We start from the raw sequence: 72,089 nt of genomic DNA on the forward strand, positions 1-72,089 counted from the left end.
AATTTTTTAGAGAAAGTACATATTCTAGAGAATGGATTTTCTCACTATTCCTATATTTAAAACTTATATGCTTATATTACAAGCAATCTTCTATAAAATTGGAACTTATCCTATATAAAAATATAGATTCTCGCTACTATGAATAGTCTAAAATCATGACAAGAACGAATGTGTTCTTTGCAAATCTCTAGAGTAAAAAAACTCGAAGTTGATCTTGTGTTGATCACGCCTAGAACTCTATTTTTCCTATAGCTTTTGCAGTGTCCCATATCTTTGTATATGGATCTCTTTGATCTTCGCAACACTTTTTTAGCACTCGGGGAATCACTTGTAAGATCCTCCCTCACTCCTCTTTGCTGCCCATATGTAATATGAAAAGTTGAAGGTGTAAAATATCTAAAAAAAGTTGGATCTAATGATTCTCCTCTTTCACGATGACAGTCTTGTTGATGATTCTCCTTTTTCACGTTGCTCCTAACATTTCTTGTTATGCTTGTAGATGCTTCTGCACTAGATCCACTCCTTTTTAATTCATCTCTAGCAAAATTTGCTTCAGCTTTTAGTGCTTCACATTTTTCTTTAATCCCCTTCATCTGATTGTTCGCTTCCTCTTGAGTTCTCCTTGCCTCCTCTAGTTGGGTTTTCAAATGAGAAATTTCTTCCTTGAAAACATTCTCCCTTTCTTCAAGAATTTGAAGCATTTTCTTCAAAACTCTATTTTCAAGTGAGAGCCTTTGTACTATATCCAATTTTGAGTTTGATCTTCAATTGTTCTCTCCTTTTCTCCGTCGTTTCTACTAACTTTTTCTCCAAAAGGATTACCTCCACTTCTATCTGAAAGATTAATCTAAATCAATCGGTTATCATCTTCAAACCCATCAATCTCAAGAGTATCATAATCATTACATGCGCAAGGACAACTTGGTAATTTTTCACCATTCTTAACAACAAGAAGAGGAGTTCTTCTAAATTTGAAACTTCTCTGACTTGTTTGCTACTATTTTTCTTTTGAGACATCTTCTTCTTGTTCTTGTCCACGGTCCACAATCTCTTCATACAAACACTTGTAGCCACATCTTTTCCATTTCATACTAGAGTCACAATAGCAACATGCTCATATATATCAAACATTGAATACATGCCCTCCAACGCAATCTTTGCAATACAAACTCAATCAATACACCAGGCCACACAATCAATCTTCTCATCAAAATCAAACCCTGAAGTAAGATACAATAAAAATCTCAACATCCAATGAAGCTATAGCAATAAACTCTCCAATGGAACCTTTGTAATCACAAACACTTCAGCAATCTGAACTCTACCACATCAGCTCTAACAACACTCTCATCTCTATATCAAAAATAATTGACATCAAACAAACTACAGCACAAGCATTTTAGGCACATAGATGCACAATAGCCCCATCATCCTCTAACATATGCTCAAGATATGAGCTTTGATCTATACTCTATCTCTGCAATATTGTTGCTCACATTGTTTGCATTGTTCTTTAGTGTGGATATTATCCTTTTCCATTGATGTCAAAGGGAGCGGCGGGGGGGGAGTATTGTGCTTATCTTCAAAGGTGAGGTTTAGGTTGACAATCAATTCCAAAGGGGGAGCCTGTTGGTATTGTAATGTTTCCATTAATGTCAACTAGCCCTTAGTAGTGTTTAACCTTGCAGTATTTTTTCAAACTCTTGTATTGGTCCAATGTGTGGTTTCCTATGAGAGCCATAGTGTCTCATGGTTGCATGTTATGTCGTCAAGTTGAGTTGGAAATATGGTGGAAGAAGGCTACATGAATAAGGGTTAAGTTACGGTAACATAGGTAAACAAGCATGCATAGTGCATTATAACATGGGTTGAGCTTCTCTAGGGTGTGGTATAATGCACTTCCAGAAGGAAAAAGGAGTGATACTCCCTGCAGGTGGAGTTTCCTAGATTATGTATTTATTCCACTTAATTGAAGGAGCATATACTTTCGTTTTGCACTTAGTAAATGGGTGAAGTTTTCTAGAAGAGGGTTCAAGTTGATAATATCTCTCATCCAATGAATATCATGGAGGACTAGGGCAAGGAGGAGAAATATCAAAGTGCTGAAACAATCAAGAGTGTGTAATCAAAGATGATTAGCTCTCCATTACTACAATTGAAGTTATTACTTTAATAATTCTAGTAAATTATATATTCAAGATTACATTGAGGAGTGAACGTTGGTTGGATGTATTGTTAGTGTGTGAGAAGAGAAGTGTATGCAACTGGAGCAAACTATTAAACAACACTCTGATCTCTATATCAGCAAAAACTATGAACTCTACTACATCAGCTGTAACAACACTCTGATCTCTATATCAACAATATTTGAGGTCAAACAAACTACACCACAAGCATGTTAGGCACAAGGATGCACAATAGCTGCATCATCCTCTAACATATGCTCTAGATATGAGCTTTGATCTATACTCTATCTCTGCAATATTGTTTCTCACATTGTTGGCATTGTTCTTTAGTGTGGATATTATCCTTTTCCATTGATGTCAAAGGGAGGGAGAGTATTTTTCTTATCTACAAAGGTGAGGTTTAGGTTGACAATCAATTTCAAAGGGGGAGCACATTGATATTGTAATGTTTCCATTGATGTCAACTAGTCCTTATTAGTGTCTAACCTTGCAATAATGTTTCAAACTCTTGTATTGGTCCAATGTGTGGTTTCATATGAGTGTCACAGTGTCTCATGGTTGCATGTTATGTCGTGAAGTTGAGCTCAGAATATGGTGGAAGAAGGCTGCAAGAATAAGGGTTTAGTTAGGGTAACATAGGTAAACAAGCATACATAGTGCATTATAACATAGGTTGAGCTTCTCTAGGGTGTGGTATAATGCACTTCCATAATGAAAGAGGAGTGCTACTCCATGTAGGTGAAGTTTCCTAGATTTTGTATTTATTCCACTTAATTGCATGGGCATATACTTTGGTTTTCACTTAGTAATGGGTTGAAAAGTGTGAGGATGTTTTCTAGAAGAGGGTTCAAGTTAATAAGATCTCTCATCCAATGAATATTATGGAGGACTGGGGCAAGGAGGAGAAATATCAAAGTACCCAAACAATCAAGAGTGTGTAATAAAGGATGATTAACTCTCCATTAATACAATTGAAATTATTACTTTAATAATTCAAGTAAGTTATATATTCGAGATTACATTGAGGAGTGGAGGTTGGTTGGATTTATTGTTAGTGTGTGAGAAGAGAAGTGTATGCAAATGGAGCAAACTATGTAGATTTCCTGAAGACTTGCAGAGAAAAAACACAAGTTGTAGAAGGTAGCTGAAGAAACTTGAATTGGCCAAACTATGTAGAGTGGTGCTATTACCTTAACTATGGAGATAGCTACAAAAATTGGACTCAGCTATAGAAACTTGAATTGGCCAAACTATCATTAGTAAAACCAAACATAATACTAATTAATTCATCAAAAGCAAACAAAATGAATGAAAATTAACCACTTTGACTGTTGGAAATATTGATGAGGTGTTCACGAGATCTTGTGGAAAATGGGGTAAGAAACAGATTAAAAAATGGCGCAAATGGTTAAAACTGTAAATAACGGTGAAATGATGACAAATCAGTAGCCCAACACTTACATACAGAATGGATGTTCCATATCTAATGATGAGTCCAAGGTATGGTTGAGTTTCCCCGCCATGTTACTTAGTAGAGGATCCAGTAACATATTCAGCACAAGTGCCAACAACATTAGAGTTAGTCTGAAAGCCCATATGTGTCTTTCTCATTAACCTAGGAACAATTCTTGAAACGATAGATACAGTGGATTCAGTTCCATCTATAGTGGAAGAAGAAACATCAACAATGGAAGATGAACATGCATATCCATCGATGAAATGCTTTCGGAATGGAATATGCTAAAATGATATTTGTATCATGTGTAACATTTAGTTACAATCCACAAAATATGCAGGTATGTTCTAAACCCATGCATAAATTTCTATACCAAACTTTAAATTTGAAAACTTTTTGCAATATTATTATATTGTATAAAAAAAGTATGTTTGCAGTTCTATATAAAGGGTTTAATCTGAATGGTCACCACACCTTCCCATTTAGAGAGTTTTGTTAAATGCTTGTAAACTTATGATTTTCTGGTAAGTTATCTCGTGATCTCGTAATGCCAACAAAATGAAAGCAAACCAATTTTATCAAGAAGCATATGCACAATCACTTAAACATATGGTATTTTCTTCCAAAATTCAATCAAACAAAAAAAATTTGAATTCATGTCAAAACAATTCTGCCATTTTGAGAAAATTTAAATACATGTACTTCGTGTTGTTTTTGTTTAATATCTAGATTTTGGATTGCATGAACATTTCAGGATAAGCTTCATGAGTACCTTGGTTTTATGCAATTTGTACACAACATTTTCAGGATAAGCTTCATGTGTACCTTGTCTTTATAGAAGTTGTATACACAACATTTTCAGACTTACCAAATTCTTTATTAATAATACAAACCCTCTTAACTGATATCCCTTCTATGAATTCCCAAGATGAAAAGCTAACAACTACCTCTTCAAAAATATTGGAGGTGACACGACAAGGAACAAAAGAATAGAGGAGCTAAAGGAGACCATAAAAGTAACAGAGGGGGCACGAGATTGTGTACTGAAGCAATATGAATGCATCGTGGTCTTTTGTTTCATATTTCATGCTTTATTGTTTTTCTTTACTTCTCTATAACTATTGTAAAGGGATCATTCTAGTACAATGTTATGATAAAAACCATGTGCCTTTTGTTGTAAGTGGAAGGAACCTTTATTTTTTTCTCTTAAAGTATTTCTTTATGGGGTGAAGACCTAAATGGTAGCCTTTATCTATAAAAATTCGTATCTGAAAACCCTCGTGTCAACAATGGACGAGTTCTACAATGTTTAGAAGGCATGTGAGGTATCTAACTAGAACGAAGGTATAAAACTAGCCCAATACAAGATTTGGAATATTTAAATAAATAGAGCTTTTGCAACAACATATGTATGTACTACTAGTAACTCATAGAAATGCATTTACAGACACTAGGCACACTTCTAGTACACTTACTAGTGACATTAAAATGCATGCTTTGGAGCAATTATAGGGCATAGAGGAACGAGGAGAAGGGAAAAATCTATTCAAAAAGTAACTTGCATGTAAGAAATATTCATGCAAGCGATTGCAGGGAGCATAAGCTATTGCAGGGCACTGAAGTAAGCTATTGCAGGCGCAGAGGAACTGTTCACAAGTAATACTTGCATATCACAAAAGCAACTGAATAACCATTGTGCCATTTGTTGTGTGAGGCGCTTACAAGAGGCCTTCTTGGCAGTGAAGCCCAATCATACCAAGGTTGTATAAAATTGTGGGTGGGGAGTTGGGCCAGCTAAGGAAAAGAAGGAGAGGGGTGAAAGGATAACTTAAAGTTATTGTGAACCCGGTAGACACCACATAGTAGCAGAAGCTCTTGCAGGGTGTAGAAGAAGGCCATGCTTGAAACCGCCTACCCGGACAGCGTAGCTTGTGGAACCATTCACAAGTAGCAGCTGGTAAGTACATGCAAGTAGCACATGTCCATTACATTCAAATGGTCATGTGGCATGGTCTGTGGTCTTCTTACTAGAGGCCTTCTTGGGAGTGAAGCCCAATCATACCAAGGGTGTAGAAAATTGTGCGTGGACAATTAGGCCTATTGAGCAGCTAAGCGGGAGGGGTGAAAGGATAACCTAAAGGAAATATGAACCATATAGACACCGCAGAGTAGTAGAATCTACTTCACCGCGCAGAAGAAGACCATGCTTGAAACCGCTTACCCCGAAAATGCAACTTGTCAAACCGTTCACAAGTATCAGATGGCAAGTACATGCAAGTAGTGTATGGCCATTACATGCAGATGGCCATGTTGTGTGGTCTATGGCATAGGACAACCGATATATAATACCAAACCAAACATTTAATTCTAATAAACTAATGTCAACATTAGTTTATGTACATAAAATACCAATCATATAAATCATTTCAACCAAGAAATCATATGGAAAATCTTATTAGTGGCCAAAATAATTGCATCCATATAATAGATTAAACCTCAATATTTTATAAAAGTGTGACTAAAATCTTAGATTAATTTAATAAGAGATAAATGTCACGAACTAATTTCGATTACTAATAGTCCCATGGCTAAGGACTAATAAATTTGTTTCACTTAGAATTTAAAATTTATTATATAATAAAAAGTATTGTTTTTTTTAAATATGAGACACTACCATAAATTTATATACCATAGAATTTAATAATTTAAATTAATTTAAACATATCACACAATAGATTTATATTATATAACTTCTGTAATCCCAAAACATTTAATACCCATTGAAATTTGGTCTTCCATTTAAACTTTCTAAGGTCTTCTACTCGCTTTGACTGAAAATTATCTACCAGGAGAAGCCATTTTTATAACGTTTATATACAATGTGAAGGGAAGCCATTTCCGTTAAGGCAGAGAAATCTCAGGCTCTCCTTACGCCTTTGAGAAAAGTAAAATAAGGTAAACAAGATCAAAAGAATAGGCTTGCCATTTCCGTTAAGGCAGAGAAATCTCAGGCTCTCCTTACGCCTTTGAGAAAAGTAAAATAAGGTAAACAAGATCAAAAGAATGGGCTTAGCTTAGTAATTGCTTCACCAATGGAAAAAGTAAAATAAGGTAAATAATATCAAAAGAATGGTCTGGGCTTAGCAATTGCTTCACCAAATATCAATAATGAATAAATATCAATAATGAATAAAGTAACTCGTAGCAATTCAAAACAAAAGCGGTGACACCGTGAAAATGATTGAAATTATTGGCAGCACAGCATCAGATTCTCTTGCTCAGAGAATCACGTTTTATTGAAAATGAAAAGGGAAAAGGCTGGGTGGAACGATATATAACCTCTAATAAACTCCTACAATGGGAAACGTGATTATCAATGTGTTGAGGCAGCCTCCATTTATGGGCCTCCCTGTGGGTAGATGGGCCCGAAACGTACGACTCATTCTAGCGAGAATTATGGATAACACATGTGTGCTGGACGACGGTAGGTGGGCCCGAAATGTACGACTCATTATAGCCGCCTGTCTTGACTAGACCATTGCCCCTGTCATGAGTGCCACTCGAGTGGGCACAAATTGCAATCCATGTGGGTCACATAGAACAGATACTCAAATCGACATAAATCTTTAGAATGGCAGCATCAGTATTCTTTGATAAAACTGAAAATAGACATTCTTGAGTCGAGGCGACAGCGTCCAAGATATTTCTATGTTTTAAAAATGCATGTTGTTCCTTGGAAATGAAGGAGTTTAGGAACGGCTTCATTCTCTCAGCAATTATCTTCGAAGTGATTTTGAAGAGGGTGTTGCATAATGCTATTGGCTTGTAGTCAGCAAATGAATCGTTCTGTTCCTTCTTAGGAATAAGTGCTATAAAAGTTGCAGAGAATACAACATTTTTTGGAGAGTCCATCAACTTTGCAATTTTGGATCCAATAGATGTGGGTGATGGAGCCAAAGTGGAAAACTTTCATCGATGTGTTACTTTTTCTTTTCCATGAGTCGAGACAAGAGTTTAAAGAACCTCTATCATTTTCCTAATCAATCACACATTTGGAGTCTCCAAAAACTATAAAATCCTTAGGGTCGAGCCAATTAGCATAGTGCAAGACACGCCCAGAGTGCGAGTAATTCAACACGAGTGTTGGAGCCATTGCCATAGTCCCTGTGAAATCTGTAGGAGCTCAGTGGCCCTAAATGAATGGTCATACCACATCCACACATGCCAAAAGAAGGTGGCCCATAAAAAAAATGGACAGGAAAGGTAGACCATATATTGCGAGGTTGAGGAGGGTTTTTAGAATCTGTAGGATAAAAGGAAGAATACTCTAGATAGTAAGATATGATTCTACAACTTTTCCTCTAGATATCAGGCATCACTTGCTTAAAGATAAGACCATTCCTAGATCGCCAAAGTCCCCAAATGATAAATAAATACAATGTCCTATGGGTTTGATGATCCATTGTCCACCTACCAAGGCAAGAGACACTAGAGTTTATCAAGTGTAAAACGCATGTCCAAACCTATGTGGCAAAGGGATAGTGGAGAAAGAGGTGATAGATGTCCTCTCCAAAGAAAAGGCAAAGGTTGCATCTACCAGGGATCTAGTTGTGTACCACCAACCAGGAAAAACACTTGAGTTTCAGAGGAAAATTCCATTTCCAAGACCAAGCAAGCCAAGAGAAAAACAAAATATGTCTGGCGAGTTGGGTGATTATCTTATATGTCTGTTGAAAAATTACCTTTCCCTGCTATAAGCCACCAAACCAAATAAATTTGTCTTCTTTTGGTAATATATAATTTCCATTTCAGAATAAGGGGATCTAAAATCTCTAGCTCAGTTGCATCCTTCCAATGTGTGTGAGAAGAGAAGTGTATGCTAGTGGAGAAAACTATGCATATTTCCTTAAGACTTGCAGAGAAAAAACACAAGTTGTAGAAGGTAACAGAAGCATATTTCAGTTGGCATATTGAGCAGAGAGCAAGGAGATGGAGAAAAAAAAGTTATGAAGATATATTTAGTGTATTTTGTTGTTGTTAATGTGTTTACCAGATTATCATATGAAATGTTTCTTTTATTAGATTTACCATTCTGTAGAGGGTCGGTGTGTTATTTTTTATCTGTGTAGTTCTCCTTATACTCAATGTTATGTGGACAAATCGGTCTTACAAACAAGAGCGATCTCCTTAGACCTTAGAGAAATCTAGTAACAAACAACCAAGAACTGCTACCTTTCTCTAGATTGTGATTCACTCAAACAAACATTATGATCAAGATCACTTATCGTTTAATAGACATACCTGATGAAGTCCCTTTCAGAGCTTTCGACCCTCCACTTCTCCTCGATTCTTTATAGATATTCCCATTGCTTCCCACAGCCTCTCGTGATGTCCTGAAGGAAATCTACATAGACAGAGAAACATACACAAGATCAAAGCATCCAATATATAGCATAAGAGATAAATGAACTAATTAACTCAATCATATATCATAAATTGATCAATATGAAATCATAATATATGCGGGTGATCAAGTAATCCTACAAATTATATCAACAAAGAAATAATTGAGAAAGAACAATTTCTTTTATATTAATAAAATGGAGAATAAGCTTACAACCTTGAAGTCTTGATGTTGCAAGTCCCTTCCCACAATCTCCAACCCTCTCCTTGAATAAAGACCCTTCCGTCATACAAGGTTGATGAGACTGCCATGGTCTTCTTAGAGCTACATAATAGTATTGTTCTGGTGTTTGATTTTCTCCCCGGTAAATTGCCTTTAACCTTGGTAATGATGGGAATCTTTAGTAGTATGTGATCTTGCAAAAATTTCACAAATCTCAATGTTATCAAGTGGACATTCATGCAAAGAATGTTTCTTTCTACATTTAGGGAAAAATATAAATGAAGCAACACCCTCAACCTTTTGCCTGTTTTACATTCTTAGCATATTCATTTGTTCATTTAAATTACTAAGAATGTCTAATAAATTGTTAATTTCAGTTTGACTTACCAATCCTAATGTTGACTTACTTACTCTTGCCATAACTGGATCTTGAGGGTATCTTCCATACTTTTCTTTTCCTCCTGATATGTTCTTGCACAATTCACAAATCTCTTGAAATGAAAATTGAGAGCCATCTCTTTTTCTCATCCCTTATAGCTTTTAGCAGGAGAGCTTTTAATGTGTCCAATTCTAAATCACGTAATTTAGATCTTTTGATATTATAAGTAAACCTCTCCACTAAATATTCTAGGCATTCATCCTTTTTTCGTTTTATCTTAAAGACTTCATTTCTAAGGTCCTGGTGTATGCATTAATATTTATATTTTTCCAAAATTACTTGTTTCATATCATCCCATGTCCTTATAGAAAAATTTCCTAAATTCATGAACCATATAAAAGCTTTATTCTTCAATGTTTCCAGAAACAAATTCAATTTTTGAGTGTGTAATGAGTAGCCAAAATAACTACAAAGTGTTATAAATTTGAAAAGAAAGGTGTTCGGGTCTCTTGATCTCATACCTTTGAATCTAGGAAGTACGGATGGAGTGATGTTTTTCATATGAACATTGATTTTAGTTTCTTGAATGGGAAATCCAATAGGATCTTCGTCATTGACATCATTTCGATATGTTTCTTCAACCTCCTTTTCTCACCTCTTCTTCTACTTGCAAAAATATGAATTCAGGATGTGGAAGGTGATGTGGCTCTTACTGCACCACGTGATTTAGTGGGTGTGGTAGGTGATTGAAGTCTTTTTGACATTTTTTTTAATGAATCTACCTCTAGGATGTACTAAAATGAGATTAATCTTATGAAACTAACTGGATGCAACTAAGAATGAGATGCAATTTAAAGCTAACACCTATGTATACTTCCCCGACAACAACGCCAAAATGTTGGGTAATTTAATTGAGTATTAAATTACTTGTCATTAATTGTGAAAATCGGGTTTTGTGAACTTCTGAAGTATATGCGCACTATATGTGCTAGGATATCTACTTTCAATTCAAAGAAACTAATCTAATTACACATGAGCATTTAAACCTATTCATGACTAAATTTTGATAAGCATATGCACATGTTTTGTCAAAAAAGGCCAATGAATTCAAACTGAAAACTTCGAAATTTAAATGAACTTTTAAAGCAATCTATACTATGAAAATTTCGAGATATATTCTAATTTGACAAGAAATTAAAATCTATTCTACTAAACATAAATTAAAATCTATTCTACTAAATAATGAAACGAAATCTACATAATCAACTTGAAAAAGGAAATTTATTCTTCTTTTTCTTTTTTTTCATTCTTAGCATATCGATTTGTTCATTTAAATTACCAAGAATCTCTAGTAAATTGTTAAGTTCAGTTTGACTTACAAATACTGATGTCGAATTACTTATTCTTGCCATAACTGGAGCTTAAGGGTATCTTCCATACTTTTCTTTTCCTCTTGATATTTTCTTGCACAATTCACAAATCCCTTGAAATGACCATTGGGAGACATCTCTTTTTCTCATCAGGTTAAGAAGATTAATCCTTTCATCCCTTATAGATTTTAGTAGGAGAGCTTTTAATGTGTCCAATTCTAAATCATGTAATTTAGATCTTTTCATATTATAAGCAAACTTCTCCACTAAATATTCTAGTCATTCATCCTCTTTTTGCTTCATCTTAAAGACTTCATTTCTAAGGTCCTGGTGTATGCGTTAATATTTATATTTTTCCAAAAATACTTGTTTCATATCATCCCATGTCCGTATAGAAATTTTTCCTAATTCATGAACCATGCAAGAGATTTATTCTTCAATGTTTCCATAAACAAATTCAAGTTTTGAGTGTGTAATGTGCAGCCAAAAGATCTACAGATGATTTCAAATTAGAAAAGAAAGGTGTTCGGGTCTTTTGATCTCATACCTTTGAATCTAGGAAGTATGGATGGAGGAATGATTTTCATATGAACATTGATATTAGTTTCTTGAATGGTAAACCCAAAAGGAAATTCCTCATTGATATCATTTCCATCCATTTCTTCAACCTCTTTTTTTCACCTCTTCTTCCACTTGCAAAAATATGAATTCAGTGTATGGAAGGTGATCCAACTCTTACTGCACCACGTGATTTAGTGGGTGTGGTAGGTGATTGAATTTTTTTTGACTTTTTTTTAATGAATCTACCTCTAGGATGTACTAAAATGAGATTAAGCTTATGAAACTAAATGGATGCAACTAAGAATGAGATGCAATTTAAAGCTAACACCTACGTATACTTCCCCAACAACAATGCCAAAATGTTGGGTAATTTAATTGACTATTAGATTACTTGTCATTAATTGTCAAAATCGGGTTTCATGAACTTGTGAAGTACATGCGCACTATATGTGCTAAGATATCTACATTCAATTCAAAGAAACTAATCTAATTTCACATGAGTATTTAAACCTATTTATGACTAAATTTTGATACGCATATGCACATGTTTTGTCTAAAAGGGACAATGAATTTAAGCTGAAAACTTTGAAATTTAAATGAAATTTTAAAGCAATCTATACTGTGAAAATTTCGAAATATATTCTAATTGGACAAGAAATTAAAATATATTCTACTGAACATAAATTAAAATCTATTCTATTAAACAATGAAAGGAAATCTACCTAACCAACTTGAAAAAGGAAATTTATCCTATGAACTGTAAAACAATTTTAATCTAATTTTAATCTATGAGTCTTGAACTAAATTTAATCTAAACTATTGAAATGAAATATGACTACCAAATTGGAAGCAAAACTATTATAAAAACTTGGAATTGAAAAGCATTATAGAAAGTAGTGAAAAAACAATGATCTGTTGATAAAATTTCAAGTGCAAGAGTCTCCAAAGATTACTAATGTGGGTATTCTATCGAGAACCAATGATATATATAAAATGACGACTACAACAACCATGAAAAAGGAAGAAAATACTTCAAGGAAAGTGTTTTTGAATTTTAAAGTTTATATTTGGCACTCAGCCTATAATAGATAGAAAGCATGTAAGAAAACTATATTGAAAACAAAGAATTCAAACATCTAAAGAGATTGAAAATTAAATCGAAGAAAATACTGAAAAAAAAAAAATGAAATAAAAATGACAACTATACTGTCTCAAAACACCTTGGATCAACATCAGCCCATATATCATAAGAATGATCTCCCTGCAATAAATTCACTAAATAACAGCTTGTTCCAATCGTTTCAGTCGTTGGGTGTTGACTGTGAAATTACAAAACCGTTTTCTCACGCGATATTCAAAATTGGGATCCAAAGTACCCCGTGAATCTTTGAAACAGTAACAAATTTGAGGATTATTCTCAATGATAACCTAATTCGGGTGGTGTTGAAATAAACCCATGTTTTCGTCTTTCGAATTCATTTTCATTTGCTCAGAAAATGTGTTTGAAGTTGGTTGGTCAAAACTGCTGCATTTTTCCTTTGATCTCTTATTAGACGTCCACAAGTGTAAGCTGGGTGGAATTTGACCAATACAAATCCATATTTCAGCTTCTAGAAATCAAGTCCAAGTGTCGCATTTCCTTCTAGAGTGGTGCTACTACAAAAATTGGACTGAGCTACAGAAACTTGAACTGGCCAAATTGTCATTAGTGAAACTAGACATATTCCTAATTAATTCATTTAAAGAAAAGAAAATGTATGAAATTTAACCACTATGAGTGTTGGAAATATTTATCAGGTGTTCACGAGATCTTGTGGAAAATGGGGTAAGAAACAGATTAAAAAATGGCACAAATGGTTAAAAAGATGACTATAAATAAGAATGAAATGATGACAAATAATGATCAGTCCCAGGGTTGGTTCAACTTGGCCACCATTTTACTTGGTAGAAGACCTAGTGACATATTTAGCACCAAAGCTAGAAACATTAGAGATAGTCCCAATGACCATAAGTGTCTTTCTGATTGACCTACAAATAATTCCTCAAAAGAGAGATACAGTGGATTCAGTTCCATCTATAGTGAAAGAAGAAACATAAAAAATGGCATATGAACATGCATATGCATCGATGAAATGCTTTTGGAATGGAATATGCTAAAACAATATTTGCATATTTTGTAACATTTAGTTACAATCCACAAAATTTATAGGTATGTTATAAACCCATGCATAAATTTCTCTGTTGAACTTTAAATTTGAATTTTTTTTGCAAAATTATTACACTTTATACAACAATATGTTTCCAATTCTCTCTAAAGGGTTTAATCTAAATGTTCCCCACATCTTCCTATTTACCAAGTTTTGCTAAATGGCTATAAACTTATGATTTTCTAGTAATTTATCTCATGATATCCTATCGCCAACAAAATTAAAGCAAACCACCTTTATCAAGAAGCATATGCACAATGAGTTAAACATATGGTATTTTCTTGTAAAATTCAATCAAACAAACAAATTTTGAATTCATGTCAAAACCATGCTACCATTTAAATATGAAAATATATTCTTCATTATAAAATATCAGAGTTACCAATATGAATGATGATTAATTAATTTTTCTTTAACGTAATATCCATATGGTGAGTATTCATCTAAATAAATTGTTTGTAATATAACAAAACCAATTGAGTCTACATATATATAATAACTTAAATGAAATCATTTTTATAATTAAAAAATTTAGAATCGTACTAATTGGTTTATCAATTATAATATGAATTAATATCACTATCATTGAGTTGGAATGTCTCTATATTAGCCTTCAAATGGGAAGTATACTATCTTAGTGTGAAACATCTTGTCATTGCCTCCAACGAGGCCTCTACTTGTTCGCTTGCACGACTTCTAGAAAATTATCGGGGCTTAATATTTTGAAGCTTCCTAGTAATGTCCTTAGTTGGAGATCCTCTATTAAAGTCCTTTGATCCCTTGACATTCCCACCCTTGATGGAAGGTGCTCTAGGTCCACCTCAATTGTTTTGTGTCCTCTTAAAGTTTCATTAATCATCTCTATAGAGCACAATATGAGAGCTAGCTCTAGTGATGGCAATGGGGTTCTTAGAGTAGGTGCTCTTTGTGATGACTCTCCTCTGCCTCAATTCCCTCACATATTCACCATTCTGAACTATTCAATTATCTCGGTGACGCACAAGTCTTATTAGTGCAACTGAGGACTTGGTTAGCAATTAGTTGGCACACACACACATATAAAATGATAGGTGTTAGTTTCCCTTTTACTATGCTGGTAAACAACTGATGTTGATTCCGAGTAGATCCCCATGGATCTACTAAATCATTTTCCCTTTCTAACTAATCAAGTTTTATGTTATGTTGTTAGTCACCATCACACGTCTTCCTAGCATCAAGTCTCTCCCCTCCAACAACCTTAATTAATTAAATGTATCATTAACTTTTTTTTAGCCATCATTAGACTTCAATTTATTATTATGTGATTCCTCGCTAAATTTAATTTGATCCATAAAGTGTCGTGGATATTCCATCGGATAATTCTTCAAAATAGATCTAATGAAACTATATTTGAAAATCTGAAATATACACTATAACGGTTTTATTTCTCTTTAGAATTATCGATTTGTAGAGTACTATTAATTGTGTGTGCATGCAGATTAAAATTATCTAGAAAATAAATAATAGTGAAATAAAAACTCACAAACCACAGTTTGAATCAAGATATGACATATTAAACTCTTTCGGGAGAGAAACATGGCTAGAAAGTGAGGTTTCTCTTGTCTACTTCTCCCATAGTTTCTCTTATATCAAAAGAACCATATCGCAGAGCCTTCATATTTTTACCAAGACATTGTAGCCTCTCCTTGTTAAACTATAACTATACTCTGTCTCCACCTTGAATGAAGCACATCATTCAACTACCAATTCAACTTCTAAATATGCCATACCTCCAGTCTTCAAGGTAATAAAAGCTTGGTACTCAAGAATTGTTGCTTGATTGCCTTCAATTGCTAGAAAGAGTATCTTGATGTTGACATCTCTTGTAACTTTAGATGTGATAAACTTCCTTAATACCTCATGAACAGAAAATTGGATTCACTTGAATAATTTCCTAGCATCTTACAAAAACATAAGAATAGGTTGTATTATGGTTTCATATTCTCGATTTTACTAGCTTTATTGATTCCATAATAAACTTTTAGCAAGAAAAACTTGCGAAGCTGCTTCTAGAAATTGTCTTCATTTCCCAACTTTTGAATTCATCTTCTGCAACCCTATATGCTGAGTTTTTATTACTATCATAAAGATTTCTTTTTGAACAAAGAAAAATTTAATGAAAATGAGTAAAAGTGAAAGGGATGGTTGATGGTATGAGTGGTCTACAAAATGAAAGATATGGTGACAAAATGAAAGGATGTTATACTTATTGTGGTTGCTCATCATAATTTTTTAAACTTTCATCAAATTAAAATGTTTCATAAGTGATTTTACATCAAGTTTACCTCTTCAAATTGGCGGAGAAGAGAAAAGGATTTGAACACTGATTTGATGTTGATTTTACTCAGCTACTCTGTTGGTGCATGATGCGTTGACCATCACTTTGATCTTGTTCCACAAAATTTGTCCCCTTCTTGTAGCAAACTTGTTTTTCCAATTTATCTTTAATGGTAAATCAGATTCTCCTAATTTTTTTTAAGGTTGTTACCATTAATATTATGCATCTTCCCACAAGAAATTTTGCCCAATGGGTGCACACTTCTTGAGAAAAAAATTAGAAATGGCTATAGATGATGGTAGCCAATTTATTGAAAACTACAAACTAGAATTTCTTGAAAATTTCTATAATTATTTACACTACCATGATGTATTTACCATAAGAATTTTAGGACCAACATATGCATCATTTGCAAGATAATCAACTTCCCCATTGTTTCACCCTTCACGCCAACCAATGTCGAACCAAAAACATATGCCACAAACTCATTTTAAGGCCAAATTGAGTGCTTAAAAAGGTAAATGGTGCAATTTTACCTATTTTACTACCACATGCCTTCAGAATTCCATTTTGATGAAGAAGAGATGTTACTGTATAAAAATACTAAATTCTATCTTGATGTGTGCACAGTAGTGAAAATGAAATCCTAGTATCTCAAATTTTTTTATTTATGCTCTAATTTCTTGTGATCACTGTGCAAAAACTACTCTGGAACAAGCTACTACAGTAAAAAGAACAAGCGACTACAACAATAGCCGCAGAAAATGCAACTTTATGTAGTTGTTGCAGAAAATGTCAAACTCTTTCGAAAGTTGTTTTCTCTCAGTCTAATATGATGATTTCGGTTGTGTGATTTATGATGAAGTAGAGACCATGAAATTTGAATGAAGATTGATTGAAATAGATCCAATTTTATTGATTTGCTTGAAAAGGAATTGAATGAAGTGCCCTCATGTTTCTATTGGATGACATATTTTATTGGAACAAAATACGAACATGTTGCTACAAGAAACATTTTAGAACCATAAAATGAACTGCTGCAAATTGTTGTTGATTTTATTAAACCATATAGTCTTCATCAAAACCAAAATACATGGTACAATTCTTACCATGAGAATGAATGCGTCGAAGTTGAGCATGGAAATAAATCATTGGATTATCGATTGCTAATGACAATCATTAACCAATGCAATAAAACTCACCGATAATGTAAATGAGTGTCAAGGTACCTAAGTGCATCTTGACAGGGACGAATGAATGTGTTGAGGTCGAGTCACCTGCAAGATATCACAATCAATAGACATTTTCCTATTCCCATTATTGTCAGCAAGGAGGCTTGCCATTGATGAATGCACGTTCCAAGGCCCTCAAAAGAAACTCTAATCTTTATCCCATATAAGGTGTTGAAGTCGATGTGACAAGATCTATTGGAAGGTGGGCCTTAATCCCACATCAGCCAGCTCAAGCATAGAACAAAAATATTTGAAGAACCATAATAAAAGATTGAAACCATCATTAAATTACAAAACTTATTGTGAACTTTTCTCACCAGTTCCCTGGCTTTTAAGAAAATCTCATGTCCAATTGCACCACCAGGCTGGTTTTCATAATAGGTCTTATTTTTCTCTTTACATTTTTTTTCTTTAATATGTTTTACTCTACTTGAAAAATAAATCTTGTTCAAGTATAGGAATAATTCCAATGAAACCATGTGTATAACAATATGATAGATAAACTCATATGCAGGTTTGAAAGAAACACTTTGATATATACCTGTATATGAGAGACCAAATTCCTTGATAGAGATGATGTCAGCAAATACTAAGGAATTGAGTACTAGGATCTGATGGCTATTTTGAACCAAGATTCATTGTAATCTTGTCTTCCTTGGCTACCTTCTACCATTCCAATCAAGTCTTCATAGATGTAATCCCCATCAATATAATCTTGTGATAGGCATGCAAAGACCATTTCAATCTCGGTTTCCAACAACTGCTCATCTTTAACAAGCATCCATGATTCTTCACCCTTATCTGAATCTTCTTCTTCTTGTTTTTTTCGTCAATGATAGTTGGACATCATTTTTGCAATACCTACACATTTTAAGTAGATTGAGGTGTTTTATTATTGGGGATTTGAAATGGTTGTGCATGTAGTTGACTGAGAAAGGCAGAATTGAGGTCATCTAAGGGTGAAAATGATGTTGTGATTGAGGTGAATGGTATGGATAAGATTGATATTGGTATTGAGGATAATAATGAAAATATTTAGGATATGGTGGATTTCCTTTGTAACGATGTTGTGAATCTTCTTGCCAACATTGGTTTTGCGGTTGGGATTGAGATTGTTGAGATTTTCTGTTTGAGCAAAATAGGAAAAATCTCAACTGATGACAACAATAGGGATTCAGTTCCTAGATTAGCTCCAGGTTGTTGGGAGGGAGTTAATGCCTCCTATATTTGATGTGAGGGAGTTATGAGGCTGTTAGATTCTCTATGCTATATAACAGGCAATCATTCAGATGGTTTGCTGAGAGTGTGAGAGTTTTGTGAGGCTTTCATGATGTAATCTCCTGATTTGATTAATAAACTCCTGATGCCTATGTTTGGTGGACATAGCCCAGATTGGTTGGGTGAACCACGTTAAAAAATTGTCTCCTATGTGCTTGATTGTTCTGCTGTGTTAATTCTGTGTTTATTTAATTTTACTGTGCACCTGATCCAACAATTGGTATCAGAGCATGTTGGAGGTGCCTGGAGGCGCTGCGCTGATCGATGTTGAAGGTGCTGCGCTGGTCATCGACGGAGGTGCTGCGTTGATCGATGCTGGAGGTCTTGCGCTGTTTCGTGGAACCTGACTGTATATCGCTATTGCTGTTGGTGCGTGGATAACAGACTTTTGCTGGCAGAGCGCGTTGGAGGAGCGCTGGAGGTGGAGCGCTAAGGAAGCTGATGCGTTTTTTGTGCATCTCTCCAACAATTTTACAGTCTGATGTTTTTACAGTTTTCAAGCAGTTTAGAGCATTGGTAGAAAACAACACTGGTAGAACTATAAAATGTTTAAGAACTGACAATGGTGGTGAGTTTTCCTCCAAGGAGTTTGACAGCTATTGCAAGGATGCAGGGATCGAAAGACATAAGACCACGGTTTATACTCCTCAGCAGAATGGAGTTGTTGAACGCATGAACAGGACTCTTCTAGAGAGAGCAAGGTGTATGCTGAGTAACGCCGGGTTGCTGAAGGAGTTGTGGACGGAAGCAGTGGCAACCGCTTGTTATGTGGTAAACCGATCTCCATCAACGGCAATAGACTGCAAGGTTCCGCAAGAGGTATGGACAGGACACCCTTGTGACTATTCTAAACTCAGAGTGTTTGGTTGTGATGCATATGCTCTAGTGCCTAAACATCAGCGAACTAAGTTAGATCCAAAGTCTAAAAGGTATATCTTTGTTGGGTATGGTGATGGAACAAAGGGATTTAGATTGTGGGATCCTACTACCCGCAAAATCATCATCAACAGAGATGTAAAGTTTAATGAATCCTCTCTTGTACAGTTAAATGTAGATAGAAGATTGAAACAGGATGATGTATCTGATTTCCAGCATATTCAGTTTGACAGCATTTCTAATGATAGTCATAATGACCATAGTTCAGATTCTAGTCATGAACAGGTTTCAGAATCAGATTATGAACAGGGTTCAGATGGAGGACATGAACAGGTCTCAGATGGCGATCATGAAGAAGTTTCTACAGATGATAGACAACCAATTGTGGAAGCACCAGAAACATTCTTAAGGAGATCTACAAGAATCAAACGTCGTCCGAGAAGGTATGATGATCATGTTACTTCAGTTGCTTTGATCGCTAATGATGATGAACCTTTGTGTTATCAGGAAGTTGTAGAAGGTTCAAATAGTGACAAATGGAAAGCAGCCATGAAGGAAGAAATGATGGCCTTAGGTAAGAATGGCACGTGGGATCTGGTTGAACTTCCCAAAGGCAGGAAGACTGTGGGATGTAAGTGGGTGTACAAGCTGAAACGGGGTGTGAATGATACAGAAGACAGGTACAAAGCTCGGCTGGTTGCGAAAGGGTTTTCTCAGAAAGCTGGCATAGACTTTCATGAGATATTTTCACCAGTGGTTAAAATTGTTTCAATTAGAATTGTGTTAGCATTAGTGGCTTTGTTTGATTTGGAGTTGCAGCAGTTAGATGTTAAGACTGCATTTCTACATGGTGATTTAGATGAGGAAATATATATGGAACAACCGGAAGGGTTTGTTCAGCATCGCAATGCGAAATTTGTCTGCAGGCTCAAGAAGTCATTATATGGCCTGAAGCAGTCGCCTCGGCAGTGGTATAAGAAGTTTGATTCTTTCATGTTGAGTCAGAAATATGTAAGAAGTGAATATGATCATTGTGTTTATTTTAAGCAGTTAAATAATGGCATGTTCATTATCTTAGTGTTATATGTTGATGATATGCTTTTAGCAAGCAAAAGCATTGAAGAAATCAACAGGTTGAAGACTCAGATGGCAAGGACGTTTGATATGAAAGATCTAGGAGCGGCAAGACAGATTTTGGGCATGGAGATTTTCAGAGACAGGAGTAATGGTAAGCTGTGGCTATCACAACAGAAGTATGTTGAGAAAATACTTTTGAGGTTTGGTATGAATAATGTGAAGCCTGTGTCAGTCCCTTTAGCTTCCCATTTTAAGCTTTCTTCGAGTTTATGTCCTAATACAGATGAAGAAAAGGATTATATGTTTCGAATTCCTTATGCCAATGTAGTAGGATGTTTGATGTATGCGATGGTGTGTACGCGACCAGATATTTCTCATGCAGTTGGGGTTGTCAGCAGGTACATGGCAAATCCGGGTAAAGAGCACTGGTCAGCAGTAAAATGGGTGCTTCGGTACTTGAGAGGCACAAGTAGTTATTGTATTTCTTACAATAACAGTAGTGAATTTGTTTGCGGATATGTTGATTCCGATTTTGCAGGTGATTTGGATAAGAGAAGATCAACTTCAGGGTACGTCTTTACTCTTGCAGGTGGAGCTATAAGCTGGATGTCAAAGCTACAGAATATTGTTGTTTTATCCACTACTGAAGCAGAATACATTGCTGCTTCTCATGCTTGCAAAGAGGCGGTTTGGTTGAAAGGTTTGCTTGGTGAGTTTGGTAGGTTACAGGACAACATCAGGTTACTTTGTGATAGTCAAAGTGCAATACATTTGGCTAAGAATCCGGCCTATCATAGTAAGTCAAAGCATATTCCAATCAAATATCATTTTGTAAGACAGGTTATCACTGAAAGGGGAGTTTCTCTTGAAAAGGTGCATACAAAGGAGAACTGTGCAGACATGTTCACGAAACCAGTTTTGTTGGAGAAGCTACGCTAGTGTTTGGCTTCTCTTGGCTTGCAGAAAAGATAAAATAATAATAACAGGGCATCAGGCGAATTGTTGTTAAGGTGGAGATTGTTGAGATTTTCTGTTTGAGCAAAATAGGAAAAATCTCAGCTGATGACAACAATAGGGATTCAATTCCTAGATTAGCTCCAGGTTGTTGGGAGGGAGTTAATGCCTCCTATATTTGATGTGAGGGAGTTATGAGGTTGTTAGATTCTCTATGCTATATAACAGGCAATCATTCGGATGGTTTGCTGAGAGTGTGAGAGTTTTGTGAGGCTTTCATGATGTAATCTCCTGATTTGATTAATAAACTCCTGATGCCTATGTTTGGTGGACATAGCCCAGATTGGTTGGGTGAACCACATTAAAAAATTGTCTCCTATGTGCTTGATTGTTCCGCTGTGTTAATTCTGTGTTTATTTAATTTTGCTATGCACCTGATCCAACAGAGATGGCCAAGATTTCCAAGGCAAATGTGTTTTCCAATTACTTTGAGATTTTTGTACATAACCATGAAATTGAGAATTAAGATCTTGCATCATACAAAGTTGATGGGACTGCCATGGTCTTCTTAGAGCTACATAACAGGATTGTTCTAGTGTTTTATTTTCTCCCTGGTAAACTACCTTTAACCTTGGTAATGATGGGAATCTTTAGTAGTATGTGATCCTACAAAAATTTCACAAATTTTAATGTTATCAAGTGGACATTCATGCAAAGAATGTTTCTTTCTACATTTAGGGAAAAATATAAATGAAGCAACACCCTCAACCTTTTTCTTGTTTTGCATTCTTAGCATATTCATTTCTTCATTTAAATTACCACGAATGTCTAATAAATTTTTAATTTCAGTTTGACTTACCAATCCTAATGCTGACTTACTTACTCTTTCCATAACTGGATCTTGACGGTATCTTCCATACTTTGCTTTTCCTATTGATATGTTCTTGCACAATTCACAAATCTCTTGAAATGGAAATTGAGAGACATCTCTTTTTCTCATCAGGTTAAGAAGATTAATCCTTTCATCCCTTATAACTTTTAATAGGAAAGCTTTTAATGTGTCGAATTCTAAATCATGTAATTTAGATCTTTTTATACTATAAGTAACCATTGTAATAAATATTCTAGGCATTCATCCTCTTTTTGTGTCATCTTAAAGACTTCATTTCTAAGGTCATGGTGTATGCGTTAATATTTATGTTTTTCCAAAAATACTTGTTTCATATCATCCCATGTCCTTATAGAAATTTTTCATAAATTCATGAACCATAAAAGAGCTTTATTCTTCAATGTTTCCGGAAACAAATTCAATATTTGAGTGTGTAATGAGTAGCCAAAAGATCTACAAAGTGTTCCAAATTCGAAAAATAAGGTGTTCGGGTCGTTTGATCTCATACCTTTGAATCTAGGAAGTACGGATGGAGTGATGTTTTTCATATTAACATTGATATTAGTTTCTTGAATGGGAAATCCAAAAGGATCTTCCTCATTGACATCATTTCCATCCATTTCTTCAACCTCTTTTTTTCAATGCTTCTTCTACTTGCAAAAATATGAATTGAAGATGTGGAAGGTGATCTACCTCTTACTGCACCACTTGATTTAGTGGGTGTGGTAGGTGATTGACGTCTTTTTGACTTTTTTTTTAATGAATCTACCTCTAGGATGTACTAAAATGAGATTATATTATGAAACTAAATGGATGCAATTTAAAGCTAACACCTATGTATACTTCCTCGAAAACTACGCCAAAATGTTGGGTAATTTAATCGACTATTAAATTACTTATCATTAATTGACAAAATCGAGTTTCATGAACTTGTGAAGTATATGCGCACTATATGTGTTAGGATATATTCTTTCAATTCAAAGAAACTAATCTAATTGCACATGAGTATTTAAACCTATTTATGACTAAATTTTGATAAGCATACTCACATGTTTTGTCTAAAAAGGCCAATGAATTCAAACTGAAAACTTTGAAATTTAAATGAACTTTTAAAGCAATCTATACTATGAAAATTTCGAGATATATTCTAGTTGGACAAGAAATTAAAATATATTCTACTGAACATAAATTAAAGTCTATTCTATTAACCAATGAAAGGAAATCTACATAACCAACTCGAAAAGGGAAATTTATTCTATGATCTGTAAAACAATTCAACTCTAATTTTAATCTATGAGACTTGAAATAAATTTAATCTAAACTATTGAAATGAAATATAACTATCAAATTGAAAGCACAACTATTCTAAAAACTTCTAATTGAAAACTATTATAGAAAGTAGTGAAAAGACAATGGTTTGTTGATAAAATTTCAAGTGAAAGAGCCTCCAAAGATTACTCATGTGTGTATTCTATCAAGAACCAACGATATATATAAAATGACGACTACAACAACCATGAAAATGAAAGAAAATACTTAAGGAAATTGTTTTTGAATTTTAAAGTTTTAATCGAGCACTCAGCCTATAACAGACAGAAAGCATGTAAGAAAACTATATTGAAAACAAATCATTCAAACATCTAAAGAGATTGAAAATTAAATCGAAGAAAATACTAAAAAAAATGAAATTAAAATGACAAATATACTATCTCAAAACTCCGCAAGGGTACCTCCTGATGAGGGTGAGGAATATTAAACTCAGATCACTTGATTTAAATCACCAATTTCATTCAGCGTTGGGCGAGATCAGAGATTAAATTCACTAGAAAAAAATAGATTTCTTCTTCTTCAAATAGAAACAATAGTTACAGGTTAATATTCATCATTTACATATGATCGATATTCTCATCAAACAAACTACAATTTATAGAGTTTTAGGCAATTAACAAACTCAAAATTTTCGTGTTTAAGTTCTAGTCATGAGATCTTTATAGATTAGTTTTGAAAATAAAATCCAATCTTATTTGATGGATCCTTGGATAAAAATTCAGCCCAGTTATGATAAGAATGATCTCACTGCCATAAATTCACTAAAGGACAACTTGTTCCAATGTTTTTGGTCATTGGGTATTGACTGTACCATTTACTCACGTAATCTTCGAAATAGGGCTCCAAAGAAACTAGCGAATCTCTCAAATGGTAATAAATTTGAGGAAACTTCTGAGTGAGAACTTCGTTGGGCTCATGTTGAATTAAACCCATGTTTTCATTTTTCAAAATTCATTTTTTTTTGCTCAGAAAATGCGTTAAAAGTTAGCTAGTCAAAATTATTGTATTTTTCCTCTGATCTCTTGTTGGAGGTCCACACGTGCAAGCTGGGTGGAATTTGACCAGTACAAATCCATATTGGAGCTTCCAGAAACCAAGTCCAAGTGTCGGATTTCATTCTAGAGTGGTGCTACTACCTTAACCATGGAGAGAGCTACAAAGATTGGACTGAGTTGCAGAAGAAACTTGAACTGGCCAAACCATCACTAGTAAACCAAACATAATCCTAATTAATTCATTAAAAGAAAAGAAAACGTATGAAAATTAACCACTTTGAGTGTTGGAAATATTTATGAAGTGTTCACAAGATCTTGTGGAAAATGGGGTAAGGAACAAATGCAAAAATGGAACAAATGGTTAAAAGGATGATTGTAAATAATGGTGAAATGATGACAAATCAACAGCCCAGCACTTACATATAGAATGGATGTTCAAGATCTAATGATCAATACTAGGTTTCGTTGAGTTTGGTCGCCATGTTACTTGGTAGAAGATTTAGTAACATATTTAGCACCAGTGCCAACAACATTGGAGTTAGCCCCTTTCTGATTAACCTAGGAACAATTCCTGAAAATTAAAATACATTGGATTCAGTTCAATCTATAGGGGAAGATAAAACATCAATAATGGCATATGAACATGCATATACATTGATGAAATTCTTATGGAATGGAATATTCTAAAATGATATTTGTATTCTGTGTAACATTTAGTTACAATCCACAAAATTTATAGGTATGTTATAAACCCATGCATATGTTTCTCTGCTCAACATTAAATTTGAAAATGTTTTGCAAAATTACTACATTGTATAGAAAGATATGTTTGCATTCTAAACAGTTTAATCTGAATGGTCCCCATACCTTCCCATTTAGAGAATTTTTTTAAATCCCTCTAAACTTATGATTTTATGGTAAGTTATCTCGTGATCTCCTATCGCCAACAAAATGAAAGCAAACCAATTTTATCGAGAAGCATATGCACAATTACTTAAACACATGGTATCTTCTTCTAAAATTCAATCAAACAAACAATTTTTGAATTCATGTCAAAACCATTATACCATTTTGATCAAATTTAAATACATGTACTTTGTGTTGTTTTTCTTTAATATCTTGATTTTGGCTTGCTTGAACATTTCAAGATAATCTTCATGAGTACCTTGGTTTTATGCAAGTTGTACACACAACATTTTTAGGATAAGCTTCATGAGTACCTTGGGTTTATGCAAGTTGTATACACAACATTTTCAGACATACCAAATGCTTTATTAATAGTACAAACCCTCTTAAATGGCATCCCTTCTATGAATTCCCTAGTTGGAAAGCTAACAACTATCTCATCAAAAATATTGGACGTGACACGATAAGGAAAAAAATAATAGAGGTGTTAAAGGAGACCATAAAATTAACAGAGGTGGCACGGAATTGTGCAGTGAAGGAATATGAAGGCATCAAGGTATTTTGTTTCATATTTGGTGCTTTATTTTGTTTCTCCACTTCTCTATAACTAGTGTAAAGGGATCATTCTAGTACAATGTTATGATAAAAAACATGAGCCTTTTGTTGTAAGTGGAAGGAACTTTTAAATTTTTTCTCTTAAAGTACTTCTTTAGGGTGTGAAGGCCTAAATGATAGCCTTTATCTATAAAGGCTCCTAACTGAAAACCCTAATGTCAAGAATGGATGAGTTCTACAATGTTTAGAAGGCACGTGAGGTATCTAACAAGAAGGAAGGCACGTATAAAATTAGCCCGATACAAGATTTGAAATATTTCAAAAAATAGAGTTTTTGCAGCAACATATGTATGTACTAATAGTATCTAGTAGCAATTCATTTACAGATGTAGGGCACACTTCTAGTACACTTACTAGTGACATTGATTTAACTTTTTCATTCACCTCTTTCCTATTCATTCAGTTTTGGTAGCCCTAAAGGAGAACTAAAATGCATGCTTTGGAGCTATTGTAGGGCATAGAAGAACGGGGAGAAGGGCAAAATCTATTCAAAACATAACTTGTAGGTAAGAAATATTGATGCAAGCTATTGCAGGGAGCATAAACTTGTAGGGAGCAGAAACTATTGCAGTGCACTAAAGTAAGCTATTGCATGGCACAGAGGAACTTTTCACAAGTAATACGCACAAATCACAGAAGGTGGTAAATAACCCTTGCCTTTTGTTGTGGGAGTTGCCCAGTAGAGGCCTTCTTGGCAGGTAAACCCAATCATACCAAGGCTGTATAAAATTGTGGGTGGACAATTGAGCCTATTAAGAAGCTAATGCAAAGAACGAGAGGGGTGAAAGGATAACTTAAAGGAAATGTGAACCTTGTAGACACTGCCTTGCAAGGTGCATAAAAAGGCCATGCTTGAAACCACCTACTCGAAAAGCATAGCTTGTGGAACCATTCACAAGTAGCATATGGTGAGTACATGCAAGTAGCACTTGTCCATTACATGCACATGATCATGTGGCATGGTCTGTGGTCTCCTTACTAGAGGCCTTCTTGGTAGTGAAGCCCAATCATACCAAGGTTGTAGAAAATTGTAGGTGGACAGTTGGGCGGGTGAAAGGATAACTTAAAGGAAATGTGAACCCTGCACAGTAGGAGAAGTTACTCAGGGCGCAAAAGAAGGCCATGCTTGAAACCACTTACCTGGAAAATGCAGCTTGTGAAACCGTTCACAAGTAGCAGATGGCCACTAAATGAAAGTAGTGCATGGCCATTACATGGAGATGGCCGTGTGGTGTGGTCTATGGCGAATAAGACAACCTATATATAATAGGAAACCAAACATTTAATTCTAATAAACTAATGTCAACATTACTTTATGTACATAAAATACCAATCATGTAAATCCTTTCAACCAAGAAATCATATTGAAAATATTATTAGTGGCCAAAATCATTGCGCTCATGAGATAGATTGAGATAGATTAACCCACAATGAATAAAAACTTAGTTTAATTTGAAAAGAGATTACTAATAGTGTATGTCTAAGGACTAATAAGACATTAACACCACTTAAAAGTATATATATATATATATATATATATATATATATATATATATATATATATATATAAATTGGGCATTGTCCATATAAGAGGAATAGATATAATATTTATATAAATCCATATATTTATAATTCAGATATTAATTCCAACCAGAATTATGGTGATTAGAAGATAATATAATTCAGGTTCAAGTGTTCCAAAAATATGTTAAAAAAAAATCACATGTATAATGAGAGAGGTATATATTGTGTAATGAAAAGTATTGGTTTCAGACACCTACCCTAAATTTAATGTTAATTTAAATTATTTTAAAAATATCACTCATTAGATTAATATTATATAACTTTTATAATATCAAAACATTTAATAGCCATTGAAATTTGGTCTTCCATTTAAACTTTCTGAAGTCTTCTACTGAAAAATATCTTTGAGGAGAAGCCATTCTTATAACGTTTATATACAATGTGAAGGGAAGCCATTTCCATTGGAGGCAGAGAAATCTGAGGCTGTCCTTGCGCCTTTGAGAAAAGTAAAATAAGGTAAACAAGATCAAAAGAATGGGCTGCGCTTAGTAATTGGTTCACCCATGCAAATAACGAATAAATGGTTGATTGATTCATTGCACGAATCCAACACAATTATTTTTCCATGAAACGGTTGAACCCGAGATTTTGGTTGATTGATTCATTGCACTAATCCAACTAAATTATTCTGGGTTCTTTAAACTTAACGGTTCCGGCATATAAATTTTATATCTGACACCGAAGTTGGTTGTAATGGAAAATTATAATATTTATCAGATTTCATATATTTAAATATAAGATTAGCATGGTGCAACAAATACATTTTCAGATTTCCATAATCATAAAAATAATACTAGTAATTTATTACATAAAAATAAGTTAAATTAAATAGAGCCATAGAGTTGGCGATTTGAGAAAATTAAATAGAGCTAGAGATGAATACAAAATTTGATGTTATATTTTGCTTTTGGAATATCAGTTAAAATTTGTAATTCCATCTTTTAGGAATATTGTAATTAAATTTATCAATTTACATTAACTACTTCTCTATTTATCAACTTATTAATATTATATCAAGATATCACTGGAACAATACTTTTAATACTCAATAAATATATTTATGAATAATAAGATATAAAATTATTCTAGTTACAGTTACAGCATAGAAATAAAAATATAAAATACTTGATAATTAATTTAGGAAGTACGATCGATTTAAGAATACGGAAACTAAAAACTACATTAGTTGCACTATACATAATTGTTGATGGTATTTAGTTTCAGCCAGATTTCTTTTAAAATGTTCAAAACAAAAGTAAAATAAGAGAGTGCATGATAACTGTTTTATTATAGGAAGGATTTAGATAGCGACCTATGAGAATGAGAATAGCACAGCATCAGATTCTCTTGCTCAGAGAATCACGTTTTATTGAAACATAGATAGAGAAGATATGAGATATTAGAATCATGCAGACGCTGAATGCATATATAACTAGACGTTGGGGTGCAGACGTTGAGTAAATAACTAGAAGCTGTACTGCTCGTAGCGGATGAAACAGTCAGTTAGCTGAACTCGAGCACCGATGGCGTTGCCGCAAATGTTCCAGATGCGGCCCCCAAGGTTTTTAAGGCAGGCGGTGCAATCAGACTGAGAGATTCCCTGATTGCAAACCCCACGCCCATAGGCGGTGGGTGAGCCTGAAGGCAGTGTTTCCCTCTAGATCTACGAGGAGGGATCCGAGAGTACTATAAAAGGAACTTCCACTTGGGATCTTCTGCGTGTTACACGCAGACGATACGAAGTTTGTGTTGGGAGTGCCTACAGCACTGCCCACAACCAGTGCAACTACTACCATTACTGCCAATGCAAAAGCAAATGAGTACCTCATCTCGAATGATATATATAACCTCTACAATGGGAAATGAAAAGGGAAAGGCTGGGTGGAATGGTATATAACCTCTAATAAACTCCTACAATGGGAAATGTGATTATCAATGTGTTGAGGCAGCCTCCATTTATAGGCCTCCCTGTGGGTAGAGTTATGGATAACTCATGTGTGTTGGACGTCGGTAGATGGTCCCGAAATGCACGACTCATTCTAGCTGGCTGGCCGCCTGTCCTGACTAGATTGTTGTCCCCATCATGAGTGGAGTGGGCGCAAATTGTAATCCATGTGGGTCACACACGACGACCACCGCATCATCCACCCTCAAGTCGACACACCTTAACATAGGCAAAATGACATAACACCGTGTGAGTGATGAGTGAACATAAGAAAAGTAATTCAAGATCATGTGGCACGTTATTTAATAAAACTAATGGGTTGATAGGCATCCTATTTCCATCTTTTCAGAATTTATTAAAAAATTAAGTGGTTGGTTGGGATGTAGAGTATTTTTTTCAAAACACAAAAAACATTTTCAGTTAATTTTTTAGAAAAAGTACATATTCTAGAGAATGGATTTTCTCACTATTCCTATATTTAAAACTTATATGCTTATATTACAAGCAATCTTCTATAAAATTAGAATGTATCCTATATAAAAATATAGATTCTCGCTACTATGAATAGTCTAAAATCATGACAAGAACGAATGTGTTCTTTGCAAATCTCTAGAGTAAAAAAACTCGAAGTTGATCTTGTGTTGATCACGCCTAGAACTCTATTTTTCCTATAGCTTTTGCAGTGTCCCATATCTTTGTATATGGATCTCTTTGATCTTCGCAACACTTTTTTAGCACTCGGGGAATCACTTGTAAGATCCTCCCTCACTCCCCCTTGCTGCCCATATGTAATATGAAAAGGTGAAGGTGTAAAATATCTAAAACAAGTTGGATCTAATGATTCTCCTCTTTCACGATGACAGTCTTGTTGATGATTCTCCTTTTTCACGTTGCTCCTAACATTTCTTGTTATGCTTGTAGATGCTTCTACACTAGATCCACTCCTTTTTAATTCATCTCTAGCAAAATTTGCTTCAGCGTTTAGTGCTTCACATTTTTCTTTAATCCCCTTCATCTGATTGTTCGCTTCCTCTTGAGTTCTCCTTGCCTCCTCTAGTTGGGTTTTCAAATGAGAAATTTCTTCCTTGAAAACATTCTCCCTTTCTTCAAGAATTTGAAGCATTTTCTTCAAAACTCTATTTTCAAGTGAGAGCCTTTGTACTATATCCGATGTTGAGTTTGATCTTCAATTGTTCTCTCCTTTTCTCCGTCGTTTCTACTAACTTTTTCTCCAAAAGGATTACCTCCACTTCTATCTGAAAGATTAATCTAAATCAATCGGTTATCATCTTCAAACCCATCAATCTCAAGAGTATCATAATCATTACATGCGCAAGGACAACTTGGTAATTTTTCACCATTCTTAACAAACAAGAAGAGGAGTTCTTCTAAATTTGAAACTTCTCTGACTTGTTTGCTACTATTTTTCTTTTGAGACATCTTCTTCTTGTTCTTGTCCACGGTCCACAATCTCTTCATACAAACACTTTGATGAGCCCCAATTTTTGGTACAATTTGGGCTCATTTGGCCTACTTACCTTGCTCAACCATTCATCTTTTATCACTTATGCATTCATTTCTTAGTATATTCGTGTTATTTGTAGGAAGAAGGGCAGGCATTATATCTATGTGGCTAATACATGATGATTTCAGGTTTTTGGCATTAAAGAGAGCAAAAGACCACGCAGAAGGAGACAAGGAGACAGCAAAGGTGGCATTGCAGGTTTATAGGGAGGTTGTCTACAGCTTTAAATAACCTCCCTCATGATTTTCACCTTAACTCCGAGCTGCAACAACTCTCCCCACCGAGCTTAGAGGCAGCCAACAGATTCTACAGGATCAGCAGTTTGACTTTCAGTTGGACAACCAAGCTCCACGAATGGAGGAAGCCAGCTTGATCTTCATTGTGTATAAATATGAAGGCCGTAGCCTTTGATAGGAGCTTTTTGAACTTTTGAATTACTATTGTAATTTCTGAGCACGAGTTACAGCTCGGTGTTTGTTTTTGTAAGCCAGTTTTGGCATGACATTAGATTCTTGATTATGAATAAAGGCAAGCAGATTTGGATCTAATTCTGAGTTTTTAAGGGAGCTATAGCTCTCAGGTTAGGGCCCAACCTGAGAGCAATAGACCTCCTCTTCGTTGTATTGTTACTTGTTTCGTTGCAGCACTTTATTTCCTCTGTTTTGAGATGCATTTAGAATTTACAGTCTGCTGATTTGATTTCTTGTATGTGATTGAGTAGGATTCATTTACAGTTCAAGTGCCTTCAGTTGCATAGATTAGAGTAGGAGGATTGTAATTCATTAGAGCTCAAAAAAGGTTGATAGTGCACTCGCTACCATCTCTGTCTAGAGATTGGGGGTGTGGGCTGTACCAACCACCAAAAACGCAGTCTTATGCTTTCATGCAAGCTGCCACACAGTCATTGCAATCGTAGATCCTTCCATGCATTTTGCTCTAGAACCATACTTCTTCATTCTAACTCCATGCACGACTTCTCTTCACGATTTACATAGCTGTTCATTGGTTAAATAGCACAGGTAGCACAGGTTAATGGATTCTCGTTTTTGGTGCAAGACATAAGCAATTTGTTTTATTTACACTGCTCAGTATCATTCCATTTCCTCCTTCTTCTTCTTAGCCACGCCTAAAAGCCATCTACTCGACCTCTGTTCAGTTCGTTTACCTTCCAACTCCTCCATTGCCCACGTAGGTCCATTTTCTTGACCTTTCGTTGCTCCCATCCTTCTATCCACCAACCAACTTCGTGCACTCTTTCTCCATCTTATTTCTCTACTCCTGAGCCATCACAAGCTCCATCTCCATCTTACCTATCCACCCATACCGCTCCATCACTTCACCATCACCCAAAACTCCCACGGTAGAACATCCTGTAGAAGTTAGCAGACTTCCTGTAGAATTCCTGAGTTTCTTGTAGGATCCCCTGCAGACATCCTGTAGGAGCCTGCAAACTTGGTTGCCGAACATCTGAACGTTGTGGACTTCTGTGGACTGATGCTAGGGATCCCCTGGGACCTCTCCTAGCCCCCCTGACCTTTCCCAAGCTTTCCTTCCCTTCGCACCACCTCTGCACAACCAAACCCTAATAAGAAACAAAATCATAATCACTCCAACCACTTAAGAAAAAATACAAAAACAATGTTCTTTTCAATGGGAGTAGTTTGAGTTCATGCATTCCACATCACTAGAAGTAATGGCATCATTTTTAGACATTTGCACTCCCACCATTGCATCATAGAGATTAAGCTAGTCAGATTAGGGTTTACTAGGGTTTCCATGTTTTGGTTGGCTTTCAGTTCATTTTTGCAAAGTAGATTAATTTCCTTTGAGATAGCCTTTGTCCATCATTTAGAAAGCTTCTTCTGAGAGCATATAGAAGTTGGCTTGAGCCCTAGCGGACTTGTGCCAGCTGACCAAGTGACAGCTGCGACAAGAGCTAGTACTTGTGCATACAGCACCGTCGCTTCCAAGTTTGTACGAACTACCGGGTTGATAAAATTAGAGATAGGAGGCCCCAGGAGTTGTAGCATTATTGCTACAATACTGGAGCCCACCATCTTTTTGGCGCCGTTGCCGGGGAAGCGTCAGAGTATTGGTGATTGCTGCTTTTCTTCTATTTTCCACTACAATCTTCTGCTAAGTAGTTTATTTCATTTCCATTATGCAATTTCGTTTATGCAAAAGTAGATTAGCATTTCCCGCTTTCATAGATTAGCATTTCAATTCCGCAATTTCATTTCTGCAAGCGTAGATTAGCATTTCAATTCCGCAAGCGTAGCCTAGCATTTCCATTTCTGCAATTTCATTTGAGCAAAGTAGACTAGTTCTTTCCTGCTTTCAATTCAATTCCGCATCTTTATTTCAGTAAGATAGTTAGTTGTAGATCAATCTGTTTCAGTTTTGCAGGTACCAAGAAAAAAAGCAAAAGCAATCAAAAAGAAGTTTTCTCCATTTCATGCCTCGTAGGAACCGAGATAAATCAGGCAAATTCCTACCCAACACCCCCACCACATCACTGAGTCACCCTTCTCTCTTCTTCGGTGACAGTGATCCAGAAGAACCTATAGGTGAACATCCTGAGATATACCAAGATCCTATAGAAGAAGAAGAATTAGAGACCATCCCATCTGAAGCTATGGCTGACAATAGAAGAGAAGATGAGATAATAGAAGGTGCCTTCCCCATCCGAGAGACCAATGGAGAGATGAAAATAAGGAACATTAGCCCCTCTGCTTTACCTCACTTCCATGGACTGACTACTGAAGATCCTGATACCTTCCTGTTTGAGTTTGCTGTCCTTTGTAGAACCTATGACTATACTGAAGATGAGCAAAAGCTGAAACTCTTCCCTTCAACTCTTAAGGATGCAGCATTGCGCTGGTTCATGGGATTACCTGGGAATAGTATCACCACTTGGGCTCAGATGCAACAAGCTTTCAATACCAAGTACCGGGATTACTGTACGTCCAAGGAAACCAAGGGAGAAATTTTTCGGATGACCATGGGAAATGATGAGTCCTTAGAGGATTATGAGGAAAGGTTACAACTTAGCTATAAGCGGGCCAGGTGCACACTTGACCCTGAATCCCTCAAGTTGGTTCTGCTCCGAGGAGTCCCTGAAGACCTCTTAGATACCCTTCACATGTTAGCTGGGGGGGACATTTACCAACTGCCTTATGAGGACATCAAGACTGTGTTTAGAAACCACTCTAGGGCAGCACGGAAACGAGGTAGAGGAAACCTCCTCTCAACTGGTGTCCCTTTCTCCAAACATGAGCTTGCAAATCAATTAGAAGATCTTAAGAGTGAGGTGAGACAGACCATTGCCATGCAGCTGGACACATTCAGGATCCAGCAGAAGAAAGAAGAAGCTGAGAGAGCCTTGGCTGTCTTCTGCCCTAGGTGCACAAGGAGACACCCTAAGAACGAATGCCCATTGCATTTGGTCGAAGTGTGTTTCGTTTGTGAGGAGGACCATCCCACAAATCAGTGTCCAACCTTACCTGGGTTTAAAGCCATGTACCAAGGGACAGAAGCCCCCACCGAACCTCTCTATTTCATCAACCAAAGGAGGCCACAAGGATCTAGACCTTATCAGCATGGAATGCAAGGGGCACCTCAATCTTATTACAGCCCCAACCAATCGACTCCTATGCCTTCCTGGGGTCCCCCTGCTCATCCTTCCTGGTCCATGCCTCCTCCATGGTCTTATCCACCTCAGTACCCTACTCAACCTACTTCTCATTCATATCATTCACATGCCCAGCCACAGCCTCAGTGGAATGCACCTCAGTCGGGGTGGAGGCCCCAATACAACACTCCTCCTGCCATTTTGCCTCCACCACCAGTTCAACCTCAGCCTTTACCTCCTACTCCTCCAAGGCAACCTCAAATGCCTGCTCAACCGAACCCGAACCCCAACAATAGACAGGCTCAGTAGGTATACACTGGGGAAACTTCATGCCCTACCTATGCTGTGGAGATCCAGGAGATCAATCTTCGATCTGGAAAGACTCTTCCAGATCGCCAACCTCCTCCCCCAGAGGATGAGGAAGATAAACAGGAAAGTGAACCAAAGGCTATTCCACCCTTTCCTGAGAGACTAACAGCCACCACACAACCCAACCCAGAGGAGGACGAGCTTCTGGGTGAGCTCAAGCAGTTGTGTGTGAAAATACCACTTCTCCAAGCCATCAAGGATGTGCCAATATACAACAAACTAGTTAAGGAAAAGTGCTTCAAACACCCAGGCAGGCGGAAGAAAGATGCTTCAACCATTAATGTCATAGGACAACTATCTGACCTTATGCTAGGACAAGTCATCTGCCCAAAGTACCTAGATCCTGGAAGTCCTGTAGTAGATGTCCACATCAATGGCACCATCATACCTCACACCTTGATTGATCTGGGGGCTGCCATTAATGTGATGACCAAGGATACCATGCTCAAACTCAATCTTCAGGGTTCCTTGAGGAAGACCTCGACAGTACTGCAACTAGCAGATCGCTCCACCGTGACTCCAGAAGGGATTGTGGAGGATGTCTTGGTCTCTATTGACTCTTGGGAATACCCTGCAGACTTCCTGGTTCTGCAACCAAAGGCAAAGCTTACTGGATATCCTCTCATTTTGGGAAGGCCTTGGTTAGCTACTGCAGATGCTTACATAAGTTGTCGTGCAGGAAACATGACCATCAAAAATGGTCCCATGTCCAAGCAGCTAGTCCTATACCCTCCTGCCCAACCCTCCTTAGAGCATGACTTACCACTCTGGTTGGAAGAAGGAGAGGAAGACGAGGTGTACTCAGCACCTCTGTGCACCCTAGATACCACTAGAAGAGACCCCCCAACCGAGGATGACTTGATCGAGACCTTGATCCGGAATCCACCTTCCAGTGCACTACCCTTAGAGAAATTGGTGGAGGATGCCCAAGCTAGCACCTTAGTGGATCTTTGTACAACCAACCCTGTTACTCCCAGAGTCAAGAATGTGGAGTTCGGCCCTGAGAGAGCATTGAAGATCAGCTCCTCCCTATCTCCTTCCCAGGAAAAGGAGCTGTGTAGCCTGTTGGCCAGCCACCTAGATGCTTTTGCTTGGAGCTATAAGGAGATGAAAGGAGTCCATCTTTCGGTCTGTACCCATCATATATACATCAAAGAGGATTGTAAACCAGTTAGGCAACCTCAGAGGAGAATGAATCCAGCCCTTAAGGACATCGTCAAGGAATAATTGCAAAAACTGTTGGATGTCGGATTCATTTATCCCATCTCAGATAGTGAGTGGGTGTCCCCTCTGGTCTTGGTTCCCAAGAAAAATGGGAAATGGAGAATCTGTGTGGACTACCGAGAACTGAACAAAGCTACCAAGAAAGACCATTTCCCTCTACCTTTCATAGATCAAGTGTTGGATGGACTGGCAGGAAAGAAGTTCTTCTCTTTCCTGGATGGGTTTAGCGGGTACAACCAGATCCAAATCAGCCCGGAAGACCAAGATAAGACCACCTTCACTTGTCCTTGGGGTACCTTTGCCTACCGAGTTCTTCCATTTGGGCTATGCAATGCTCCTGCTACCTTCCAGAGAGCTGTCTTGAGCATCTTCTCAGAGCTGGTCCATGATGCAATGGAAATCTATATGGATGACTTTACTCCTTATGGAGCCAACTTCCAGGAAGCATTGTCCAATCTGGGAAAAGTCCTAACCAAATGCATTGAGATGAACTTGTCCCTTAGTCCTGAAAAATGTGAATTCCTAATGACTGAAGGGACCGTGCTAGGCCATACCATTTCTTGCCAAGGGTTACAGGTGGATCCTAACAAAATTGCTCTCATCAAGAAGGTTCCACCTCCTCAAAAGGTAAGGGATGTTCGGAGTTTCTTGGGATTAGCAGGATATTACTGGAGATTCATTAAAAACTTCAGCAAGCTAGCCTCGCCATTGTTTGGCCTGTTGGCAAAAGATATGGAGTTTAAATGGACTGACGATTGTCAGAAGAGTTTGAATGAATTAAAGGACAAGTTGGTGTCAGCCCCAATCCTGAGAGGTCCAAACTGGGCCTTACCTTTCCACATCCACACTGATGCCTCGAACAAAGCCATAGGTGCAGCTTTAGGACAAGTCGAGCAAAAACTTCCATATACCATTTACTTTGTTAGCAAAAACTTGTCCAAAGCTGAGCTAAATTACACTGTAACCGAGAAAGAATTCTTGGCTGTGGTCCATGCACTGAACAAGTTCCGACATTATATCACTGGCTATCAAACATTTGTACATACTGACCATGCTGCAATTAGATATTTAATGAATAAACCAGATGTGAATGCTCGTATTATTAGATGGTTACTTTTATTGCAGCAGTTTGATTTGACCATTGTTGACAAACCAGGTAGAGAAAATGTTGTTGCTGACTTTTTATCTAGATTGGATTTGTCTGCAGATGAGGATGGAACAGTGGATGACCAGATGCCCGATGAACATCTGTTTGCTATTTCAGTACTCTCTCCATGGTTTGCTGATATAGCAAACTACCTTGTTTCAGCACAGTTCCCTCCGCACCTATCTTCAAGAGAGAAGAGCAGAATCATCAGAAAAAGTGCCTCCTTTACTTGGATCGGGGGCAATCTGTTCAAGCTTGGCCCCGATCAGATCTTAAGGCGTTGTGTAAGGGAGGAGGAAGTCTTTGATATCCTCCTCACCTGTCATGATGGGCCTTGTGGAGGACATTTTGCAGCAAAGAGAACTGCTTTCAAAATCCTGCAGGCAGGCTACTATTGGCCCACACTTCATCAAGATGTCAGAAGATATGTCAGCCAGTGTGACCAATGCCAAAGAATGGGGAAACTGACCCAAATGGATGAGATGCCTCTCCAACCTCAAGTGACTCTTGAGCCATTTGAGAAGTGGGGTATGGACTTTGTGGGCCCAATCAACCCTCCTTCGAGGCAAAGGTCTTACATCATTGTGTGTACTGACTACTTGACAAAGTGGGCAGAGACTAAAGCAATCAAAGCAGCAACAAAAGAAAAGGTGGCCGAGTTCCTAAGAGAAAACATCTTCTATAAGTTTGGCTATCCAAGAGAGCTGGTCACCGATCAAGGGAGCCAGTTCACATCCAACCTGGTTGAAGATCTACTAGCTCATCACAAGATCAAGCATAGGACTTCCACCCCCTATCACCCTCAAGCAAATGGGCAGGTGGAAGTCACCAATCGAGCATTAGAAGGGATCTTGACTAAGGTGGTGAGCAGCAACAGAAAGGTTGGGAAGGTTCAGAGAGGGTTTCCTTATGGATCTCCATCTCATATCCTGTAGAAATCCCAAGCTTCATTCTTTCATTTGGGGCGCCTCAATGTCCTATTAACAGCTCCTTGTTTATGTAAAATTGTAATTAAACTTCAACCATAGCACATCCTGTAGAAGTTAGCAGACTTCCTGTAGAAATCCCAAGCTTCCTGTAGGATCCCCTGCAGACATCCTGTAGAAGCCTGCAAACTCGGTTGCTGAGCATCTGAACGTTGTGGACTTCTGTGGAATGATGTTAGGGATCCCCTGGAACCTCTCCTAGCCCTCTTGACCTTTCCCAAGCTTTCTCTCCCTTTACACCACCTCTGCACAGCCAAACCCTAATAAGAAACAAACTCATAATCACTCCAACCACTTAAGCAAAAATATAAAAACATGTTCTTTTCAATAGAAGTAGTTTGAGTTCATGCATTTCACATCATTAGAAGTAATGGCATCATTCTTAGACATTTGCACTCCCACCATTGCATCATAGAGATTAAGCTAGTCAGATTAGTGTTTACTAGGGTTTCCATGTTTTGGTTGGATTTTAGTTCATTTTTGCAAAGTAGATTAATTTCCTTTGAGATAGCCTTCGTCCATCATTTAGCAAGCTTCTTCTGAGAACATATAGAAGTTGGCTTGAGCCCTAGCAGACTTGTGCCAGCTGACCAAGTGATAGCTGCGAGAAGAGCTAGTACTTGTGCGTACAGCACCGTCGCTTCCAAGTTTGTTACGAACTACCGGGTTGATAAAATTAGAGATAGGAAGCTCCAGGAGTTGTAGCATTATTGCTACAATACTGGAGCCCACCATCTTTTTGGCGCCGTTGTCGGGGATCGAACCCGGGTCACCCGCGTGACAGGCGGGAATACTCACCACTATACTACAACGACTTCTACATCTCCATGGGGCCTAGTACTGGGCAGATCGCCTGGTTGAAGCCACATGGGCTTACAACACCACTTGGAAGACCACCACCGGCTTCACACCTTATGAGCTGGTCTATGGGAAGAAAGCTTTGCTGTCCATTGAGTTTGAATACAACACTTTGAGGATGGCCGCTCAGCTGGATCTAGATCTCAGCCATGCACAACAAGAAAGGCTATTGCAGCTGAATGGACTGGATGAGCACCGAATGCAGGCCCTCCTTCACTCAGAAGTGGTTCAACTTCAGAGAAAGGTGTGGCATGACCAACATCTCCATGACAAGCAATTTCAGCCGGGAGATTGGGCTTTGTTGTATGACTCCATATACAAAGATTTTAAGGGGAAGCTGAGAACCAGATGGCTAGGGCCATATGCAGTGGAAAAATGCCATGACAATGGATCTGTTCTTATTCGGACCATTGATGAGGAAGCCATCCCCATGCTTGTCAATGGGCATCGATTGAAGATCTACAGGAAGCCTCTCTCAAGACAAGAGTTCATCAAAACTATGGAGAAGTCAGTGTTGGTCATAGAGAAGGGTTCTGCCTCTGCTTTGGGCATACCCTGAAGAATCTAAAAAAAAAAAAAACAAATAAATAATAAAGATCCTTGGGTGAAAACCTTTCTGAGGCGCCCAAGGCAGGTGGTAGGGGTGAAAACCTCATTGAGGCGCCCCTATTGTCTTTCAAAAAAAAAAAAAAAAGAGATTGGAAAAAGATCCTTGAGTGAAAACCTCTTTGAGGCGCTTAAGGCAGATGGCAAGGGTGAAAACCTTAATGAGGCACCCCTGTTATCTTTCAAAAAAAAAAAGTAAAAAACAAAAGAAAAAACAAGGTCAGCAGATTCATTATGTAAAATTGCATGCAGGTTGCAGGTGTTCTATGGAGGAGAGGAAGCCTCTCAACTCAGAGCTCAGGATCCTTATCATGCAGTCAGGACACCTCACCAGCACCTCCTCCAAGAAAACTCATTTTCTCCAAGGTATGTGCAATTTTATTACAGCTTGAGATCTTCTACAGGAAGACGCAGATTTTCTACAGGAAAATGCAGATTTTCTACAGGAAGGTGCAGACTCTTTACAGGAAACGCAACCTTTCTACAGGAAGCTCTGTATTTCTACAGGAAACTTCCTGTAAAAGCTCAGAACGGCCCAGAATCCATTTTATGAGGAGATCTAACGACTAAGGATCGGTGTGGATGCATGCAAGCTATTGTTATCTCCCTTGCACATTGTTGTCACCCCGTCCTGCTATCCTTGTCAACATGCAACGAAGTTACCTGCACCAGCAAAGCAGATCGATGAGTTCTCAAGAAAAAGCAAGTTCTAAATGAAAAAACGCTGGAGATCTCATACCATATCCATCTCAGTCATCCAGAAGCCCTGAGAGCGTGATCGGGAGGCCAGATCCTTCGTCGTGCAGCATGCACCCAAGAAGGAAGAACTGTTACCAGACATCCCGCGGAGTCCTGTAACAGTTGAGCCCGCTAGAGTGTATACTCTTCACAGCGCTGGCCATATGCAGTGAACGCGGATGCATGCAGCCAAGCATCAAATCCATCGTCGGCAGCCTGAAACCGTGGACCTCCGGGCCTGTGTAAGTTCACAAGCAGCAGGTAAATCCACTCATCAGCGTCCAAAAAACTGAAACATCGTGTGCAGCCGCGCAGGTAAGTGTCTCGACCCTTCCTTCCATCAGATCGCATGAATTTTACTTTGAATTGATTGCACAGTGTAAAGGTGAATGGGTTGAGTGGCCGTATGGCCATTTGGCCGGCCACGTCGGCCAGTTAATGGTCTAGTTGGATGTTTGGGCGGCGGCCATGACAAAAAGAATGGGCAGCACGCACGTGAGAGCAATCCCGTCGAAACAAAACGAGTTTAACAGAAGAGGCGGCGGCAGATCTGCGGGAATTGATGCGGCAACAAGTGAACGCGCAGTTGAATGATGGGATGACGTCGCCCAACGGTCCGGCGGGGACAGCTCACCCCCCGCGCCACAGATTCCGCCGATTCAAAATCTAATCGGCTAGATTGAACTCATGCATTTATCAACCACCGTTTTGAACTCGAGTGGCTATCTTGATCTTTCTGCAGTTCGATACGCCGAGCCTTTGGCTATCAGAACGATTGTGAAGCACACCCAAGGCGCAGACCAACTGCAGTCTTTCCCGAAAATCGCGCGCTGCTTCTACAGGAACGTTGTCATTCTACAGGAACGCTGTCATTCTACAGGAACGCAGTTTCTACAGGAAGGCGGGTGCCTCACGTAAAAAGGTATCAAATTAAAAAGGTAACCCTGAACTCTTCATGGAACTGGTTTTTAAAGGTGGCGGAATTGTCGTCCACAGTCTGGTCATAGAAAATTGGTGAAATTATTGTCTGCTGTGCCTATACTGTCATTCTACAGGATGTCAGGGTAGTTAAACTGTGTTAAGTTCCTCAGGGATAAGTTTTGTGGATTATGTACATGACAGAAGCGTAATTCTACGCTCTGTCTCAGTAGACCAAATTTCTTCCACAATCACCACCTCTGGTTAAGGAAACTGTTTTATCATGCCGGGTGGGTTTATTAGACGAGAACCCACTGATTCAGCCAAGTTAAGGGAAAATCAGGAGGTGGTGGAGCTCTTCACACGAGCACAATGGATATCCTTTTGTGATAAGCTGCAGGGTTACGACGATGAAGTGGCCGAAGAATTCTTGCAGGCTCTGAGGCCGAAATCCAAGACACTGGCCACAGTAAATTTCAGGGGCCTAAGCCTCAAGTTCACCTCGCAATATATCAGTCGAATCACTGAACTTCCAATGGGTCTGCCGTGGGATAAGGAAGAACGGAAGTTGAGCCAGCAGGCCAAGAAAGAATTCTTTCCACCTGAGGAGGAATTCTCGAAGGACAAAAATGGGGTGCGAAGAACAAGTTTGTTGCCACCATGGAACGAAGTTGGCCTGCAAATCATGAAGTATATAACCTGTGAAGGCCGTTATAGCATCGTGTACGGGTATCACTTTCAGTTGCTCACTGAATTGAGGCACCAGATTGATCTTCCTGTAGAAAAGAAACTGAGCATTCCTTATTTCCTGCTACAGTCTTTGATTGAGTGTGCTACAAAGCTAAAAGAAGGCATACCAGATCAGGTAGCCCACCATGGGTTGATCAAACTTCTTGTGGAGGATGCGCTTCATTCATATAAGGTTCCCCTATCATGGGAATCATTCAGGAATTTAACAAGAGACAGAGACATAAGGATGCTGACTGAAGAAAGTGGTTCCTCCAGCAATGAGGAAAAAGAATCAGTGGCCGAGGGAAAGAGAGAAACAGGCCAGAAGACCCCGACCACAGTGCAGAAGAAAGAACAAAAGAGGAAGCACGAGAAAAAGGAGGACAAAGAAAAAGGTGACACACCCATCTTGTCAGCAAGAGAGAAGAGGTTGCAGAGCAGAACGGACAAAGCTGAGATGGTCCACGTCAGCCCAAGTACCTCATCAGCGCCCGCAACCAAACCAAAAAGCAAAACCCAGGCAGCAAAGCAAGCCAAAGTGGCGATACCTGTGTCTACAGGAAAGCAGAAACAGGCTTCTACAGGAAGCCCGAAAACAGAGAAAGGGTCTTCTACAGGAAGCCCGAAATTGGTCAAAACAGGGTCTTCTACAGGAAGCCCTGACGAAGTGAAACCCAAGGCGAAGAAGGCTGTTATTCGTGAGAGGGAGGCAGCAGCTGTGCTGGCCGCCCTCAGCACGCCACCTAAGCCTAAAGAGAAAAGGAAGAGGGAGGCCCCTCTATACTTTAAAGCTCGAAGAAGTGTCCGAATAAAGACAGGCAAACCACAGCCTCCGTCTAGCAGCCCGATTGTTATTGAAGATACCCCTACTTCACCCAAGGAAAAGTCTCCCTCAAGGATCACAGTCACCTATGAGAAGGGGAGCCCAAAGAAGACTAAGTGGCAAGAAAGGTTAGACCTGTTGACCAAAAAAGCTCGGCTACAGGAAGCTGAAAATGTTCTACACGAAACTCTGACCCGGCTACAGAAAACAGAAAGGAGGGAAGAAGAAGGACCCTCATCACCACCAAGGGAGGGTGAGGTAGAGCCACCTGAAGAGGTAGAAAAAGAACATATACCAGAACCTAGCCCTCAGCCTAGTCTGAGTTCATACTACACCTTTTTAGAGGCGGGCAAAATCATACCGCAGAAATTTACTGTACCCCTATTTTTTGCATTGGAGGAAGAAAGAGTCCGTGCCCACACATGGATGCAGATCGCCAAGTCAAAGGGTGTGGCGGACATAGGTCCCTTACAAGAGCAACTCAAGGAGGTCAGGAGTGAATTCGCCATGGCTAAACATGTGGCTAATTGCCAACGTGTGCTTCTACAGGAAGAAAACCAGAAGCTGAGATTGCAGCTACAGGAGCTAAGGGCAGGGGCAGGTACATCCTCCAAAGACACCACAGAAGAACAACAGGGCAAAAAGGAGCTGACCACCAGTCTTGAGGAGCCAATGACACTTCTACAGGAAGCAGAACAACAAGGCCAAATTGAAGTGCAAGCTCTAAAAGAACAGCTGCAGCAAAAGGAAGCACAATTGGCCTGCATGGCCAGTTGGGCCATGGAGGCAATAAGGTGCAGACAACCTGCAAAATCCTATGGTTTGTACTTGAAAGACCAATGGCTGCAGTTCCAAATAAACACCTTGGCACAAAGAGGTATTTCTCAGATCCAAAACCCCCAACAATTTTCTGAATTGTGCAGTACTAGTTCGTCAGAGGATAAGGCTAAATTAACAGAGTTCTACCTCCACAATTTGGTCTTGCCTAATGAAGCTTCCTGGGATCCCAATACTGCCTTGGGTGATATGCAATTAATGGCGTTCGCTTCATGGTTGAACCATGAGGATCAAAGAGCAGCAGAAGAAAAATCGGTCATGAGCCGAGAAATAAACGAACCATTGCTCATTCGAGCGGAACCAGAGGATCCAGTGGCACTCATCTCAGCACACCAACACTTGTCTACTGATCCCACAGCTTCCTTGAGATTTATGGACCAACAGGCCCAAGCCATAGCTCATTTTGAAGACATGGAAAGACTGCTAGGAGAAATTGCTGCCCAAGCATGTGCACGCAGATGGAATACCTTGGCACACAATTTAAAGATCCGAGAGTACCATACCCCAACTCGGATGAGGGAAGCTTTGGTAAGGGTAGACCTTTACAAGAAATCAATGCAAAGCCTCCAGGCCAGCTGGATTGGCCTTAAACTCAGCCCACCACTGATGCTAGAATTGGCTGAAGGTAGCACAGAGAAGGATGACAGTGAACAATGGGAAGAGGTGAACAGGAAAGCTGGGTTTCATATCAGTAAGGAGGACACTACCATAGAGGCTTGGGATGTAAGGGTAGCAGTCAAAGCAATGAAGGATGAAGAGTTGGACTAGTTGCTCAAGGATGAGCAAATGTTTTAGCTGGGGGGTGATGATGAGCCCCAATTTTTGGTACAATTTGGGCTCATTTGGCCTACTTACCTTGCTCAACCATTCATCTTTTATCACTTATGCATTCATTTCTTAGTATATTCGTGTTATTTGTAGGAAGAAGGGCAGGCATTATATCTATGTGGCTAATACATGATGATTTCAGGTTTTTGGCATTAAAGAGAGCAAAAGACCACGCAGAAGGAGACAAGGAGACAGCAAAGGTGGCATTGCAGGTTTATAGGGAGGTTGTCTACAGCTTTAAATAACCTTCCTCGTGATTTTGACCTTAACTCCGAGCTCCAACAGCTCTCCCCACCGAGCTTAGAGGCAGCCAACAGATTCTACAGGATCAGCAGTTTGACTTTCAGTTGGACAGCCAAGCTCCACGAATGGAGGAAGCCAGCTTGATCTTCATTGTGTATAAATATGAAGGCCGTAGCCTTTGATAGGAGCTTTTTGAACTTTTGAATTACTATTGTAATTTCTGAGCACAAGTTACAGCTCAGTGTTTGTTTTTGTAAGCCAGTTTTGGCATGACATTAGATTCTTGATTATGAATAAAGGCAAGCAGATTTGGATCTAATTCTGAGTTTTTAAGGGAGCTATAGCTCTCAGGTTAGGGCCCAACCTGAGAGCAATAGACCTCCTCTTCGTTGTATTGTTACTTGTTTCGTTGCAGCACTTTATTTCCTCTATTTTGAGATGCATTTAGAATTTACAGTCTGCTGATTTGATTTCTTGTATGTGATTGAGTAGGATTCATTTACAGTTCAAGTGCCTTCAGTTGCATAGAAACCCTAACTTCTTCCATTGACTCCAAGTTTAGTTGAGCTGCTGACTTCTATTGAGAACCTTAGGTTTAATTTGGAGTCCTGTGCTATGGTTGATTGAAGAATTTGGAGGCCACGTTTGAACTACGTGGTGTAGGCCCAGGGGATGCCAACACGAATTAGTAGCTCAGAGGTGCAGAGGTGCAGGCGCCAAAAAGATGGTGGGCTCCAGTATTGTAGCAATAATGCTACAACTCCTGGGGCTTCCTATCTCTAATTTTATCAACCCGGTAGTTCGTAACAAACTTGGAAGCGACGGTGTTGTATGCACAAGTACTAGCTTTTGTCGCAGCTGGCACAAGTCCGCTAGGGCTCAAGCCAACTTCTATATGTTCTCAGAAGAATCTTTCTAAATGATGGACGAAGGCTATCTCAAAGGAAATTAATCTACTTTGCAAAAATGAACTGAAAACCAACCAAAACATGGAAACACTAATAAACCCTAATCTGACTAGCTTAATCTCTATGATGCAATGGTGGGAGTGCAAATGTCTAAGAATGATGCCATTACTTCTAATGATGTGAAATGCATGAACTCAAACTACTTCTATTGAAAAGAACATGTTCTTATATTTTTGCTTAAGTGGTTGGAGTGATTATGATTTTGTTTCTTATTAGGGTTTGGCTGTGCAGAGGTGGTGCGAAGGGAGAGAAAGCTTGGGAAAGGTCAAGAGGGCTAGGAGAGGTTCCAGGGGATCCCTAACATCATTCCACAGGAGTCCACAACGTTCAGATGCTCAACAACCGAGTTTGCAGGCTTCTATAGGATGTCTGCAGGTGATCCTACAGGAAGCTTGGGATTTCTACAGGAAGTCTGCTAACTTCTACAGGATGTGCTATGGTTGGAGTTTTGGGTGATGGAGTAGTGGAGGAGTGGTATGGGTGGATGGATAAGGTGAAGGTGGAGTTTGTGGTGGCTCAGGGACAGAGATATGAGATGAGGAAAGAGTGGGTACAGTTGGTTGGTGAATAGAAGGGTGGAAGCAAGGAAAAGTTGAAAAGATGGAGCTACGTGAGAAGTAGATGAGTTGGAAGGCTAATGAGCTGAACAGAGGTTGAGCAAGTGGCTTCAGGCGTGGTTGAGAAGAAGAAGAACACGATAAAGTGATGCTAAGCAGTGTAAAAGAAACAAATCCTCTATATCTTGCACAAAACCGAGAATTCCATCAACCTATTCTAACTGTGTTATTAAACCAATGAACAGCAATGTAAAGTGTGGAGAAAAATCGTGCATGGTGTTGGAATGAAGCAGTAGTGCTCAAGAGCAGAGTGCATGTATGGATCTACAATTGAAATGACTGTGTGGCAGCTTGCATGAAAGCATAAGACTGCGTTTTTTGGTGGTTGGTACAGCCCACACCCCCAATCTCTAAACAGAGATAGCAGCGAGTGCACTATCAACCTTTTTTGAATCTCCAATGAATTACAATCCTCTTATTCTAATCTAACCAACTAAAAGCACTTGAACTGTAAACTAATCCTACTCAATCACATAAAAGAAATCAAATCAGCAGACTGTAAATTCTAAATGCATGTCAAAACAGAGGAAATAAAGTGCTGCAAGGAAAAAAGTAACAATACAAGGAAGAGGAGGTCTATTGCTCTCAGGTTGGGCCCTAACCTGAGAGCTATAGCTCCCTTAAAAACTCAGAATTGGATCCAAAGCTGCCTGCCTTTATTAAATAATCAAGATTCTAACATCATGCCAAAACTGGCTTACAAAAAGACTAACTGGCTAACCAAATTGACTAACTGAAATGAGGTCTTAAGTCCTCTTATTTATACAATTTGAGGACCCAACAGTCCTCCTAAAATTTAGGGACTCGGCTGCCCAAGACTTGTAGTTAACGGCAGTCCTACTTGACTTGCTTGGCTGCCCTTGTGCTGATTGATTCGGTGGCCCTTGAACTCCGAGCTGATGGTGGAGAATTCGAGGTAAGGGCCCATAAATGAAGGGGACACCTTCCTACAAATCCTCTAGCTTGTTCTCCCACGAATTTGGCTGCCAAGTGCTCATTAAGACCTTCAATTTTGTCTCCAAGTTGACCAAAAAGGCTACACAAAGCACCCATTAGACTTGTTGGCATAATGACTAACCAAATTCACTCTATTAACATAAAAATAATAAAAAACATGCAATAAACCAATGAGAATGGTGGATTAAGTCAACTTAGGAGGTTGAATGAGCCCAAATAATTGCCCATTTTTGGGGCTCATCATCACCCCCTACTGAAAGTGTTGCTCATCCTCTGAGCAACCAATCTCTCTCCTCATCTTTGATAGCCCTGGTGGCTTCTTTGGCTAACATCTCGGCCGATTCCTCCTTTGGCTTCCCTCTTTTCAAACTTCCTGTAGAAACAGTTCACTGGCTTCCTGTAGAAACAGTCCTGTAGCTGAGTTCTGGCTTCCTGTAGAAACAGACAGCACCACTATATCCTGCTTGGCTGTGGGCGATTCTCCTTTCAGCTTGGCTACTTGCAACTCTGAGCTAGTGCAATTTGATTAAGTAATATTTGAATGAGTGAGGATTTAATGAGGAGGATCTATCTCCTATGATCTCTCCTCCTTATCTCATCCAAGTTCCTGCTCTTAATTAGCCAAAACTGCCATGATTTTCTCCCAAAAACTCAATGACGAGGCTCATCAATATGTTGATAGTCCTGATGGATATGCTTTTGAATTACTATTGTAATTTCTGAGCACGAGTTATAGCTCGGTGTTTGTTTTGTTTTGTAAGCCAGTTTTGGCATGACATTAGATTCTTGATTATAAATAAAGGCAAGCAGATTTGGATCTAATTCTGAGTTTTTAAGGGAGCTATAGCTCTCAGGTTAGGGCCCAACCTGAGAGCAATAGACCTCCTCTTCGTTGTATTGTTACTTGTTTCCTTGCAGCACTTTATTTCCTCTGTTTTGAGATGCATTTAGAATTTACAGTCTGCTGATTTGATTTCTTGTATGTGATTGAGTAGGATTCATTTACAGTTCAAGCGCTTTCAGTTGCATAGATTAGAGTAGGAGGATTGTAATTCATTAGAGCTCAAAAAAGGTTGATAGTGCACTCGCTGCCATCTCTGTCTAGAGATTGGGGGTGTGGGCTGTACCAACCACCAAAAACGCAGTTTTATGCTTTCATGCAACTAAAGGTAGTATTCTTCATCAGTTCTTCGCCGTTGTCTCTGAGTATTCTAAAAAGATGGTGGGCCCCAGTATTGTAGCAATAATGCTACAACTCCTGGAACTCCCATCTTTAATTTTATCAACCCGGTAGTTCGTAACAAACTTGGAAGCAACGGTGCTGTATGCACAAGTACTAGCTCTTGCCGCAGCTGTCACTTGGTCAGTTGGCACAAGTCTGCTAGGGGCTCAAGCCAACTTCTATGAGCTCTTAGAAGAAGCTTTTTAACTGATGGACGAGAGCTAACTCGAAGGAAGCTAACCTAATTGCAAAAAGAAACTGAAAGCCGAAAACAAACGCAAACCCTAGCAAACCCTAATTCTACTAGCTAGTCCTACTGACGCAAAGGAGAGCATGAAAACTACTGAAAGAGATGCCATTACTTCTAGGAAGGTAAAATGCATGTCTAAGTTATCACTATCTGAAGAAAACATCTTTTTGTATTTTTGATTAAGTTATTAGAATTAGCATGCATGTTCTTTTAACTATTTTTGACTGTGCAGAGGTGGATCAAGGAGGAGAAATGCTTGGGAAAGGTTGGGAAGGTTCAGAGAAGGTCTAAGGGGTCCCTAACACCCTTCCAGAGAGTCTCACAAAGTTTGGCTGCCACGAAACCGTGTTTATGAGCTTCTACAGGAAGTCTGCAGGGGTTCTACAGGATGTTCAGAGATTTCTACAGGATGTTCTGAAATGGGATTTTGGAGCATGGGTGAGTGAGGGAAGATGCATGAGTGGATATGGAGGTAGGATAGGGGTCTGAAGTGGCCTAGGAACTGATGGATGGAGCTAAGGAATGGCGAGGATGGTTCAATTTGTTCAAGGGAGAGTGAAGCAATGTTGCACAAAAATTAGGGTTTTGGGAGCGAATGGCAAACGTGCAGCAAGGGTTCTAAGTAGAGGGTGGAGTGGATGGTGCTGATGGAGAATAAGCAGATGAAGGAGTGGTACATGTGCTCTGCAAGTCGTTTTTCCAATCTGAACTAACAAAGACTTATGAATTCAAAGACCTAATTACGTTGACCTAATTTGCTAGCTGTTAGTAAAGAGAGTGAACAGAAGTGTGACCTGCAATGAAACCATGTATTTTAACTCATGCAAATAAGAAAATGAAAGTTTGAACTTGTAACCAACTTCTACACATGAAAATCAAACACTAGTGATTGCATGGCAAAGCAAAATCAGTGTTTTTGTGGGTAGCAAAGTCATCCTAGTCACAGCTCCTGATCCCACTAAGGGAGAGGTGAAACCACAGATGTTTGTTGGCCCTTTTTTTGAAGCTTTTTCTGTTAACAACCTATCAACTAAATCTGAGCATGAAAAGCTATTTTACACATAAAAAAACAAACTAAATAACAAAACAAGAGTTAGATCTAAATAGCAGATTTTATTCTAAGAATGCAGCAAAAACACATAAAGATAATCAAAGGAGGTATTGGGCACTTGAGATGGGCCCAACCCCAAGAGCTACAGCCTCCTAAGAGAGATTTAGAGCTGGTGCAAAGCTGGATTCATCTTTATTGATCAAGAAATGAAGAGTTACATCAAAACTGTCCACAAGAAGAACTTGAACATGAGCTGAAAGCAAAGCTAATCTATTGCATAAAAATCGAACTACAAACTAGCTAACTAATGGCTAAAACAAAATGACTAACTGGCTAACCCTTTGAAGTTAATTTCTGAGTTCAAACTTTCATTTTCTTATTTGCATGAGTTAAAATACATGGTTTCATTGCAGGTCACACTTCTGTTCATTCTCTTTACTAACAGCTACCAAATTAGGTCAACGTAATTAGGTCTTTGAATTCATAAGTCTTTGTTGGTTCAGATTGGAAAAACGACTTGCAGAGCACCTGTACCACTCCTTCATCTGCTTATTCTCCATCAGCACCATCCACTCCACCCTCTACTTAGAACCCTTGCTGCACGTTTGCCATTCGCTCCCAAAACCCTAATTTTTGTGCAACATTGCTTCACTCTCCCTTGAACAAATTGAACCATCCTCGCCATTCCTTAGCTCCATCCATCAGTTCCTAGGCCACTTCAGACCCCTATCCTACCTCCATATCCACTCATGCATCTTCCCTCACTCACCCATGCTCCAAAATCCCATTTCAGAACATCCTGTAGAAATCTCTGAACATCCTGTAGAACCCGTGCAGACTTCCTGTAGAAGCTCATAAACACGGACTTCTGTGGACTTCCTACCGAATTACTATTGTAATTTCTGAGCACGAGTTACAACTCAGTGTTTGTTTGTTTTGTAAGCCAGAAAGATGGCAACGGCGCCAAAAAGATGGTGGGCTCCAGTATTGTAGCAATAATGCTACAACTCCTGGGGCCTCCTATCTCTAATTTTATCAACCCGGTAGTTCGTACAAACTTGGAAGCGACGGTGCTGTATGCACAAGTACTAGCTCTTGTCGCAGCTGTCACTTGGTCAGCTGGCACAAGTCCGCTAGGGCTCAAGCCAACTTCTATATGCTCTCAGAAGAAGCTTTCTAAATGATGGACGAAGGCTATCTCAAAGGAAATTAATCTACTTTGCAAAATTGAACTGAAAGCCAATCAAAACATGGAAACCCTAGTAAACCCTAATCTGACTAGCTTAATCTCTATGATGCAATGGTGGGAGTGCAAATGTCTAAGAATGATGCCATTACTTCTAGTGATGTGGAATGCATGAACTCAAACTACTTCCATTGAAAAGAACATTGTTTTTGTATTTTTGCTTAAGTGGTTGGAGTGATTATGATTTTGTTTCTTATTAGGGTTTGGCTGTGCAGAGGTGGTGCGAAGGGAAGGAAAGCTTGGGAAAGGTTAGGGGGCTAGGAGAGGTCCCAGGGGATCCCTAGCATCAGTCCACAGAAGTCCACAACATTCAGATGTTCGGCAACCAAGTTTGCAGGCTCCTACAGGATGTCTGCAGGGGATCCTACAGGAAACTCAGGAATTCTACAGGAAGTCTGCTAACTTCTACAGGATGTTCTACCGTGGGAGTTTTGGGTGATGGTGAAGTGATGGAGCGGTATGGGTGGATAGGTAAGATGGAGATGGAGCTTGTGATGGCTCAGGAGCAGAGAAATAAGATGGAGAAAGAGTGCACGAAGTTGGTTGGTGGATAGAAGGATGGGAGCAACGAAAGGTCAAGAAAATGGAGCTATGTGGGCAATGGAGGAGTTGGAAGGTAAACGAACTGAACAGAGGTCGAGTAGATGGCTTTTAGGCGTGGCTAAGAAGAAGAAGGAGGAAATGGAATGATACTGAGCAATGTAAATAAAACAAATTGCTTATGTCTTGCACCAAAAACGAAAATCCATTAACCTGTGCTATTTAACCAATGAACAACTATGTAAATCGTGAAGAGAAGTCGTGCATGGAGTTAGAATGAAGAAGTATGGTTCTAGAGAAAAATGCATGGAAGGATCTACGATTGCAATGACTGTGTGGCAGCTTGCATGAAAGCATAAGACTGCATTTTTAGTGGTTGGTACAGCCCACACCCCCAATCTCTAGACAGAGATGGCAGCGAGTGCACTATCAACCTTTTTTGAGCTCTAATGAATTACAATCCTCCTACTCTAATCTATGCAACTGAAGGCACTTGAACTGTAAATGAATCCTACTCAATCACATACAAGAAATCAAATCAGCAGACTGTAAATTCTAAATGCATCTCAAAACAGAGGAAATAAAGTGCTGCAAGGAAACAAGTAACAATACAACGAAGAGGAGGTCTATTGCTCTCAGGTTGGGCCCTAACCTGAGAGCTATAGCTCCCTTAAAAACTCAGAATTAGATCCAAATCTGCTTGCCTTTATTCATAATCAAGAATCTAATGTCATGCCAAAATTGGCTTACAAAAACAAACACTGAGCTATAACTCGTGCTCAGAAATTACAATAGTAATTCAAAAGTTCAAAAAGATCCTATCAAAGGCTACGGCCTTCATATTTATACACAATGAAGATCAAGCTGGCTTCCTCCATTCGTGGAGCTTGGCTGTCCAACTAAAAGTCAAACTGCTGATCCTGTAGAATCTGTTGGCTGCCTCTAAGCTCGGTGGGGAGAGCTGTTGGAGCTCGGAGTTAAGATGAAAATCACGAGGGAGGTTATTTAAAGCTGTAGACAACCTCCCTATAAACTTGCAATGCCACCTTTGTTGTCTCCTTGTCTCCTTCTGCGTGGTCTTTTGCTCTCTTTAATGCCAAAAACCTGAAATCATCATGTATTAGCCACATAGATATAATGCCTACCCTTCTTCCTACAAATAACACAAATATACTAAGAAATGAATGCATAAGTGATAAATGAGAGTCTTATGCAGTCTTAAAAAATGAGATGAGGAAGTCTGCTAACTTCTACATGATGCTCTACCGTGGGAGTTTTGGGTGATGGTGGAGTGATGGAGCGGTATGGGTGGATAGGTAAGGTGGAGATGGAGCTGTGATGGCTCAGGGACAGAGAAATAAGATGGAGAAAGAGTGCATGAAGTTGGTTGGTGGATAGAAGGATGGAAGCAACGAAAGGTCAAGAAAATGGAGCTACGTGGGCAATGGAGGAGTTGGAAGGTAAACGAACTGAACAGAGGTCGAGTAGGTGGCTTTAGGTGTGGCTAAGAAGAAGAAGAAGGAAATGGAATGATACTGAGCAGTGTAAATAAAACAAATTGCTTATGTCTTGCACCAAAAACGAGAATCCATTAACCTGTGCTACCTGTGCTATTTAACCAATGAACAGCTATGTAAATCGTGAAGAGAAGTCGTGCATGGAGTTAGAATGAAGAAGTATGGTTCTAGAGCAAAATGCATGGAAGGATCTACGATTGCAATCACTGTGTGGCAGCTTGCATGAAAGCATAAGACTGCGTTTTTGGTGGTTGGTACAGCCCACACCCCCAATCTCTAGACAGAGATGGCAGCGAGTGCACTATCAACCTTTTTTGAGCTCTAATGAATTACAATCCTCCTACTCTAATCTATGCAACTGAAAGCGCTTGAACTGTAAATGAATCCTACTCAATCACATACAAGAAATCAAATCAGCAGACTGTAAATTCTAAATGCATCTCAAAACAGAGTAAATAAAGTGCTGCAAGGAAACAAGTAACAATACAACGAAGAGGAGGTCTATTGCTCTCAGGTTGGGCCCTAACCTGAGAGCTATAGCTCCCTTAAAAACTCAAAATTAGATCCAAATCTGCTTGCCTTTATTCATAATCAAGAATCTAATGTCATGCCAAAACTGGCTTACAAAACAAAACAAACACCGAGCTGCACTTTCACAGAGGAGATCAAAGAACCATGGGCTGCACTTGATGAAGAAGGCCCAGGGGATGCCAACTTGATTATGTCTGCAGGGGATCCATAAGGAATGAAGCTTGGGATTTCTACAAGAAGTCTGCTAACTTCTACAGGATGTGCTATGGTCGAGGAGAAATTACAATTGCCCAATGAGTGAAAACCTCAATGAGGCGCCCCTGTTATCTTTCAAAAAAAAAAAAGAGAAAAAAAACAAAAGAAAAAACAAGGTCAGCGGATTCATTATGTAAAATTGCATAAACGTTGCAGGTGTCTATGGAGGAGAGGAAGCCACTCAACTCAGAGCTCAGGAGAAGTGATTTTGACTGTATGACTAAAGTGGCCTAGGAACTGATGGATGGAGCTAAGGAATGGCGAGGATGGTTCAATTTGTTCAAGGGAGAGTGAAGCAATGTTGCACAAAAATTAGGGTTTTGGGAGCGAATGGCAAACGTGCAGCAAGGGTTCTAAGTAGAGGGTGGAGTGGATGGTGCTGATGGAGAATAAGCAGATGAAGGAGTGGTACAGGTGCTCTGCAAGTCGTTTTTCCAATCTGAACCAACAAAGACTTATGAATTCAAAGACCTAATTACGTTGACCTAATTTGCTAGTTGTTAGTAAAGAGAATGAACAGAAGTGTGACCTGCAATGAAACCATGTATTTTAACTCATGCAAATAAGAAAATGAAAGTTTGAACTTGTAACCAACTTCTACACATGAAAATCAAATACTAGTGATTGCATGGCAAAGCAAAATCAGTGTTTTTGTGGGCAGTAAAGTCATCCTAGTCACAGCTCATGATCCCACTAAGGGAGAGGTGAAACTACAGATGTTTGTTGGCCCTTTTTTTGAAGCTTTTTCTGTTAACAACCTATCAACTAAATCTGAGCATGAAAAGCTATTTTACACATAAAAAAACAAGCTAAATAACAAAACAAGAGTTAGATCTAAATAGCAGATTTTATTCTAAGAATGCAGCAAAAACACATAAAGATAATCAAAGGAGGTATTGGGCACTTGAGATGGGCCCAACCCCAAGAGCTACAGCCCCCTAAGAGAGATTTAGAGCTGGTGCAAAGCTGGATTCATCTTTATTGATCAAGAAATGAAGAGTTACATCAAAACTGTCCACAAGAAGAACTTGAACATGAGCTGAAAGCAAAGCTAATCTATTGCATAAAAATCGAACTACAAACTAGCTAACTAATGGCTAAAACAAAATGACTAACTGGCTGAGCCAAAAAGATGGTGGGCTCCAGTATTGTAGCAATAATGCTACAACTCCTGGGGCCTCCTATCTCTAATTTTATCAACCCGGTAGTTCGTACAAACTTGGAAGCGACGGTGCTGTATGCACAAGTACTAGCTCTTGTCGCAGCTGTCACTTGGTCAGCTGGCACAAGTCCGCTAGGGCTCAAGCCAACTTCTATATGCTCTCTGAAGAAGCTTTCTAAATGATGGACGAAGGCTATCTCAAAGGAAATTAATCTACTTTGCAAAAATGAACTGAAAGCCAACCAAAACATGGAAACCCTAGTAAACCCTAATCTGACTAGCTTAATCTCTATGATGCAATGGTGGGAGTGCAAATGTCTAAGAATGATGCCATTACTTCTAGTGATGTGGAATGCATGAACTCAAACTACTTCCATTGAAAAGAACATTGCTTTTGTTTTTTTGCTTAAGTGGTTGGAGTGATTATGATTTTGTTTCTTATTAGGGTTTGGCTGTGCAGAGGTGGTGCGAAGGGAAGGAAAGCTTGGGAAAGATCAGGGGGGCTAGGAGAGGTCCCAGGGGATCCCTAGCATCAGTCCACAGAAGTCCACAACGTTCAGATGTTCGGCAACCAAGTTTGCAGGCTCCTACAGGATGTCTGCAGGGGATCCTACAGGAAACTCAGGAATTCTACAGGAAGTCTGCTAACTTCTACAGGATGCTCTACCGTGGGAGTTTTGGGTGATGGTGGAGTGATGGAGCGGTATGGGTGGATAGGTAAGGTGGAGATGGAGCTGTGATGGCTCAGGGACAGAGAAATAAGATGGAGAAAGAGTGCATGAAGTTGGTTGGTGGATAGAAGGATGGAAGCAACGAAAGGTCAAGAAAATGGAGCTACGTGGGCAATGGAAGAGTTGGAAGGTAAACGAACTAAACAGAGGTCGAGTAGATGGATTTTAGGCGTGGCTAAGAAGAAGAAGAAGGAAATGGAATGATACTGAGCAGTGTAAATAAAACAAATTGCTTATGTCTTGCACCAAAAACGAGAATCCATTAACCTGTGCTACCTGTGCTATTTAACCAATGAACAACTATGTAAATCGTGAAGAGAAGTCGTGCATGGAGTTAGAATGAAGAAGTATGGTTCTAGAGCAAAATGCATGGAAGGATCTACGATTGCAATGACTGTGTGGCAGCTTGCATGAAAGCATAAGACTGCGTTTTTGGTGGTTGGTACAGCCCACACCCCCAATCTCTAAACAGAGATGGCAGCGAGTGCACTATCAACCTTTTTTGAATCTCCAATGAATTACAATCCTCCTATTCTAATCTAACCAACTAAAAGCACTTGAACTGTAAACTAATCCTACTCAATCACATAAAAGAAATCAAATCAGCAGACTGTAAATTCTAAATGCATGTCAAAACAGAGGAAATAAAGTGATGCAAGGAAACAAGTAACAATACAAGGAAGAGGAGGTCTATTGCTCTCAGGTTGGGCCCTAACCTGAGAGCTATAGCTCCCTTAAAAACTCAGAATTAGATCCAAATCTGCTTGCCTTTATTCATAATCAAGAATCTAATGTCATGCCAAAACTGGCTTACAAAACAAAACAAACACCGAGCTGTACCAACCACCAGTTATAACCACTGAAGTATACTCTACTTAGAAAGGTTGCGTTTCCCCGGCAACGGCGCCAAAAAGATGGTGGGCTCCAGTATTGTAGCAATAATGCTACAACTCCTGGGGCCTCCTATCTCTAATTTTATCAACCCGGTAGTTCGTACAAACTTGGAAGCGACGGTGCTGTATGCACAAGTACTAGCTCTTGTCGCAGCTGTCACTTGGTCAGCTGGCACAAGTCCGCTAGGGCTCAAGCCAACTTCTATATGCTCTCAGAAGAAGCTTTCTAAATGATGGACGAAGGCTATCTCAAAGGAAATTAATCTACTTTGCAAAAATGAACTGAAAGCCAACCAAAACATGGAAACCCTAGTAAACCCTAATCTGACTAGCTTAATCTCTATGATGCAATGGTGGGAGTGCAAATGTCTAAGAATGATGCCATTACTTCTAGTGATGTGGAATGCATGAACTCAAACTACTTCCATTGAAAAGAACATTGTTTTTGTATTTTTGCTTAAGTGGTTGGAGTGATTATGATTTTGTTTCTTATTAGGGTTTGGCTGTGCAGAGGTGGTGCGAAGGGAAGGAAAGCTTGGGAAAGGTTAGGGGGGCTAGGAGAGGTCCCAGGGGATCCCTAGCATCAGTCCACAGAAGTCCACAACGTTCAGATGTTCGGCAACCAAGTTTGCAGGCTCCTACAGGATGTCTGCAGGGGATCCTATAGGAAACTCAGGAATTCTACAGGAAGTCTGCTAACTTCTACAGGATGCTCTACCGTGGGAGTTTTGGGTGATGGTGGAGTGATGGAGCGGTATGGGTGGATAGGTAAGGTGGAGATGGAGCTGTGATGGCTCAGGGACAGAGAAATAAGATGGAGAAAGAGTGCATGAAGTTGGTTGGTGGATAGAAGGATGGAAGCAACGAAAGGTCAAGAAAATGGAGCTACGTGGGCAATGGAAGAGTTGGAAGGTAAACGAAATGAACAGAGGTCGAGTAGATGGCTTTTAGGCGTGGCTAAGAAGAAGAAGAAGGAAATGGAATGATACTGAGCAGTGTAAATAAAACAAATTGCTTATGTTTTGCACCAAAAACGAGAATCCATTAACCTGTGCTACCTGTGCTATTTAACCAATGAACAACTATGTAAATCGTGAAGAGAAGTCATGCATGGAGTTAGAATGAAGAAGTATTGTTCTAGAGCAAAATGCATGGAAGGATCTACAATTGCAATGACTGTGTGGCAGCTTGCATGAAAGCATAAGACTGCGTTTTTGGTGGTTGGTACAGCCCACACCCCCAATCTCTAGACAGAGATGGCAGCGAGTGCACTATAAACCTTTTTTGAGCTCTAATGAATTACAATCCTCCTACTCTAATCTATGCAACTGAAAGCGCTTGAACTGTAAATGAATCCTACTCAATCACATACAAGAAATCAAATCAGCAGACTGTAAATTCTAAATGCATCTCAAAACAGAGGAAATAAAGTGCTGCAAGGAAACAAGTAACAATACAACGAAGAGGAGGTCTATTGCTCTTAGGTTGGGCCCTAACCTGAGAGCTATAGCTCCCTTAAAAACTCAGAATTAGATCCAAATCTGCTTGCCTTTATTCATAATCAAGAATCTAATGTCATGCCAAAACTGGCTTACAAAACAAAACAAACACCGAGTTGTAACTCGTGCTCAGAAATTACAATAGTAATTCAAAAGGTCAAAAAGCTCCTATCAAAGGCTATGGCCTTCATATTTATACACAATGAAGATCAAGCTAGCTTCCTCCATTCGTGGAGCTTGGCTGTCCAACTGAAAGTCAAACTGTTGATCCTGTAGAATCTGTTGGCTGCCTCTAAGCTCGATGGGGAGAGCTGTTGGAGCTCGGAGTTAAGGTGAAAATCACGAGGGAGGTTATTTAAAGCTGTAGACAACCTCCCTATAAACCTGCAATGCCACATTTGCTGTCTCCTTGTCTCCTTCTGCGTGGTCTTTTGCTCTCTTTAATGCCAAAAACCTAAAATCATCATGTATTAGCCACATAGATATAATGCCTGCCCTTCTTCCTACAAATAACACAAATATACTAAGAAATGAATGCATAAGTGATAAAAGATGAATGGTTGAGCAAGGTAAGTAGGCCAAATGAGCCCAAATTGTACCAAAAATTGGGGCTCATCATCACCCCCCAGCTAAAATATTTTCTCATCCTTGAGCAACTTTGCTCCAGCTCCTTGTCCTTGGCCGAGAATTAGGGCCCGGAGCATGCTCTTCCTTTCCTGTTCTTGGTGGCCCTGCCTCTTCTGCCCCTGGTGGTGACGAGGGTGGCGCTTCTTCCCTCTTTCCTGTTTCCTTGAGCCGGGCTTCGAAAGCTGATTGGCCTATCCTTCGTGTCCAGGCAGTTATTTTTGGGCTTCCCCTCTCAGGGGTGGCCGATGTTTTAGAGGGGGATCTCTCACTGGGTGAAGTAGGGACACCCCCTAAAATGGCTTGGCTGCTGGGTGGAGGCTGCGGCTTGCCCGTTTTTATTCTCTTACTTCTCCTAGCTTCAAAAGGTAGAGGGATCTCCCTCTCTCTCTTCTCCTTTGGCTTTGGAGGTGTACTGAGGGCGGCCAGCGCAGCTGCTGCCTCCTTTTCGAGAATGCCAGCCTTCTCTTTCTTGCGTTTTGCTTTCCCAGGGCTCTCTGTAGAGGGCCCCTTCCTTTCTGATTTCAGGCTTCTTGTAGGAGACCCTTTCTCTGTTTTCGGGCTTCCTGTAGAAGACCCTTTCTCTGTTTTCGGGCTTCCTGTAGAAGACCCTTTCTCTGTTTTCGGGCTTCCTGTAGAAGCTTGTTTCTGCTTTCTTGTAGACACAGGTGTCGCCACCTTGGCTTGCTTAGCTACATAGGTTTTGCTTTTTGGTTTGGCTACAGGTGCTGATGAGGTACTTGGGCTGATGTGGACCCCCTCAGCTTTGTCCGTTCTGCTTTGCAACCTCTTTTCTCTTGCTGACAAGATGGGTGTGTCACCTTTTTCTTTGTCATCCTTTTTCTCATGCTTCTTCTTTTGTTCTTTCTTCTGCACTGTGGTCGGGGTCTTCTGGCCTGTTTCCTTCTTCCCCTCGGCCACTGATTCTTTTTCCTCACTGCTGGAGGAACCACTTTCTTCAGCTAGCATCCTTATGTCTCCATCTCTTGTCAAATTTCTGAATGATTCCCATGAGAGGGGAACCTTATATGAATGAAGCGCATCCTCCACAAGAAGTTTGATCAACCCATGGTGGGCTACCTGATCTGGTATGCCTTCTTTTAACTTTGTGGCACACTCAATTAGAGACTGTAGCAGGAAATAAGGAATGCTCAGTTTCTCTTCTACAGGAAGATCAATCCAGTGCCTCAATTCAGTGAGCAACCGAAAGTGATACCCGTACACGATGCTATAACGGCCTTCACATGTTATATACTTCATGATTTGCAGGCCAACTTCGTTCCATGGTGGCAACAAACTTGTTCTTCGCACCCCATTTTTGTCCTCCGAGAATTCCTCCTCAGGTGGAAAGAATTCTTTCTTGGCCTGCTGGCTCAACTTTCGTTCTTCCTTATCCCACGGCAGACCCATTGGAAGTTCAGTGATTCGACTGATATATTGCGGGGTGAGCTTGAGGCTTAAGCCCCTGAAATTTATTGTGGCCAGTGTCTTGGATTTCGGCCTCAGAGCCTGCAAGAATTATTCGGCCACTTCATCGTCGTAACCCTACAGCGTATCACAAAAGGATATCCATTGTGCTCGTGTGAAGAGCTCCACCACCTCCTGATTTTCCCTTAACTTGGCTGAATCAGTGGGTTCTCGTCTAATAAACCCACCCGGCATGATAAAACAGTTTCCTTAACCAGAGGTGGTGATTGTGGAAGAAATTTGGTCTACTGAGACAGAGCGTAGAATTACGCTTCTGTCATGTACATAATCCACAAAACTTATCCCTGAGGAACTTAACACAGTTTAACTACCCTGACATCCTGTAGAATGACAGTATAGGCACAGCAGACAATAATTTCACCAATTTTCTATGACCAGACTGTGGACGACAATTCCGCCACCTTTAAAAACCAGTTGCATGAAGAGTTCAGGGTTACCTTTTTAATTTGCCACCTTTTTACGTGAGGCACCCGCCTTCCTGTAGAAACTGCGTTCCTGTAGAATGACAGCGTTCCTGTAGAAGCAGCGCGCGATTTTCGGGAAAGACTGCAGTTGGTCTGCGCCTTGGGTGTGCTTCACAATCGTTCTGATAGCCAAAGGCTCGGCGTATCGAACTGCAGAAAGATCAGGATAGCCACTCGAGTTCAAAACGGTGGTTGATAAATGCATGAGTGCAATCTAGCCGATTAGATTTTGAATCGGCGGAATCTGTGGCGCGGGGGGTGAGCTGTCCCCGCCGGACCGTTGGGTGACGTCATCCCATCATTCAACTGCGCGTTCACTTGCTGCCGCATCAATTCCCGCAGATCTGCCGCCGCCTCTTCTGTTAAACTCGTTTTGTTTCGACGGGATTGCTCTCACGTGCGTGCTGCCCATTCTTTTTGTCATGGCCGCCGCCCAAACATCCAACTAGACCATTAACTGGCCGACATGGCCGGCCAAATGGCCATACGGCCGCTCAACCCATTCACCTTTACACTGTGCAATCAATTCAAAGTAAAATTCATGCGATCTGATGGAAGGAAGGGTCGAGACACTTACCTGCGCGGCTGCACACGATGTTTCAGTTTTTTTGGACGCTGATGAGTGGATTTACCTGCTGCTGATGAGTGGATTTACCTGCTGCTTGCGAACTTACACAGGCCCGGAGGTCCATGGTTTCAGGCTGCCGACGATGGATTTGATGCTTGGCTGCATGCATCCGCGTTGACTCCATATGGCCAGCGCTGTGAAGAGTATACACTCTAGCGGGCTCAACTGTTACAGGACTCCACGGGATGTCTGGTAACAGTTCTTCCTCCTTGGGTGCATGCTGCACGACGAAGGATCTGGCTTCCCGATCACCCTCTCAGGGCTTCTGGATGACTGAGATGGATATGGTATGAGATCTCCAGCGTTTTTTCATTTAGAACTTGTTTTTTGTTGAGAACTCATCGATCTGCTTTGCTGGTGCAGGTAACTTCGTTGCATGTTGACAAGGATAGCAGGACGAGGTGACAACAATGTGCAAGGGAGATAACAATAGCTTGCATGCGTCCACACCGATCCTTAGTCGTTAGATCTCCTCATAAAATGGATTCTGGGCCGTTCAGAGCTTTTATAGGAAGTTTCCTGTAGAAATACAGAGCTTCCTGTAGAAAGGTTGCGTTTCCTGTAGAGAGTCTGCACCTCTTCCTGTATTGTTGGGAAGGTTCAGAGAAGGTCTTTACTAATGGAAGAATTCAGGAGGTGTAGCTACGTGGTTTACGAAAAGGCCCACTCTCATCTGAACCCTAATCTGACTAGTTTAACCTCTATGATGCAATAGTGAGAGTGCAAACTTCTAGAAATGATGCCATGACTGCTAGTGATATGAAATGCATGAACTTAAACTACTTCCATTGAAAAGAACATTGTTCTTCCTTATAAAAAACAAGGAAAAAAAAGGTTCTTGCACTTGAACTGTAAATGAATCCTACTCAATCCTTCAGGAGTTGCATAGGATTTATCAGGGTTTCCTTATGGATCTCCATCTCATATCTCTGTCCCTGAGCCATCTCAAGCTCCTCTTTCATCTTACCCATCCAATGAAAGAGGAGCATAACCAATGACCAAATGAATCTGTGGACCTTGTTTTTGACTTTATGTGCTATGGTTGAAGTTTAATTCCTTAGTTGAGGGGCCGAGAACTGATGAAGTCACCCTGGGGCCTTTACTTATGACTGTCTTTACTAATGATGATAGAAACATGCTATCATAACCAATGTTTCTGCCATCTCTGTCTAGAGATTGGGGGTGTGGGCTGTACCAACCACCAAAAATGCAGTCTTATGCTTTCATGCAAGCTGCCACACAGTCATTGCAATCGTAGATCCTTCCATGCATTTTGCTCTAGAACCATACTTCTTCATTCTAACTCCATGCACGACTTCTCTTCACGATTTACATAGCTGTTCATTGGTTAAATAGCACAGGTAGTACAGGTTAATGGATTCTCGTTTTTGGTGCAAGACATAAGCAATTTGTTTTATTTACACTGCTCAGTATCATTCCATTTCCTCCTTCTTCTTCTTAGCCACACCTAAAAGCCATCTACTCAACCTCTGTCAGTTCGTTTACCTTCCAACTCCTCCATTGCCCACGTAGCTCCATTTTCTTGACCTTTCGTTGCTCCCATCCTTCTATCCACCAACCAACTCCGTGCACTCTTTCTCCATCTTATTTCTCTGCTCCTGAGCCATCAAAAGCTCCATCTCCATCTTACCTATCCACCCATACCGCTCCATCACTTCACCATCACCCAAAACTCCCACGGTAGAACATCCTGTAGAAGTTAGCAGACTTCCTGTAGAATTCCTGAGTTTCCTGTAGGATCCCCTGCAGACATCCTGTAGGAGCCTGCAAACTTGGTTGCCGAACATCTGAACGTTGTGGACTTCTGTGGACTGATGCTAGGGATCCCCTGGGACCTCTCCTAGTCCCCCTGACCTTTCCCAAGCTTTCCTTCCCTTCGCACCACCTCTGCACAGCCAAATCCTAATAAGAAACAAAATCATAATCACTCCAACCACTTAAGCAAAAATACAAAAACAATGTTCTTTTCAATGGAAGTAGTTTGAGTTCATGCATTCCACATCACTAGAAGTAATGGCATCATTCTTAGACATTTGCACTCCCACCATTGCATCATAGAGATTAAGCTAGTCAGATTAGGGTTTACTAGGGTTTCCATGTTTTGGTTGGCTTTCAGTTCATTTTTGCAAAGTAGATTAATTTCCTTTGAGATAGCCTTCGTCCATCATTTAGAAAGCTTCTTCTGAGAGCATATAGAAGTTGGCTTGAGCCCTAGCGGACTTGTGCCAGCTGACCAAGTGACAGCTGCGACAAGAGCTAGTACTTGTGCATACAACACCGTCGCTTCCAAGTTTGTACGAACTACCGGGTTGATAAAATTAGAGATAGGAGGCCCCAGGAGTTGTAGCATTATTGCTACAATACTGGAGCCCACCGCACTTGTAGCCACATCTTTTCCATTTCATACCAGACTCACAATAGCAACATGCTCATGTATATCAAACATTGAATACATGCCTTCCAACGCAATCTTTGCAATACAAACTCAATCAATACACCAGGCCACACAATCAATCTTCTCATCAAAATCAAACCCTGAAGTAACATACAATAAAAATCTCAACATCCAATGAAGCTATAGCAATAAACTCTCCAATGGAACCTCTGTAATCACAAACACATCAGCAATCTGAACTCTACTACATCAGCTCTAACAACACTCTCATCTCTATATCAACAATAATTGACATCAAACAAACTACAGCACAAGCATTTTAGGCACATAGATGCACAATAGCCCCATCATCCTCTAACATATGCTCAAGATATGAGCTTTGATCTATACTCTATCTATGCAATATTGTTGCTCACATTGTTTGCATTGTTCTTTAGTGTGGATATTATCCTTTTCCATTGATTTCAAAGGGAGCGGGGGGGGGGGAGTATTGTGCTTATCTTCAAAGGTGAGGTTTAGGTTGACAATCAATTCCAAAGGGGGAGCATGTTGGTATTGTAATGTTTCCATTAATGTCAACTAGCCCTTAGTAGTGTTTAACCTTGCAATATTTTTTCAAACTCTTGTATTGGTCCAATGTGTGGTTTCCTATGAGTGCCATAGTGTCTCATGGTTGCATGTTATGTCGTCAAGTTGAGTTGGAAATATGGTGGAAGAAGGCTACATGAATAAGGGTTAAGTTTTTTTTTTTTTTTTTTGATTCATTTTTCGGAGAATCCACAGTATGAACATTTTTATTCCAACGTTTCAAATCCCAAATGGGATCCATCATCAGGGCTTAAGAATGATGATAAAAGAAGAGCCGCTAGGAAAGAAATAAATAATAGAGAGGAAAATGAAACTTAGAATAATCAGAAGTCGGCTGAAAATTAATTATTCATTTTATTAATTTATTAATTAATAATTTTTTTATTTTTATTTTATTTAATCTTAAAGATTTATATTAATTTTTATTTACAGGTGAGTAAATAAATAATTCAAATTCAAATTCTTTTAATATATGCTAAATTTTTAATTTTTTTATTTAATTTAATTTTATTTAGTTATTAATTAATAATTCATTTAATTATTATTTATTTTATTTTATTTTAATCTTAGAGAATCATATTAATTTTTATTTTTATAGGTGAGTTAATAAATAATACAAATTCAAATTCTAAGAGTAGAACTAATAATAATTTTCTTTTTTAATATATGCTAAATTTTATTTTATTTTATTTATTTAATTTAATTTATTTTATTTTTATTTTCATTTCATTAATTCATTTATTTATTAATTAATAATAATACAATTAATTATTTTATTTATTTTATTTTATTTAAACTTAGAGATTTATATTAATTTTATTTACAGGGAGTTAATAAATAATTTAAAAAATTCAAATTTTAAGGGTAGAACTAATAATACTTTTGATATAAGCTAAATTTTATTTTATTTTATTTATTTAATTTAATTTTAATTTTAATTTTAATTTTAATTTTAATTTCATTTTATTTATTCATTTAATTATATATTGAATTATTTAATTATGTTTTAAAAGGAAAAAACTTAATAATTCTTAAATAATAGTATTAAAGATTAGAGAAATGAGAAAATTGAAACCATATTAAGGTTATTTGATTAAAATTATAATAATATTGATAAGAATTAATTAATAAATTAATTAATTGTTATAAACTAATAAATAAATAAAATTAATTAATAAAAGTTAATAGAAATTAATAGGGATAAAATATTAATAAAACTTAATTAATAAAGCTAGTAAATATTAATACTTAATTAATAAACATTTAGAAATTAATATATTAATTAATTGCTATACTAATTTATATATTAATAAGAATAATTAATATATTAGTAGAGTTAGAAATATTAATAATACCTAATTAATGCTTGTTAATAAGTTAAATTAGAAATCACTTAATAATTAATTAACATTAATTAATAATAATAATAATAATAATAATATAACGATTAATTGCTATATAAATTAATTAAACTAATTTATATAAATAAATGATAATAATGTTAATAAATTAATAATAATGGAAATTTAATAGGCTAATAAATACCTAATTAATTACTTAATAATTAATGAACCAAAGTTAATATTAATACTTGATAATCGGAATTAATTAATATTACGACGTTATTAATAATGTTAATAAAAAATAATAACTTATTATTAGGATTTATATATTTATTAAGAATTTTTATTTAATTTATTAATTATTATTATTATTTTATTTTCTATTGGCCTATTTATTATTATAGTTATTATTAATTTTAGAAATTTTTAGAAGTTTTTATATAGAAAATGATAAGGAAGAAGATATGCTATACCTGGGACGTGTTGGCGATCTTGATCTCCTTCATTAAGGGAAGCCAGCTCACGCTAATCTCCACACCATTGTCTCTGTTCAGATTATGAGGATGCTTTATAATTTCAAGTGCTTCTCTGATCTTTCGTCTATGATGATGCTCTTCCCTTGCGACAATTGAGGCACTTTCCAAGCAGATATGGTGTTTAGTTTTTGAGGAATGCTCTGCTAAGGCTGAAGTACGAGACCTTTCATTCCTGATATCAGCGCCATGTTCCTTGAGCCTTGTCTGAAGGGAGCGACCTGTTTCACCAATATAGCTTTTTCCACAGGAACAATCTATTTTATAGACTCCTTTAAGTTGATGTTTGTCAATATCATCTTTTACAGACCTCATACCTTGCCTAATCGTTCCAGGGGCTGAGAAATGCGTGATTATGTTTTTCTTCTTTAGGATTTTAGCGATTTTGTCCGTCACTCCATGGATATAAGGCAGAAAAACTTTACCACATTGAGGTTGGTCTTGAGCCCTAGGTTCATGAGATGACAACCTCCTCTCAGCTGTCTCTATGGCTCTTTTAATCTCATGTTCCTTGTAGCCTAAACTCTTAAATGTTGAAATTAAATGCTTCTTTTCTTCATTCAGATGCTCAGAGTCAGAAATTCGAAGGGCTCTGATAGCAAGAGTGTTTAGAACACCCAACTTCTGGGCCGGGTGATGGTGGGAATTAGCATGGAGGTAACTTTTTGTGTGTGTTGATTTCCTGAACACCTTATGCCCCAAAGAGCCATCCTCTTTCCTGATGATAAGAACATCTAAAAAAGGAATGCTCATGTTTTCTTCAAGTTCCATAGTAAATTTTATTTCAGGAGAGATAGAATTTAGGTGCTTGAAAAACTTATCAAGTTCTGCTTTACCATGAGTCCATTTTATATTGGTATCATCGACAAATCGCTTCCACCAGGCTGGCTTTAAAGGGTATGATTCAAGGGCTTTCTTCTCGAAGTATTCCATGTATAGGTTAGCCACGATTGGCGAAAGGGGTGATCCCATTGCCACACCAGATGTCTGCTCATAAAACGTCCCTTGGAAGGTGAACACTGTTGACCTCAAGCAGACTTCAGCCAATTTTGCAGTCCCTGGATCAGTAACATCTTTTATAACTTGAATGGCTTCATCAAGAGGAATCTTGGTGAATAAAGATACTACGTCAAAGCTAACAAGAATGTCATCCCGCTCTATCTTCTCATTTTTAATAAGCTTCACAAAGTCGTGGGAGTCTTTGATGAATGACTCAGTGTTTCCGACAAGGGGCTTAAGGATTTTAGCAACATACTTAGCAAGCTCATAGGTTGGGGAACCAATAGTATTAACTATTGGTCTAAGAGGAACCCCTTCTTTATGAATCTTGGGTAATCCATAAATTCTAGGGATAGTTTCACAAGAAGGAGTTAATTTCTTCTTCAATTTATCGTCAAGGTTGGAATCTGAGATGATCTTTTTTACATCTTTCATAATTTTGGGGATGGGATTATTGTTCAGTTTCTTATAACTGCCACACTTTAGGTGTTCATTCATTTTACAAACATAGTCTTCCTTATCCAAGATGACAGCTGCTCCTCCTTTATCCGCCTTAAGAACCACAATCTTGTCATTGTTCCGCAATGATTTGAAGGCTCTAAGCTCTTCTTTACTTAAGTTGCTTTTGGGAGCTTTGGCTTTCCTCATAATGAGAGAAAGATCTTGTCTTAAGGTTTCTTTTTCTTCCAAAGGAAGGTTATAAATCCCCTCTTCTATGCTACAAATCATCTTCTCAATAGGAAGGTTTTTAGGGGTAATGGCAAACCCCATGCCTTTGCTGAGGACATTAGTGACTTCAGCATCTAACTCTTGGGAGGAAAGATTGACAACTTTTCTTTTTAATTTTGTCTCACAAGGGTTTGCTGAAGGCTGACTATTTCCATTTTGTAACTTATTGACTGCACCTTGATTGCTATAATCTTCAGGTTCATCTTTAAAGTTAACCTTATCACAATCTAAACCATGAATACCCATACAATTCTTGAAACTGCTGACATTTTCAAATGAGACTGCGCTGCAATCACTGCCATCTGCATTGAGAGAATTCCCATCGCCGAGGGAGTTAAATGAATACAATTCATCTGCACTGAGGGAATTGTTCAAGCCATTAAAGTTATTACCTTTATCATTATCTTTATCTGCGTTGACAGCTTTTCTGCTTAAATTTTTCTCACAAGCGACAGATGAAGGCTGACAATTTTCGTCATGAAGGTTAACCTTATCGACAACTAAACCACGATTTATCATACAATTTTTCAAATTGCTGGCGTTCTCTGAGCTATGCATAATATAATCAACCGAATTTAAATCTTCCTCACAAGCGTTTGAAGGCTGACTATTTCCATCAACCGTTGTATTAACCGACAATCGATCTCTTTTATCACTCAGAACATTACTTCGGGAAGAGCTAAATACGTTGTTTTGAGAAGATATGTTAACAAGGTTGTGCGTACTTCCATAGCTGTGCGGTTTATTGTTAAACACGTTTTCAATCCTGTTCGAAATAAATACGCTGTCACTTTTTAATCTGGAACCATCTGCGCTGTCAAAAACGTTAGTCTTTATGCAGTTATTTCCCTCAACATTTAGAACCTTACCTTGTGAAGAATTATTTGAAGAATTATCTGCGCTGAGTGAATTTCCTTTATAAACAAGCATGCATAGTGCATTATAACATGGATTGAGCTTCTCTAGGGTATGGTATAATGCACTTCCAGAAGGAAAAAGGAGTGCTACTCCTTGCAGGTGGAGTTTCCTAGATTATGTATTTATTCCACTTAATTGAAGGAGCATATACTTTCGTTTTGCACGTAGTAAATGGGTGAAGTTTTCTAGAAGAGGGTTCAAGTTGATAATATCTCTCATCTAATGAATATCATGGAGGATTGGGACAAGGAGAAGAAATATCAAAGTACTGAAACAATCAAGAGTGTGTAATCAAAGATGATTAGCTCTCCATTACTACAATTGAAATTATTACTTTAATAATTCTAGTAAATTATATATTCAAGATTACATTGAGGAGTGGACGTTGGTTGGATGTATTGTTAGTGTGTGAGAAGAGAAGTGTATGCAACTGGAGCAAACTATTAAACAACACTCCGATCTCTATATCAACAAAAACTATGAACTCTACTACATCAGCTGTAACAACACTCTGATCTCTATATCAACAATATTTGAGGTCAAACAAACTACACCACAAGCATGTTAGGCACAAGGATGCACAATAGCTGCATCATCCTCTAACATATGCTCTAGATATGAGCTTTGATCTATACTCTATCTCTGCAATATTGTTTCTCACATTGTTGGCATTGTTCTTTAGTGTGGATATTATCCTTTTCCATTGATGTCAAAGGGAGGGAGAGTATTTTTCTTATCTACAAAGGTGAGGTTTAGGTTGACAATCAATTTCAAAGGGGGAGCACATTGATATTGTAATGTTTCCATTGATGTCAACTAGTCCTTATTAGTGTCTAACCTTGCAATAATGTTTCAAACTCTTGTATTGGTCCAATGTGTGGTTTCATATGAGTGTCACAGTGTCTCATGGTTGCATGTTATGTCGTGAAGTTGAGCTCAGAATATGGTGGAAGAAGGCTGCAAGAATAAGGGTTTAGTTAGGGTAACATAGGTAAACAAGCATACATAGTGCATTATAACATAGGTTGAGCTTCTCTAGGGTGTGGTATAATGCACTTCCATAATGAAAGAGGAGTGCTACTCCATGTAGGTGAAGTTTCCTAGATTTTGTATTTATTCCACTTAATTGCATGGGCATATACTTTGGTTTTGCACTTAGTAATGGGTTGAAAAGTGTGAGGACGTTTTCTAGAAGAGGGTTCAAGTTAATAAGATCTCTCATCCAATGAATATTATGGAGGACCGGGGCAAGGAGGAGAACTATCAAAGTACCCAAACAATCAAGAGTGTGTAATCAAGGATGATTAACTCTCCATTACTACAATTGAAATTATTACTTTAATAATTCAAGTAAGTTATATATTCGAGATTACATTGAGGAGTGGAGGTTGGTTGGATGTATTGTTAGTGTGTGAAAAGAGAAGTGTATGCAAATGGAGAAAACTATGTAGATTTCCTGAAGACTTGCAGAGAAAAAACACAAGTTGTAGAAGGTAGCTGAAGAATATTTCAGTTGGCATATTGAGAAAAGAGCAAGGAGATGGAGAAAATAAATTTATGAAGATATATATAGTGTATTTTGTTATTGTTGATGTGTTTATCATATTATCATCTGCAATGCTTTTTTTAATCATATTTACCATTTTGTAGAGGACCGATGTGTTATTTTTGAGTTGTGCAGTTATCGCTAGAGTCCATGCTATCCGAAAAAATCCCTCTTGCGAACAAGGGTGATCTCCCTAGACCTGGGAGAAATCTAGTAACAAACAACAAGGAACTGCTACATTTCTCTAGATTATGATTGACTGAAACAAAAACTATGATAGATGTCACTTATCGTTTAATAAAAATGCCTGATGAAGTCCCTTTTAGAGCTTTCGACCATCCACTTCTCCTCGATATTTTAGAGATCTTCCCATTGCTTCCCACATCTTCTTTGTGATGTCCTGAAGGAGATCTACATACACAAAGAAACATACACAAGATCAAAGCATCCAATATATAACATAAGAAATAAATGAACTAATTAAATCAATCATATATCAGAAATTGATCAATATGAAATCATAATCTATGTGGGTGATCAAGCAATCCCACAAATTATATCAACAAAGACATAATTGAGAATGAACAGTTTCTTTTATATTAATAAAATGGAGAATAAACTTACAACCTTGAAGCCTTGATGTTGCAAGTCCCTTCCAAAAATCTCCAACACGCTCCTTCAATGAATAGCCTTTCAACCTTATTTCTACAGCGTAAGCCTACTTCCAACCGTCCTTCTAAATCCTCAGTACTGTTGTACTTTTATAGGCCAAGAGTGGAACGTTTGGGATCCATCTGCCAAGGGATGAGATCCACTAATGGTGAGATAGGGCTTCCAAAGAGAGAGGTAGTAGCTCCATGATGGGATGGATCAAAGCTGAATAGGCATTCATTCGAAGCTGGTTAGTTGGAAAAGATATGACTAACAATGCTTCTAGACTTTATCTTTTATTTTTACATTCATTAAGTCATGTGCGTATGCCACAGTGTAAGATAGAGCACATTTATGTGCAGTTCCTAAGGGAGCTTTTTGCGTCTTGGGATCAACGAATAGGTTTTTGAGCCTTGGGATCCAGGAATTTCATTTTCTTTTGGACAGTTTGGATTCTAGCCTTGCAAGGGCTTTCTTTA

General features: G+C 38.7%; 1 pseudogene; it reads right to left on the reverse strand.

The window, feature by feature from the left end:
- Positions 1–29,302: 29,302 nt before the first annotated feature.
- Positions 29,303–29,666, reverse strand: LOC149176601 (antifungal protein ginkbilobin-like protein pseudogene; annotated as a pseudogene).
- Between the last annotated feature and the right edge of the window lie 42,423 nt (positions 29,667–72,089).

The sequence above is a fragment of the Pinus tabuliformis genome, chromosome 4_1 (genome assembly GCF_031772625.1).
Source record: "Pinus tabuliformis cultivar Carrire ecotype Pingquan chromosome 4_1, CPIR1, whole genome shotgun sequence".
Taxonomy (NCBI): Eukaryota; Viridiplantae; Streptophyta; class Pinopsida; order Pinales; family Pinaceae; genus Pinus; species Pinus tabuliformis.